Consider the following 72,089-nt stretch of genomic DNA (forward strand, 5'->3'; position numbering starts at 1 on the left):
CACGCGTGCATCGGCGTTCTGCCGGTGCTACTGCGCATGTCAGGGATCAGACCAATCACCAAGAGGCAGGTGACATCCCAACGGTCAGGTGACCGTAGCCATGACAACCGCAACGATAACAGTATCATGGACAGGCATCGGCATTACGGCAAAAAAACAGATTCCAAGTCCATGTGCACTAGATGTTCGGTCTTCTTAAATGCTTATAACCGGCAAATAAAGATGATAGTACGCAGCGAGAGGCCATCCATCCGTGGATCCCGTACACCTCTATATACTCCATAGGTCCATCACCTACTCATAAGTCCATCAGCTTTTACCACAAGATATTACGTGCTCACAGGAAGGTCACTCGAAGATGTTGCAATGTGTGGGCAGTATCGCATGTAGAATATACGTCCGATATCACTGTCACTCAAAATCATTCCGCAGATCCCGTCCACCACTCCATGCCAAAATTACGGAGCTCTGAAGTCCAATCCGGACTCTTCCATGTCCATTCCGGACTTGCTCAACTCGGTAGACACTGAGGGATCAATCAAATGTGAACAGTTACTGTATATACACATCTCGATACCCGTATTGGATTCCATTTCAGTTTAACATAGCGTCCCCAACTCGCAGGGTTATTATGTATAATCCAATCCCTGGACACCTCCTGCTCAAACGTATCTTCTTCTGTGAATAACACAGTGTAGATATCTCTTACTTAAGTTTATCCTCTCCCGTGGACAGCGCAGTGTGAGTAGGGATAGAATAAAAGCAATCCTTCTTGCCATTATATGTACAGTCCTAGTCCATCATATCATAGACATTGCACAATCCCCATAGTTGAAAGGAAAACAGAGACACAAAAAAAAATTTTTTTTTAAATACTCAAAAAAATAAATATAAAAAGACTTTTTAAAGAAGAAAAAAAATATTCAGAAAAATTCCTTTCGAATATACTCATCATGCCACTTGCCTGTCCATTACAAAAAAATCCCACCAAAAGATAAATCCAACCACTGGGGGAGCCGGATGCAAGTCTTCCAGGTGTCTGAAAAAGTAAACATAAACAAAAAATAATGAGTAGACATACATCATAAAAACTTTAAAACCAGATAACACATGTATATCCTAAAAATACAGACGGGAGCTACTCACATACCTGGAAGTACCTTGTACTCGAGATTGAGACCTTTAGGGCTCAATGTATCGAGCACAAAGATCCACCTAAGTTCCAATTTCTTCAGCCTCAATTCCCGATTCCGACCCCTCACTAATGGTGGCACATGGTCGATGACTCTATATCGTAGTTGACTTACTGTATGGCCGGCCTCACTGAAATGTTTGGGAATAGGTAACTCTTGTTTTCTGTGTTCTAATCGTGCTTTTATGTTGTTGTATTCTGTATCTAACCTCCTGCGTGGTCTCACCAAGATAGTACAGACCACATGGACATACGATCATATATACAACGAAACTCGACCTGCAGGTAAATCTCTGTTTTATCATGTATTGTGCAGAAGTATGCGGATGTGCAAATGTATCACCTTTCAATAGGTTGTTGCAGCATGAGCAGCTCAGGCAAGGGAAGCAGCCCATCTTGGCAGCCCCCAGTGTCATCTGTCTAGGACCTCTAGATACCCCAATGTCAGACTTCACGATCAGGTCCTTAATATTTCTGGTTCGTTTGTATGACATCATCGGTGGGTTCATAAAATCTAGCACCTTGGGGCATCCCTTAGTCAAGATCCCCCAATTGCTCCTCAATATGTGTCCAATCCGTCCACTCAAAGGGCCATATGTAGACACAAAAGGTATACGTTGTGTATGGGAACGTGTACGTCTATCAAATAGGGTATTTCTATCCACATTCTTCATTTCTAAAGAAACTATGGAGGTCAAGGTCTAATCTAAACCAATCTACATCCGTAATCGGACAAAAAGACAGTCCCTTTGCCAAAACATTAATCTGTTCATCTGTAAGTGTCAGAGATGAGATATTTACCACCAAATCCTGGTTATTCATTAGTCCTGATTGCGTTTCTGTCCCTTCCGCGTGGTTTAGATTAGACCTTGACCTCCATAGTTTCTTTAGAAAACTGAAATTGAAGGTGTTTTTCTCGGAGAATAACACCTCCAATAGAAATAATGAAGTAACAACTGATATGTTTTGTTTAAAAGACTATGGTCTATCTGTTGCCAGCACATTTCAGCCACCTGGACATAATTCTTGTGTTGATGCTTACATACAAATTGTAACAGAGGGAGATTGAGGCCTTAAGACAGACTGAGCAGAGAGGTAGTAGAAGTTACAATCTTACTGGGAGTGAGAAGGCTATATTGGACAATCTAGCTAGAGACACACGGATTACCATAAAGCCCGCCGATAAAGGCGGGGCTTTAGTAGTGATGGACACAGATACATACAAAAAAGAGATCTACAGACAGGTGTATGATGAGGCGGTGTATGTAAAATTATCCAATAATCCTACGGCTATTTTTCAGAAGGAACTGGTGGGTTTGGTGTCACGTGCCAAGGAGGCCGGGTTGATAGATGAAAAACTGGCTGATTTTTTGATTTTGGATTATCCTATTGTTCCTGTGATATATACCCTATCCAAAATCCACAAGAGCCTTACCTCTATCTTCTCAAATACCTCGATCTTTTTGGATGGAGTGTTACGCCCTTTTGCCATGGAGGCACAGTCTTATGTAAAAGATACCTCTGACTTCATTACTAAAATTTCTGATTTAACATTGACTGACACGTGTATTTTGGCGTCTTTCGACGTTGTTTCATTGTATACTTCTATTTCTCATGATAGAGGCTTGAATGCAGTGAAGAAGAAACTAGCCGGCTCGTGTCTCCTGAACGTGCTGACCTCCTCCTGACGCTGCTGGAGTTCATCTTGCGTAAGAATTATTTTGCGTTTGGTGATGATTTTTTCTTGCAGCGTCGGGGGACCGCCATGGGGTCCAATGTGGCCCCCACATATGCCAACATCTATATGGCGGTCCTCGAGGAGGAGGTTGTATATACATCTGCACATTGGAGACACGTCCTGAGCTGGTTAAGGTATATAGACAATGTTTTTTTGATTTGGGACGGGACCGTCCCTGAATTGGAATTTTTTTTGTGTGAATTGAATGAGGCACATGAGGATCTAAAATTTACTATGGTTTGGTCTAAGGAGCAGATACAGTTCTTGGATACATGTATCAGCATTAAGAATGGCGGTCTTGAGTCAGATCTGTATGTTAAACCAACTGATCGGAATAATGTCTTGTAACCATCCTAAGAAAATGATTGACTCGCTGCCTTGGAGTCAGCTATTGAGAGTACGACGAGTGGTGGCCGATGAGTCGGTGATAGATTGCAGATTGGATGAGATGTGTAACAGATTTTTGGCACGAGGTTATCAAATAGCATTGGTTGAGGGACATCGTGAGAGGGTGAAGAATGTGGATAGAAATACCCTATTTGATAGACGTACACGTTCCCATACACAACGTATACCTTTTGTGTCTACATATGGCCCTTTGAGTGGACGGATTGGACACATATTGAGGAGCAATTGTTGGATCTTGACTAAGGGATGCCCCAAGGTGCTAGATTTTATGAACCCACCGATGATGTCATACAAACGAACCAGAAATATTAAGGACCTGATCGTGAAGTCTGACATTGGGGTATCTAGAGGTCCTAGACAGATGACACTGGGGGCTGCCAAGATGGGCTGCTTCCCTTGCCTGAGCTGCTCATGCTGCAACAACCTATTGAAAGGTGATACATTTGCACATCCGCATACTTCTGCACAATACATGATAAAACAGAGATTTACCTGCAGGTCGAGTTTTGTTGTATATATGATCGCATGTCCATGTGGTCTGTACTATATTGGTGAGACCACGCAGGAGGTTAGATACAGAATACAACAACATAAAAGCACGATTAGAACACAGAAAACAGAGTTACCTATTCCCAAACATTTCAGAGAGGCCGGCCATACAGTAAGTCAACTACGATATAGAGTCATCGACCATGTGCCACCATTAGTGAGGGGTGGGAATCGGGAATTGAGGCTGAAGAAATTGGAACTTAGGTGGATCTTTGTGCTCGATACATTGAGCCCTAAAGGTCTCAATCTCGAGTACAAGGTACTTCCAGGTATGTAAGTAGCTCCCGTCTGTATTTTTAGGATATACATGTGTTATCTGGTTTTAAAGTTTTTATGATGTATGTCTACTCATTATTTTTTGTTTATGTTTACTTTTTCAGACACCTGGAAGACTTGCATCCGGCTCCCCCAGTGATTGGATTTAACTTTTGGTGGGATTTTTTTGTAATGGACAGGCAAGTGGTATGATGAGTATATTCGAAAGGAATTTTTCTGAAAAAAAAATTTCTTCTTTAAAAAGTCTTTTTATATTTATTTTTTTTGAGTATTTTTTTTTTTTTTTTAATTTTGTGTCTCTGTTTTCCTTTCAACTATGGGGATTGTGCAATGTCTATGATATGATGGACTAGGACTGTACATATAATGGCAAGAAGGATTGCTTTTATTGTATCCCTACTCACACTGCGCTGTCCACGGGAGAGGATAAACTTAAGTAAGAGATATCTACACTGTGTTATTCACAGAAGATACGTTTGAGCAGGAGGTGTCCAGGGATTGGATTATACATAATAACCCTGCGAGTTGGGGACGCTATGTTAAACTGACATGGAATCCAATACCGGTATCGAGATGTGTATATACAGTAACTGTTCACATTTGATTGATCCCGGAATGGACATGGAAGAGTCCGGATTGGACTTCAGAGCTCCGTAATTTTGGCATGGAGTGGTGGACGGGATCTGCGGAATGATTTTGAGTGACAGTGATATCGGACGTATATTCTACATGCGATACTGCCCACACATTGCAACATCTTCGAGTGACCTTCCTGTGAGCACGTAATATCTTGTGGTAAAAGCTGATGGACTTATGAGTAGGTGATGGACCTATGGAGTATATAGAGGTGTACGGGATCCACGGATGGATGGCCTCACGCTGCGTACTATCATCTTTATTTGCCGGTTATAAGCATTTAAGAAGACCAAACATCTAGTGCACATGGACTTGGAATCTGTTTTTTGTTTTTTTATTTTATTTTTGTTTGCCGTCATGCCGATGCCTGTCCATGATACTGTTAGCGTTGCGGTTGTCATGGCTACGGTCACCTGACCGTTGTGATGTCACCTGCCTCTTGGTGATTGGTCTGATCCCTGACATGCGCAGTAGCACCGGCAGAACGCCGATGCACGCGTGCTATAGCTATACCGTGGGGTCGGCTGGAAGCAAGTCCCGGGGATGTCTGTGATTTTTATTATGTAAGTTCACATTCACAGTGATATCTTATGTGGTGTAGAGGGTTAATAAATGTAATTGATTGATGGTTGAAACCTGCAGTACTGACATACTATTGGCTGTATGATGTATATATACCTTGTTCATGTGTATATTGTATCAGCTTGAGAAAGACCGTATAGGTCGAAACGTCGCTGCTATGTTATTGCCATGAGGGAATAAAGCACTTTATTTTTGCACCTTACAACGCCTGGATGCTGTTACTTTTACAATCTTGCATGGACTTCTTATCCTGCTGGGCTACAGGAGTGGTAACTTTGCTTCATCCAAATCCATAGAGAGACTTTTTTTATATTTATTTTGGGTTTGGAAAACCTGTAGGAGTGCTATGGTACATTTTTTTTACTGAATTGGCATCAGTTACTAAATTGAGGGTGTTACTAACCCTCGCATTATGACCCGAGTACCCACTATCATGGGGAACTGGGAAGAGATTGGCACCATCAGTCCTGGAGCACCATTTATTGATGGTAGAAGGTTAGGAAGGGCCAAAATAGATGGCCCATCCAACTCTGATGGTCCTAGGCTGCTGCTGTATGTTTTTTTTAACCTGGCTGGTCATGGAGAAGAGGGGAGTAGGGCCTGGGGGGGGGTAAAAAAAAAATATTGTCAGGGCAGGGTGTTACCCTAGACATTAGATGACTGGGCTCTACTAGCAAATAAGACCCTGGGCTTCAACACAGCCAGCAACTTTCATAGAGCTTGATTTTCATAGAGAGCCATAGGTAAGCTTGGTTCTGACTAGAGATGAGTGAACCGGGTTCGGGTTCGAGTCGATAGGAACCCGAACGATCAGCATTTGATTAGCAGGGGCTGCTGAACTTGGATAAAGCTCTAAGGTTGTCTGGAAAACATGGATACAGCCTATATCCATGTTTTCCACATAGCCTTAGTGCTTTATCCAACTTCAGCAGCCACCGCTAATCAAATGCCGAAAGTTCGGGTTCGGATCGGAGCATGCTCGAGGATCGCTCATCTCTAGTTCTGACTGGTCTGGAAAATACCTCATAGTCTCCATATGGCCGAGGTCCCATGGTAACCTTACCTTTTTTTAACCCCTTGCCTCTAAAGCCTGTTTTGGCCTTAATGACCAGGCTCATTTTTCAAAATCTGACCTGTCTCACTTCATGCGCTTATAGCTCAGTGATGCTTTAACGTATGCTAGCGATTCTGAGATTGTTTTTTCGTCACATATGACACTTTATATTAGTAGCAAAATTTGGTCACTACTTTGTGTATTTTTTGTGAAAAACATCAAAATATCATGAAAAATTAGAAAATTTTGCATTTTATGAACTTCTGAAATTCTCTGCTTCTAAAAAAGGAAGTCATAGCACATAAATTAGTTGCTAAATCACATTACCGATATGTCCTCTTTTTTCTGGCATAATTTGGGAAACATATTTTACTTTTTTAGGGTGTTATGGGGCTTATAAATTTATTAGCAAATTATCACATTTTGTGAAAATCTCCAAAACTGATTTTTTTTAGGGACCAGTTCTTTTTTTAAATGGATTTAGAAGGCTTGTATACTGAAAACCCCCATAAGTGACCCCATTTTGGAAACTAGACACCTTAAAGAATTAATCTAGGGGTATAATGAGCATTTTAACCCTACAGGGGCTAGGCTATTCACAATTAGGCCGTAAAAAAATCGAAAATTTAAATTTTCAAATAATATATACGTTTAGAATAAAGTTTCTCATTTTTAAAAGGAACATGAGAAAAAAAGCATGCCAAAATTTGTAACGCAGGTTCTCCTGAGTAGAACGGTTCCCCATATGTGGGTGTAAACCACTGTATGGGCACACAGCGGGGCTCAGAAGGAAGGGAGCGCCAATTAGCTTTTTTAATGCAGATTTTGCGGAAGAAGTTTCTGAGCGCCAGGTGGTTTGCAGCGCCCCTGTAGTGTCCGCAGAAGAGAAACCCCCCAAAAGTCACCCCATTTTGGAAAGTACACCCCTCAAAGAATTCATCTTGTGGTGTAGTGACCATTTTGACCCCACAGGTATTAGAGGAAAGTATTTAAAATTAGACAGTAAAAATGAAAAACTTGAATTTTTCCAATAATATGTTTGTTTAGTTTTAAATTTCTCAATTTCACAAGGAACATGAGAAAATCCGCACCCCAAAATTTGTAACACAGGTTCTCCTGAGTACAACAGTACCCCATATGTGGGCATAAACCACTGTATGGGCACACAGCCGGGCTCAGAAGGAAAGGAGCGCCAATTAGCATTTTCAGTTCAGATTTTGCTGAAGTCGTTTCTGAGCGCCAGGTGCGTTTGCAGAGCCCCTGTAGTGTCCTCAGAAGAGAACCCCCCCAAAAGTCACCCCATTTTGGAAACTACACCCCTCGAAGAATTCATCTTGGGGTGTGGTGACCATTTTGACCCCATAGGTATTAGAGGAAAGTATTCAAAATAAGACAGTAAAATTGAAAAACTAGAATTTTTCCAATAATATGTTCGTGTAGTTTGAAATTTCTCAATTTCACTAGGAACAGGAGAGAAGCTGCATGCCCAAATCTGTAACGCAGGTTCTCCTGAGTAGAACGGTACCCCATATGTGGGCATAAACCACTGTATGGGCACCCAGCCGGGCTCAGAAGGGAAGGAGCGCCAATTAGCATTTTCAGTGCAGATTTTTCCGAAGAAGTTTCTGAGCGCCAGGTGCATTTGCAGCGCCCCTGTAGTGTCCGCAGAAGAGAAACCCCCCAAAAGTCACCCCATTTAGGAAAGTACACCCCTCAAAGAATTCATCTTGGGGTGTGGTGACCATTTTGACCCCACAGGTATTAGAGGAAAGTATTTAAAAGTAGAGAGTAAAAAAGAAAAACTTGAATTTTTCCAATAATATGTTTGTTTAGTTTGAAATTTCTCAATTTCACGAGGAACAGGAGAAAAAACGTACCCAAAAATTTATAAAGCAGGTTCTCCTGAGTAGAACGGTACCCCATATGTGGGCATAAACCCCTGTAAGGGCACACAGCCGGGCTCAGAAGGGAAGGAGCGCCAATTTGCTGGAGCAAAACCGCAGCTAGAAACAGTTATTAGAATAGCGCAGTTACTAAAATACAATAAAAAAATTAGATTACAGGTAATGTGGGGTGGTTACGGGTAATCTGCGGTGGTTACGGGTAATCTGCGGTGGTTACAGACAATCGGGGGTGGTTACAGGTAACCTGCTGTGGTTACGGCCAACGTGGGGTGGTTACGGCCAATCTGGGTTGGTTACGGATAAACTAAAGTGCTTATATGTAATTTGGGTTGGTTACGGCAATCTGGAGGGGGTCTTTGGCAATTTGGGGTGGTTAGAGGCAGTGTGCGGTGGTTAGAGGCAACGTGCGGTGGTCAGTTCCAATGTGTGGAGGTCAGTGGCAATGTGCGGAGGTCACTGGCAACGTGCGGCGGTCAGTGGCAACGTGCGGCGGTCAGTGGCAACGTGCGGTGGTTACGTGTAATCTGGCGTGATTACGGGCAACCTGGGGCGGTTAGGGGCAACGTGCGGTGGTTACGGGTAATCTGGTGTGATTACGGGCAACCTGGGGCGGTTAGGGGCAACGTGCGGTGGTTACGGGTAATCTGGTGTGATTACAGGCAACCTGGGGCGGTTAGGGGCAATGTGCGGTGGTTACCTGCAATCTGGCGTGATTACGGGCAACGTGCGGTGGTTACGGGCAACGTGCGGTGGTTACGTGTAATCTGGCGTGGTTACGGGTAATCTGGTGTGATTACAGGCAACCTGGTGTGATTACAGGCAACGTGCGGTGGTTACGGGCAACGCGCGGTGGTTACGGGCAACGTGCGGTGGTTACGGGCAATGTTCGGTTGTTACGGGCAACGTGCGGTGGTTACGTGCAATGTGCGGTTGTTACGGGCAACGTGCGGTGGTTACGTGCAATCTGGCGTGATTACGGACAACCTGGGGCGGTTATGGGCAACGTGCGGTGGTTACGGGTAATCTGGGGGGTTAGGGGTAATTTGGGAGTAAACTGCAATTATTACTATAATAAAAAGTGTGTGTTGTATTTTTTTGTATGTTTGTCACTTTTTGTACTTTATACATTCATTTTCACTGTATTACTATGATTACTGTGATATTTTCTATCACAGTAATCATAGTTCAGTGACAGAGACCAAATTGGTCTCTGTCACTTTAAATTTTCAGAGCTGGCTGGTTGTGGAGCGCATGCGCACTTCATAACCAGCCAGGACACCGAAGAGGAAGGAGCTCCGTGGATCCGGTGAGTATATGGGGAAGGGCGGGTGACTGGGGGACGGGGGTGACTGGGGGGGGGGTGGGGGGCGACTTTGGGGGCGACACTGTAACACTTTTTATCCCCTGTCACCAATGATTTATGGTGACAGGGGATAAAAAGTGCCGGTAGCACTGGGAACAGGCGATCAGCGGTATATAGTATATAACGCCGATCGCCTGTTCCGGGACCCCACAGGGGGGTCCCCAATCACTGCCCCATGCTCTCCGCTACCTCCGGTGGCGGAGAGCATGGGGCTTTGATCATATTTTCATTTCCATCCCTGCGAACAAACATCGTTTGTTCGCAGTGATGGGGGCGGCCATCTTGGATCTGATGGCCGCCTGGGGAGGGAGCGGGTTAGTGTTCGGGGCACTAGGGGGGCTGATCTGGGGTCTGATTATTACATTTTCATCTCCCCCCACCGTGTATTCACGCAGTGACAGTGGCGGCGGGAGGAGGCAACGTGCTGCAGCCTCCTCCCGCAGCCAGATCGGCGGCAAACATCACATCTCCCCCATAGACGCTGCGGTCGCATCGACCGCGGCGTTTATGGGGTTAACTGCCCGGGGGGAGCGCGGCTCCCCTCCGGGCAGAGGCAGCGGGAGGATGTGGTGTGATACTGCCTCCTCCCGCTGCCCGATCTCACTTACCGACAGCGGGGGGAGGCAGGAACAACATGACGTTTGGGGAACGTCATGTTGCATTAACTACCTACTTTACATGACGTTCCCCAAACGTCATTTTGCGGCAAGGGGTTAATATTAGGTTGTTTACTGAATGCAACGTCCATTCACATGTACATTGCTTCAGCTGCATGTTTTTGATGCTGCATGTTTTGTCTTTTGTTGAGTTTGAAGCCCCAAAACAAGTAGGAGGAAAGTCGAAAACATGGAGCATCAAACATGCAGCTGAAACGTATGAATGGACCCTGAAACAGGTTTTTAGGCAGTCTTCACAAAAAAAATCTACTACTGCTGCTATTCAGAGAAAGATTAGTCTGTCCGGCTGGGTTCATACTGCATTTTTGGTGTCCGTTTAATGGATCGGTTTAATGGAAAAAAAACGGATGAAAAAATGGATGCATTTGTGTGCATCCATTTTGATCCTTTTTTCCATTGACTTCTATTATTAAAAAAAAAAAACGGATCAAAACACACCCTTTTTACTGTACAAAAAACATGGCCAATCAACATTTCATGTGCAGTAAAAAGAAAAACTGATGCATTTTGATCCATTTTTTTTTTTTTAAACAATAGAAATCAATAGAAAAATGGATCAAAATGGGTGCACACAAATGCATCCGTTTTGTATCCGTTGTTTGCATTATCCATTAAATGGAAAGCAAAATACAGTGTGAATCCAATCTAAGGCCATGTCCACACAACGTAAGTTAAGTATTAATACTTAACTTACAATGTGCTGCAACTAGAAGGAATCCCGGCCGGAGTGTATACACATAGTATACCCTCCATCCGGGATCGCTAGTGGCCACGCAAAAAACTGATGTCAGTTTTCTGCGGCTGCTATTCATTGAAATGCGGCCACAGAGAATTGATAGCTGCAGCAAGCTCTGGTGTCAGTCAGGTTGCTTCAGGACTATATATATATATATATATATATATATATATATATATATATATATATATATATATATATAGGCTTAGAATAGTTTAATACTTTCTGTGCAACCCATCAAAATATCAAAAAATATATTTTTTATATACGTGTCTATATAGTCCTGAGGCAACCTGACAGACCCCACAGCTTGCTGCAGCTATTTATTAGGTGACTCCATGCTTTTCGCACACACCCAGATTATCACGTGCTAAAAATTCTCGATATTTCCTGCTACGGCAGCAGTGCTCTCCACCTGGTCCAAAACTACAACTCCCATCACCCTCATCAGCTACCGGGGCATGGCGGGAGTTGTATTTTTGCAGCAGCGTAGAGCAGGTTAGGGAACACCGCTGTACTGCATACAACGCCCCGGCCATTTTGACCACGTTTACACTAGTGTTCCGCTAGACGGCGCCAGAGAGAGGAGCGGGTTCCTCCTAGAAACTAGTGACGCGGCGCTAGGTGGGCGGATCCGCTGCGGGCGCTCCGTCCTGGACGCACTTCCGGTGCGCTGCCGGAAGTAGATTTTTTTCTCATTCTGTTTCTGGAACTTGGAGACTCTTTATTTTTTTATTCTTTAAAATGTCGAAGACCGTGGCGTACTTCTACGATCCGGACGTGGGGAACTTCCATTATGGTGAGGAGGCGGGGGGGTGCACCGGGCTGGGCTGTGCTGTGCTGTGAGGGGGGAGGTGCACCGGGCTGTGCTGTGAGGGGGGAGGACTGCTGTGTGCACGGTGCTACCGGGGACTGTCACCGCCGCTACCGAGCACAGCTGCAGAGTCCGGTACACTGTAATGGGAGGAGGGGGGCACCTTATATATCCATACACTGTAATGGGAGGAGGAGGGGGGGCACCTTATATATCCATACACTGTAATGGGAGGAAGGGGGGCACCTTATATATCCATACACTGTAATGGGAGGAGGGGGGGGTCACCTTATATATCCATACACTGTAATGGGAGGAGGGGGGCACCTTATATCCATACACTGTAATGGGAGGAGGGGGGCACCTTATATATCCATACACTGTAATGGGAGGAGGAGGGGGGGCACCTTATATATCCATACACTGTAATGGGAGGAAGGGGGGCACCTTATATATCCATACACTGTAATGGGAGGAAGGGGGGCACCTTATATATCCATACACTGTAATGGGAGGAGGGGGGCACCTTATATATCCATACACTGTAATGGGAGGAGGGGTCACCTTATATATCCATACACTGTAATGGGAGGGGGGGGCACCTTATATATCTATACACTGTAATGGGAGGAGGGGGGCACCTTATATATCCATACACTGTAATGGGAGGAGGAGGGGGTCACCTTATATATCCATACACTGTAATGGGAGGAGGGGGGCACCTTATATATCCATACACTGTAATGGGAGGAGGGGGGGGCACCTTATATATCCATACACTGTAATGGGAGGAGGGGGGCACCTTATATATCCATACACTGTAATGGGAGGAGGGGGGGGCACCTTATATATCCATACACTGTAATGGGAGGAGGGGGGGGCACCTTATATATCCATACACTGTAATGGGAGGAGGGGGGGGCACCTTATATATCCATACACTGTAATGGGAGGAGGGGGGGGCACCTTATATATCCATACACTGTAATGGGAGGAGGGGGGGGCACCTTATATATCCATACACTGTAATGGGAGGAGGGGGGGCACCTTATATATCCATACACTGTAATGGGAGGAGGGGGGGGCACCTTATATATCCATACACTGTAATGGGAGGAGGGGGGGGCACCTTATATATCCATACACTGTAATGGGAGGAGGGGGGGGCACCTTATATATCCATACACTGTAATGGGAGGAGGGGGGGGCACCTTATATATCCATACACTGTAATGGGAGGAGGGGGGGGCACCTTATATATCCATACACTGTAATGGGAGGAGGGGGGCACCTTATATATCCATACACTGTAATGGGAGGAGGGGGGGGGGCACCGTATATATCAATACACTGTAATGGGAGGAGGGGGGGGCACCTTATATATCCATACACTGTAATGGGAGGAGGGGGGGGCACCTTATATATCCATACACTGTAATGGGAGGAGGGGGGGGCACCTTATATATCCATACACTGTAATGGGAGGAGGGGGGGGCACCTTATATATCCATACACTGTAATGGGAGGAGGGGGGCACCTTATATATCCATACACTGTAATGGGAGGAGGGGGGCACCTTATATATCCATACACTGTAATGGGAGGAGGGGGGCACCTTATATATCCATACACTGTAATGGGAGGAGGGGGGCACCTTATATATCCATACACTGTAATGGGAGGAGGGGGGCACCTTATATATCCATACACTGTAATGGGAGGAGGGGGGGCACCTTATATATCCATATCGTTATCATGTTGGAAGACCCAACCACGGCCCATTTTCAGAACCCTGGCAGAGGGGAGGAGGTTGTCCCTCAGGATTGTGCGGTACATGGCTCCATCCATCTTCCCAGTGATGCGGTGAAGTAGCCCTGTACCCTTGGCAGAGAAACACCCCCAAAACATTATGCTTCCACCTCCATGCTTGACGGTGGGCACAGTGTTCTTGGGGTCATAGGCAGCATTTTTCTTCCTCCACACATGGCGGGTGGAGTTGAGGCCAAAAAGTTAAATTTTGGTCTCATCTGACCACAAAACCTTCTCCCAATAACTTGGTTCATCTTTCAAATGATCATTGGCATACTTGAGGCGCTCCTCCACTAGGGATGCACGATGCACCAAAATATCGATACTACTATCGATATTTCGGGCAAAAAAACGATTCGGTACCAGGATTTCCTGGTATCGATACTTTATATTAAGCTGCCTAATAACGCAGCTTAATATAAAGTATAGAACAGAGAACACGGCCGTCGGCTAGCTAAGTGCCGGCCATGTTCTCTGAGTGCTGCCCCCCGCCCCCTGGCGTCACTTCCTCCTCCGCCCGCCCCTTCCTCCTCCGCCCGCCCCTTCCTCCTCCGCCCCTTCCTCCTCCGCCCCTTCCTCCTCCGCCCGCCCCTTCCTCCGCTCACTGCAGTGATAACTTATAGCCGGCACACAGCGATCGCATGTGCCGGCTATATAACTGTGCAGATGCCGCTGTCACAATTGACAGCGGCATCTGACCCATCCTGAGCCTCTCCAGAAGCAGTGGGGGTCGGCTACTGTGTGTATCAGACCCCCGCTGCTAATGACCCGCAGCCCGTCACACCTCAGCCTCCTGTCCCTCCTGGAATGCAGCAGCCGGTGTGAGGAGCTGCGTCTAGGGCTGAAGACTCTGATGCCTGCTCGCCCTCCGTCCATCCCCGGCGCTGTTCCTATGCATATTCATGTGTGCACACTCTCGGTGGCTGCGCTTCCTGACCGGCCTGAGTGTGCACACATGAATATGCACCGAGTAACGGAGGTCCGACAGCTGGGAGCTTCCCGGAGCTGAGGGGAGGGGGATTTGTAAAGGGAGCTAATTTAAGGTGGAACAGACAGCCTGAACCTTGGCCAGCAGCAAAGGTTAATCTTCCTGGTGGCCGAGGTTCAGGCTGTCTGTTCCACCTTAAATTAGCTCCCTTTACAAATCCCCCTCCCCTCAGCTTTGACAAGCCTCATGCTGAGTGTCCACAGGTACCGCAGTGAGAGCAGGGGATGTGTGCAGACATTGCAAACATCCCTGCCCTCTGGTGTGCCCCCCGCATCCCTGCCCTCTGGTGTGCCCCCCGCATCCCTGCCCTCTGGTGTGCCCCCCGCATCCCTGCCCTTACACCCCTGCCCCCTGACAGGAACTGACCTGCCAGGCAGAGTAACCCTCTCCTGTCCGTCCAGACCTGGCAGCCTTCACCAGCTCCCTGCACTGTGGGGGTTGTAGTCTGTACCCAGTGGCGGATTAAATGTACCCTGGGCCCCGGGCTGTTCACCCAACCTGACCCCTCCCCCTCCCCCCCCCCCCCCCCCCCCGTCAATCCGCCCACATTATAATCCACTACTGCCCCCCCCCCCCATGCTGTCCCCAATAAACATAATGTTTGGTCCCTTGCTGCACAGAGGATGTCAGGAGAGGATGGGGCTGATCTTATAGGGGAGGTCACAGGGTCACAGCAGCACAGAGGATGTCAGGAGAGGAGGGGGCTGATCTTATAGGGGAGGTCACAGGGTCACAGCAGCACAGAGGATGTCAGGAGAAGAGGGGGCTGATCTTATAGGGGAGGTCACAGGGTCACAGCAGCACAGAGGATGTCAGGAGAAGAGGGGGCTGATCTTATAGGGGAGGACACAGGGTCACAGCAGCACAGAGGATGTCAGGAGAGGAGGGGGCTGATCTTATAGGGGAGGTCACAGGGTCACAGCAGCACAGAGGATGTCAAGAGAGGAGGGGGCTGATCTTATAGGGGAGGTCACAGGGTCACAGCAGCACAGAGGATGTCAGGAGAGGAGGGGGCTGATCTTATAGGGGAGGTCACAGGGTCACAGCAGCACAGAGGATGTCAAGAGAGGAGGGGGCTGATCTTATAGGGGAGGTCACAGGGTCACAGCAGCACAGAGGATGTCAGGAGAGGAGGGTGCTGATCTTATAGGGGAGGTCACAGCAGCACAGAGGATGTCAGGAGAGGAGGGTGCTGATCTTATAAGGGGGAGGGGTGTTGTATTTTTTTTCGAGGTATCGAACTGGTATCGAGTATCGAACTAAAAAATCGAGTATTGGTATTGAACTCAAAATTCTGGTATCGTGACATCACTAGACTCCACATGTGCTCTCTTCAGCAGGGGTACCTTTCGGGCACTGCAGGATGGGAATCCATTGTTGCGCAAAGTGTTGCCAATTGTTTCCTTGCAAACTGTGGTCCCAGCTGCCTTCAGGTCATTTGCTAACTCCTGCCGAGTGGTTGCAGGGCGATTTCTGACTGTTCTCAGCATAATTGCCACCCCACGAGGCGAAATCTTCTTTGGGCACCGTAGATTTTCATCTATATCACACCTATACATATAACATACCTTATGGATACCACAGGAGCTGGGCATGTTTTTCTGTATATCGAAATTAAATTTTTGTGTGTTTAAAGGAGAAGTCCGGCCAAAATTAATTTTTGATATGTTGTTACTTATGAAAAGTTATACAAATTTCTAATGTACATTAATTATGGGAAATGCACATATACTGCTATTTCCCTTAATTTAGTAGATCAGGAAGTGTTAGAAATATCTCTGAAGAAGTGACGTCACGACCCAGGGTGTAATTCCTATGGAGTGTCCAGCAGGGGGCGCTCTCTATATAGAAGTCTATGGGACTTTATTGTTTCTATGGGTTTCTATGTAATGTAATGTAATGTAGTGTACAGTGCTTTATTGAATGAATACATCTATGGAATACTTTGGGGAGCAAGTGTCCTTGCTCCCCAAAGTATTGCATAAATGTATTCATTCAATACACAGTAAGCCCGCCGATCCGCCGCATTTCCGCCGAATTTCCGCCGCATTCCCGCCGATCCGCCACACGCTGATCCGCCGCATTCCCGCCAATCCGGACCATATACATTGAACTACAGCTCCCATCATCTGCTTCTAGTATGAACAGGTGATGGGAGCTGTAGTTGGGTAAGGGATATCACATGCCGCCGGGCGCAGGGGGAGCCGCTCAGTACACAGGAGCGCTCCCCCCTCCTCCTCCTCCTTCCGTGATAACTTCCGCCTATACCAATGCTGACTCCCTGCCTGGCCGCCGCTCTCCGCTCACATATACCGGCTCCCGGCATCAGCGCGGACACCAGGATGCATCGGGAGCCGGTATGTATGGGGGGGGGGGGGGAGAGCGGAGAGCGGCGGCCAGGCAGGGACTCAGCAGTGCTATAGGCGGAAGTTATCCCGGAAGGAGGAGGAGGAGGGGGAGCGCTCCTGTGTACTGAGCGGCTCCCCCCTGCGCCCGGCGGCATATCCATTACCCAACTACAGCTCCCATCACCTGTTCATACTATAAGCAGATGATGGGAGCTGTAGTTCAATGTATATGGTCCGGATCGGCGGGAATGCGGCGGATCGGCGGGAATGCGGCGGATCGGCGGAAATGCGGCGGATCGGCGGGCTTACTGTGTATTGAATGTATTGAATGAATACATTTATGCAATACTTTGGGGAGCAAGGACACTTGCTCCCCAAAGTATTCCATAGATGTATTCATTCAATAAAGCACTGTACACTACATTACATTACATTACATAGAAACCCATAGAAACAATAAAGTCCCATAGACTTCTATATAGAGAGCGCCCCCTGCTGGACACTCCATAGGAATTACACCCTGGGTCGTGACGTCACTTCTTCAGAGATATTTCTAACACTTCCTGATCTACTAAATTAAGGGAAATAGCTCTATATGTGCATTTCCCATAATTAATGTACATTAGAAATTTGTATAACTTTTCATAAGTAACAACATATCAAAAATTAATTTTGGCCGGACTTCTCCTTTAATAAAAGTTCAGTAATATAATTCCACTTTGGGTTATATATATATATATATATATATATATATATATATATATATATATATATATATATATATATATATATATACACACACACATATACACTGTATTTTCCGGCATATAATACGACTAGGAGTATAAGACGACCCCCACCGTTTCCAGTTAAAATTTAGAGTTTGGGATAAGCTCGCTGTATAAGACTACCCTTCTTCCAACGCACACCAAATAAAATGTAACATAAAACATCAGACAGCAGCGAGATCTGAGAGGCAGAGAAGGAAGTACAGTAATACCGCTAGGATACAAGGGCGGCCAGATGGATGGAAGAGGTGTGTTTTTCTGGGCACAGCGTCACTCTACTGTATCCCGGAAGCCTACAGGTTGCTCTGCCATTCATACAGTCGCCCCACCATATGCAGCAACGCAAATTCTCCAGTCCAAAGTTTTTCAGCACCTGCCCTATAAGACGACACCTGGCGTATAAGACGACCCCTGACTTTTGAGAAGATTTTCCTGGGTTAAAAAGTAGTCTTATATGCAGGAAAATACTGTAGTTACTGCTGCGTACAGGACATATTGGGCCGCCTGAACCCCCCAAAAAACAATGGTTTTAAACAGTATTTGAAAGCGCATACCGGAAACTAAATCAAATACTGTTTTCAGGGGAAGTATCAGCCTGTTAGATAAATCTGACCTGCTGATATCTCCCTAGTGCACTCAGGGTACTGAGGATGACTGTATGTCTCTTACCTTCATCCTCAGCGCAAGTCCTGTGCTGTTTGCAGTGTAGTCCTGTGTCCGGTAAGGCCGATTGGAGTAACACCCCCCCCCCTCCCCCCCAAGAGCGCCCATCTGCCCCTTCTAATGATTATCAGTACAGCGGGCCGGATCAATGCTCTGGGGGCAGTAGCCAATGACTGTTTAACAGATACTATTTAAGGGTCTGTATTCTCATGCTTGGGCATTTGAGTTAATTTAAATAATTGCCAATTGAGTGCAGCAGAATTTGAAGTTTTGCAAAAAAATGTCTTGGCTTATTTAGGAAAAATCCAGCTAAGGGTCTAAGAGACAAGACGATTTTTCGTTTTCATTGATTAATGATAAACAATTGTCAACGATTGCTTTTTGGAGGGACTTGAAATCGTTCACCATAACACACAGAACGATAGGTGTTAGTTGTGATTGTAGTTGCAATCGTTTATGCTACGCAGGGCTCCAGATGGCGACCAAAATGGTCGCCAATGCGACTGATATTTTGCAAATGGCGCCCAGATTTATTAATCTGGGCGCCATTTGCGACTGGCCCCGGCGTGCTGTCTCTTTTAAGTCCGGGTCCCCGGCTGATGCGCGGCTGATGCGCGGCTGCCGGGGGTGTCCCGTCCTATCCCCGGCAGCGCGGCGCATCAGTGAGCTGCCTGGGGCCCTGACTTCCGGCACAGGAAGCGCGCGTCAGAGACGCTTCCTGTGTCAGAAGTCACAGCCCCGGCGTACAGAGAGCTCACTGATGCGCCGCGCTGCCGGGGATAGGACGGGACACCCCCGGCAGCCGCGCATCAGCCGGGGACAGCGTCCAAAGAAGAAGAGGATCGCCGGGGGAGCGGGTTGTCAGGTGAGTTTGTGTGTTTGTTTTTTTAAATATTGCTTAGCATAGAGGAAAGGGGGGGGGGGGCATCTGTAATGGTGGAAGAGAAGGGCGGCATCTATAATGGGGGCAAGATAACAGGGGGGCATCTATAATGGGGGGAGAGGGGGGCATCTATAAGGGGGGAAAGAAAACAGGGGGGCATCTATAATGGGGGAGAGGGGGGCATCTATAAGGGGGGAAAGAGAAGGGGGGGCATCTATAAGGGGTCAAAGAACAGGGGGCATCTATAAGGGGGAAAGAGAACAGGGGGGCATCTATAATGGGGGGAGAGGGGGGCATCTATAAGGGGGGAAGAGAAGAGGGGGCATCTATAATGGGGGGAGAGGGGGGCATCTATAAGGGGGGAAGAGAAGAGGGGGCATCGATAATGGGGGGAGAGGGGGGCATCTATAAGGGGGGGAGAAGAGGGGCCATCTTCAAGGGGGGGAGAGGGGAGCATCTATAAGGGGAGGGGGTATCTATAAGGGGGGGAGAAGAGGGGGCATCTATAATGGGGGGGGAAGAGGGGGCATCTATAATGGGGGTAGAGGGGGTCATCTATAAGAGGGGGTCATCTATAATGGGGGGGAGGAGGGGGCATCTATAATGGGGGTAGAGGGGGTCATCTATAAGGGGAGGGGGCCATCTATAAGGGGAGGGGGCCATCTATAAGTGTAGGGCAAACTGGCTGCAGACACTGGGAGATAGATATATGCACAATTATTATTATCAGGGCCCCTCAGGTGTCTGTATTGTAGGGGGTCACTTGCATTAGTCACTAGGTGAGAGATATATCTATCTATATACACATCTTGTGGGGGGTCACTATGGCTGCAGTCATAAGTCTAGCTCAGTATGTATAGACTGTTGCAAGCTTTTAAAGGGAACCTGTCTCCCCCGGTGACGGGGTGACAGGCTCCCAACCCCCCGTTAGAACCCCCTATACTCACCTCATCGCGCTGGGTCCCGCTTCTGGAGATGGTCGGGTCACGGAGATCTCAGCCGCTGCAGCCCGATGCGCACACTGAGAGATGAGTCCAACGCTCATAGAGAATGACGGAGCGCTAGACTCTCCCATCATTCTCTATGAGCGTTGGACTCATCTCTCAGCGCACGCCGGGCTGCAGCGGCTGAGATCTCCGTGACCCGACCATCTTCAGAAGCGGGACCCGGCGCGATGAGGTGAGCATAGGGGGCTCTAACGGGGGGTTGGGAGCCTGTCACCCCGGCACGGGGGTCGACAGGTTCCCTTTAAGTTCAAGTTCAGAAGAGTAAGCCTCATTAAAAGGCTAGCCAAGTGAAGCTGAAGTACTGAGTCAGACTGGATATGGTTGTCAGACTGTATATGGTTGTCAGACTGGATATGGTTGTCAGACTGGATATGGTTGTCAGACTGGATATGGTTGTCAGACTGTATGTGGTTGTCAGACTGTATGTGGTTGTCAGACTGTATGTGGTTGTCAGACTGTATGTGGTTGTCAGACTGTATGTGGTTGTCAGACTGTATATGGTTGTCAGACTGTATATGGTTGTCAGACTGTATATGGTTGTCAAGTTGCAAGTTTCCATGTTGAACATTTTCAAACTAAGAAAAGAAAGGATCTAAAGGAGGAGGAGGCTGCCGTGACCTCTGCACACAGTAAGTCCCATTTAACATAACATTAATTTTACATGGTTTAAAATGTTGGCGACCAAATATTCTATTTGGCGCCTAAATTTTTCAGGTTAGGAGCCAATGGCTCCCAGGTAAATTTTTTAGTCTGGAGCCCTGCTACGTTTACACTTATCGATAATTTGCCCAATCGATCGTCTAACGATTTTGAAGCAACCATTTGGTTTTTCTAATGATCAGCGGTTAGACGAATAAATCGTTATTGCGATCGTTTTTAAGATCACTCAAGCCCATCTCACACATAGGGTGAGTCTTTGAAAGACTGTGTACACAAAGCGATCCGCGAATTTTTAGCGAACAAACAACGACGATTTGCAAACATGTTGAAAGATCAAATTGAACGATTTCTCACTCGTCACTTGATCGTTTTCTGTGTTTACATGGAACGATTATTGCTCAAATGCGATCGTTATTGCGAAAATTCGAACAATAATCGATCCCTGTAAACACACCATATCTCCTTCTGATCCCAGCGAATAAAAGATGTGTACATACACCGAAAGATTAGTGAATGATTAGCAGTAATTTTATGGATCTTATGGGGTGCTGCTCAAACAACTGATATTGAAGGGGAAAGCCATCACCTTCTGTAAATGAAGCGGCCGTGGATCTACCCTCATGCAGCTGTAGACTGTACGCACATGTTGCGGTATTACCGTGCTGTCGTAGCTAACTATTTGTTAATAACTTTTAGGCACCGGACATCCGATGAAACCCCATCGCCTTGCACTTACTCACAGCTTGGTTCTTCACTATGGACTGTACAAAAAGATGATTGTAAGTGTTACGCCAGTGGTTCTTATTATTTTCTGGTATTTTTTTTTACTTGAAGGGGCATTCCAGTTATAAAGCAGCTGCATTTTACTAAACTATGCCATAAAAGGGTCCAATCTCTTTGGCTTCCACCACTGAGAATCTATGTACTCCCGGGTTACAGAAATACAACTGGGCTGTTAAGTGTCACTTTTTTTTTCATTGGGAATTGTCCATTTACTTTAGTATGTAACTGGGATCCAGACAGTAGCCATATAAATACAGCCTGTAAGAGAACTGCACGGCACTGAAGGAATGATCTCACTTTTTTTTTTTGCTTCCCGTAGGTGTTTAAACCGTACCAGGCGTCCCAACATGATATGTGTCGCTTTCACTCAGAGGATTATATTGATTTCCTGCAGCGGGTGAGCCCCAACAACATGCAGGGTTTCACTAAAAGCTTGAATGCCTTCAACGTCGGCGATGACTGGTAAGTAAAGCTTCATGACATCTCAGTCCATAGGCCTCATTCACACGTTCAGTAGTTCCTGAACCGTGGATTATGTAGTTGTTGTCAGTCGTTTGTCCGTAGTGCTTCCGTAACCTGTATTTTTGCATAGCCATAAAAAGTCGAAAGATCGTAAAATAAAGGTGTAATGGTCAAAATGATAGAGATTCATAATTTTTTACAGATATTATGGACGTTGCTTCAGTAACGTCCGTAATTACAGATGCTCCCATAAAAGTCTTGACTTTGTACAGGCGTGTATGTCCATGCAGATTCCATGCCCCTGGATTCAGCTAGTATGGGGTAAAGTAACAAGTACTGTTCACAGCTTCTCATCTTTTCTTTTTGCCATTTGTTTCTTTACAGTCCTGTGTTTCCAGGCCTCTTTGAGTTCTGCTCTCGCTACACAGGAGCCTCTCTACAAGGAGCTACACAACTAAACAATAAGGTATTCAGCGGTGACTATATCTCCTCTTTACTGTAAGGGTACATTCACACCTACCGGATCCGCAGCGGATTTGACGCTGCGAGTTAGCAGCGAAATCCGCTGCGGATCCAGTACTGTGAATTTGAATGGGTCCCATACACGCAGCGGATCTGCTGCATGTATGGGACCGGCCCCTTTAACCCCTGCTTCGCCGCCTGCACTGCCTGCCGCCCCGAGCATACATTACCAGCTTGGCACCGCAGCTTGATTCAGGCTCCCGGCTCCCCTCGCTTCTCTTCAGCCAATCAGGGCTGCCGTGCACTGATTGGCTGAAGAGGAGTGAAGGGAGCCGGGAGCTTCACACAGCCGCGGCATCGAGCTGGTAATGTATGCTCGGGGCGGCGGGCGGACGCGGGGCCGGGGCTGCGCGCGGGCAAGCTTTCGGCCGGCGGTGCAGGGGTTAAAGGGGCTGGTCCCATACACGCTGCGTGTATGGGACCCATTCAGATTCACAGTACTGGATCCGCAGCGGATTTCGCTGCTAACTCGCAGCGTCAAATCCGCTGCGGATCCGGTAGGTGTGAACGTACCCTTAAAGTAAAAGCTTCAGATATTCAGTGGGATGTGTTTTTACCTCTGTCTGTCTGTTTCTTTTTTAATAATTTGGCTGTTCAGAAATAATAATTCCTAGGACACTAAGGAGAAGTTGACAAACTCTTAAAAGCAACACGCAACCCACGAGTCAGTAGGCTGGTCTCTGCCTGCTTCAACAGGCCTGTTTTATAAGTTATTCCCTGTTTGGGTGCTGGAAGAGATCTGGCAGTCAAGGCCGGTGTGGCAGGAAGGAACCACTAGGGACTGCCATTTCAGGCAGCATGAAAGTAATGACAGGTTTTCCTTAAAGGGAATCTGTCCATTGTAGTTCATTTCCCAAACTGCTGACACGGTTGGATAGCTGTTTTGTCAAAGAGACACATTGGGGGAGATTTATCAAAGTGGTGTAAAGTAGAATTGTCTTAGTTTCCCCTAGCAACCAATCAGATTCCACTTTTCATTCCACACAGATTCTTTGAAAAATAAAAAGGTGGAATCTAATTGGTTGCTAGGGGCAACTGAGCCAATACTACTTTACACCAGTTTAATAAATCTCCCCAATGTGTTTTTCACATATCTATCTGTGCTTCCAGAATAAAAAATATTTTATTCTATATTAATAAGTAATGTATTCTAATTAATATTCTATAAGTAGTCAAAGAGGCTTCCCTGAGCTCCTGAAGTGCAGCAAGCTGTAACACCTCCGTACTCCCCCTCCCATACCTGACCCTGCTTGGGACTCAATCAATCAAGCAGGGAGGGGGGAGGAGAGGAGGCACAACAGCTTGCTGCAGATCAGGAGCTTGGAAAAGCCCCTTTGACTCTTTGTACCAGAGGGGAAAAAAAATGAATTTTTCTACAGATGTTCGTATGAAAGGTGCGGTGTGTCTATAGTTATCTTAGTATATTAGAACGTGAATGACAGATTTCTTTTAAAGAGTCACTGTCACTTCAGAAAACTTTTTGACATGTTCAAAGCTTTGTTCAGTTCCGGTCTGAGTATTCATACCCATATCAATTGCGAGAACGAGCCGGGAGAAGACACGCTACATCGCGTCTTCTCCCGGCTCTAACTTCCAATCGGTACAGATCTGAACACTCAGACCCGGACCAGTCAAAACTTTTGACATGTCCCTATGACATGTCAAAAGTTTTCTGAAGTGACAGTGACTCTTTAAGCTTGTGGTCCATTTCCTTATAATATTCCCAATATGATAAAGGTTTATGTGTGTGTTGTGTCATGTTACCATTTCTGTGTATTTATTAGGCATCAGTGAAGTTAGAGTCACAGTAATATAACATGGCCACATAGCCAAAATGGCTGGAGCTGTGCAGTGGTTTAGGGAATGTTCACACTGAGCAAATACGGTGGTACTCCCACCGCGCTTAGTGTCCTGCAGTGAGTGAATTAGAGGGTGCATCCGCTTCCTCCCCTCTCCGATCAAAGTAGTGACATGTTACTTCTTTAAGCGGAGAGCCGCAGCTGCGGAGGAGCACGCACTCTCCCATAGACGGGCAATGGTACACTGAGACAGCGGGATTCTGTGGCGGAACTTTCCGCCTGATTTGCTCAGTGTGAACATAGCCTTTATACAGTGACGTGATTGTGTTGTGAGGCTAGATGATACTATGTTACCATGAATATAACATTGACATCTAATAAATGCATGGCACCCATGGTAGGTGATAAGAAAATAATGTTAATGGTTAATACCCTAATAGGGTTTGACAAAGCACAGTAATATAAGTACACGCCTTTTGTGCTTAAATTTTATTTTCTGTAATTTAGTGTGCTGATACTTTGAACTGATTAGTAAAACTTTCAGTAGGCTTTGCCATACCATGCCTCCTTTAGCCTACAATGAACCCCACTGGCAAGTATAATCTGCCTATTAAATAATTTTGTTCTGCGTCTTGTATATCTTGTTTTATTCTATTGCTTGTTAAATTTTTTTTTTTATTTGCATTATGCTTTACCTTTCTTTCTCACTACCTTGTAAAGGGCTGCAAAAGGAGACTCTATATGGAGTAATAAAGTGATGGCATATCGCTAGGTTGTTCCATCTCTTTGTTTGTGTCTGACCTTTTAGGTCTCTCTTGATCCTGAGTATTAACGGATCGCAGTGCTGAGTTTTTTTTTCACTCCATAATATTTGTCATGGCACCTCCTCATTGTTTTTCCCAGCACAGGGGCACGGATGATGTACAGCCTCGTGGTAGGGAGCGCTGCTGTGCAGGAAAAAACGTGACTGGAACATGTCTTTATTTTTAGAGTTGGTGGGGCTGCAGAGGACATACCCTTCCTAATCACAGAGTGATTGCTTAGCCCAGGGGTGGGGAACCTTTTCCATGTCGAGGGCCGGTCGGGCATTAATAAAATCATTCGAGGGCCACATACCGTGCGCGGCAGTTAGTAGCGGGGGTTTGCAGCACCCAGGACAAGGCATAGTATTGTTCCCCTAGTGCCCCTGCTATTGTAGTTAACCCCCAGTGATGCCCCTTGTAGTCTAGTTAACCCCCAAGTCATGTCCCTGGTAGCCTAGTTAACCCCCATCAGGCATGTCCCTGGTTGCCTAGTTATTCCCCCCCCCCATCAGTCATGTCTCTGGTAGCCTAGTTGTCCCCCCATCAGTCATGTCCCTGGTAGCCTAGTTGTCCCCCCCCCATCAGTCATGTCCCTGGTAGCCTAGTTATTCCCCCCCCATCAGTCATGTCCCTGGTAGCCTAGTTATTCCCCCCCATCAGTCATGTCTCTGGTAGCCTAGTTGTCTCCCCCATCAGTCATGTCCCTGGTGGTCTAGTTATCCCCCCATCAGTCATGTCCCTGGTAGCCTAGTTATTCCCCCCCCCCCCATCAGTCATGTCTCTGGTAGCCTAGTTGTCTCCCCCATCAGTCATGTCTCTGGTAGCCTAGTTGTCTCCCCCATCAGTCATGTCCCTGGTAGCCTAGTTATTCCCCCCCCATCAGTCATGTCTCTGGTAGCCTAGTTGTCTCCCCCATCAGTCATGTCCCTGGTGGCCTAGTTATTCCCCCCCCATTAGTCATGTCCCTGGTAGCCTAGTTGTCCCCCCCATCAGTCATGTCCCTGGTGGCCTAGTTGTCCCCCCCCCCATCAGGCATGTCCCTGGTAGCCTAGTTGTCCCCCATCAGGCATGTCCCTGGTAGCCTAGTTGTCCCCCCCCCCCCATCAGTTATGTCCCTGGTAGCCTAGTTATTCCCCCCCCCCCCCACCAGTCATGTCTCTGGTAGCCTAGTTATTCCCCCCCCCCATCAGGCATGTCCCTGGTAGCCTAGTTAACCCCCATCAGGCTTGTCCCTGGTAGCCTAGTTGTCCCCCCCCCCCCATCAGTCGTGTCCCTGGTAGCCTAGTTGTCCCCCCCCCCCATCAGTCATGTCCCTGGTAGCCTAGTTGTCCCCCCCCCCCATCAGTCATGTCCCTGGTAGCCTAGTTGTCCCCCCCCCCATCAGTCATGTCCCTGGTAGCCTAGTTGTCCCCCCCCCCATCAGTCATGTCCCTGGTAGCCTAGTTGTCCCCCCCCCCATCAGTCATGTCCCTGGTAGCCTAGTTGTCCCCCCATCAGTCATGTCCCTGGTAGCCTAGTTGTCCCCCCCCCCATCAGTCATGTCCCTGGTAGCCTAGTTGTCCCCCCATCAGTCATGTCCCTGGTAGCCTAGTTGTCCCCCCCCCCCATCAGTCATGTCCCTGGGATCCTAGTTAACCCCCAAATAAAAAAATAAACATCCCTCTCACCTTACCTCCGCTCCCACGCAGTCCAGGTCCTCTTCTCTCCCAGGTCCTCTGTGCCGGTCTTCTCCTGCAGGCGGCGCGCGATGAAATGACGTCATCGCGCGCGGCCCGCAGGAGACTAAAGACACGCGCCGCTCTGCTGGGGAAGAAGCCGGCACAGACAGCATCCTCCGGTGTCCGCCAGCTGTCACAGACACCGGAGGATGCGGTGTATGCCGGCTTCTTCCCCAGCAGAGCGGCGAGCATCACAGGGGAGCTGCAGGCCGCGGGCCGTATCGGGAGGTCTCAGGGGCCGGATGCGGCCCGCGGGCCGGAGGTTCCCCACCCCTGCCTTAGCCTAATACTGTAATATGCCATCCCTAAAATATAGTGCACCAGGCGGTGGGGAAAACAAATCGTATGCTGGCGTGTATAGCTAGAGATATAACCAGTAGGAAGAGGGAGATTGTGATCCCGCTGTATAGAGCTCTGGTGAGGCCACATCTGGAATACTGTGTCCAGTTCTGGAGACCTCACCTATAAAAGGACATTAATAAAATAGAACGGGTCCAAAGACGGCTACAGAAATGGTGGAGGGTGTGAGGCATAAACCATATCAGGAAAGACTTAAGGATTTGAATCTGTATAGTCTGGAGGAAAGAAGGGAAAGGGGGGACATGATTGAAACCTTTAAGTATGTTAAAGGAATAAATAAGGTTCAAGAGGGGAGTGTTTTTAGTAAAAAACTGCGCTCAAGAACAAGAGGACACAGTGAGAGGTTAGTTGGGGGAAAGATCAGAAGCAACGTAAGAAAATATTATTTTACTGAAAGAGTAGTAGATACCTGGAACAAACTTCCAGCAGAGGTGGTTGGTAAATCTACAATAACAGAATTTAACCCTTAGGGGACACAGCCAGTTTTCATTTTTGCGTTTTCGTTTTTCCCTCCTCGTGTATATAAGGCCATAGCGCCTGCATTTTTCCACCTAGAGACCCAAATGAGCCCTTATTTTTTGCGCAACTAATTGTACTTTGCTATGGCAGATGTAATTTTTGCCTAAAATGTGCCGGGAAACCAGAAAAAAATTATATGTGTGGTGAAATTGAAAAAAAAAATGTTTTTTTTTATTTGGGGGGGATTTGTTTTTACTATGTTCGCCCTGGGGTAAAACTGACTCGTTATATATGTTCCTTAGATTGTTACGATTACAACGATATGTAACATGTATAACTTTTATTTGATTTGATGGCTTGTAAAAAATTAAAACCTTTTAAAGAAAATATATGTTCCTTAAAATTGCTCTATTCCCAGGCTTATAGCGCTTTTATCCTTTGGTCTATGGTACTGTGTGAGGTGTCATTTTTTGCGCCATGATGTGATCTTTCTATCGGTACCTTGATTGCGCATATATGACTTTTTGATCACTTTTTATTACAATTATTCTGGATTTGATGCGACCAAAAATGCGCAATTTTGCACTTTGGGATTTTTTTGTGCTGACGCCGTTTACCGTGTGAGATCAGGAATGTGATTAATAGTTCGGGCGATTACGCACGCGGCGATAGCAAACATGTTTGTTTATTAATTTATTTATTTATTTATTTTTATTTATAAAATGGGGAAAGGGGGGTGATTCAGACTTTTATTAGGGGAGGGGATTTTGTGTTATTAAAAATACATTTTTCTTTTACTTTACACATATACTAGAAGCCCCCCTGGGGGACTTCTAGTATATGCACTCTGATCTCTCATAGAGATCCATGCAGTATAGTTATACTGCATGAATCCATGAGATCGGTGTTCTATTACTTTTGGCTGCTGCAGCCAAAAGCAATAGAATGCCGAGCCGGGATCAGCGCCATTACGGAGCAGACCCCGGCCCGGGATGGATGCGGGGATCGCCCCCCCGCAACCGCGCCGCAGGGGGGCGATCCCCCCACTAGACCACCAGGTATGCATTTGAGCAAGTATTTAGAAGCAGCTGTCAACTTTGACAGCTGCTTCTAAGTACTTAATTAGCGGGCACGGCGATCGGACCGTGCCCGCTAATAGCCGCGATCCCGGGCTACATGCGGCACCCGGGATCGCGGCAGTTCAGAGCGACCCCCCTCTGAACTCCCATAGCGGCACGAGGACGTTCAATAACGTCCTGGTGCAGCTATGGGTTAAACACGCCTGGGATAAACATATATCTATCCTAAGATAATAAAAAAAGAAAATACTAAAAGGACAGACTAGATGGACCCAGTGGTCTTTTTCTGCCGACAATCTTCTATGTTTTTATATATACCCATGTATAAATAACAATTATATTTTTAGCTATGCTCTAATACTTGTTTGTGTGCAGATTTGTGACATTGCAATTAACTGGGCCGGAGGACTTCACCATGCCAAGAAATTTGAGGTAATTTAAGATGTGAATATAAGAGCTGTTCTTAATATTATTATTATTATTTACTAATATGACCTATTTTTTGTAGGCTTCTGGATTCTGCTATGTCAATGATATTGTGATTGGTATCCTGGAACTGCTCAAGTAAGATTTCTTTTCAATGTTCGTGTAGTTTATGTGCAAGCTGTGATCATCTGTTGCTTTGAAGCTTTGGGTTTTCTGGGCTTTAACATTACCCTATTTCTCGTATTTAAAGGGGTTGGCAACTTTATAGTAAAATTTGTTCAGTGTACAGTATTAAAAAGTGTACTCATTGCACTTACTGACAGTAGCTCCCTGTGTACCTCATAGAGTTAAATTCAGGCTTCCTTCCTCCAGGCTGTGCTGTCCTGCTCTGTGGTGAGTCTGTCCATAGGGTGACTGACATGGAGGAGTATGTGACCATGCCATGCCCCCAGTATCCTCCATAGGCATATACAGGGTCAGTGGTGAACACTGGGGGCAGGGCATGGTCACATGCTCCTCCATGTCGTCTTATAGACATCTTATAGACAGACTGACAACAAAGCAGGGCAGCCCAGCCTGGAGGAGGGGAGTCTAACTTAAGATCTATCAGGTACACAGGAAGCTGCTGTCAGATAGGGCTGTGAGTACACTCACTAATACTGTACATTAAAACTATTTTACAATAAAGTGGCCAACCCCTTTTTAGGTATGTCATATGATGGGTTAGGGATGTATTGAGAAGGCCCAAAAGTCAAGCCCATTCCATACCCAGCAGGTGCTGGCTGCTCTCTGCATCTGGCACTTACTGTAAGTGACTGGCATTGAAGAGCACTACAGTGCGGTATATTTAACCCCTTAGATGCCACAGTTAATAGTGACTGTGGCTTCTAGGCAGGTAAATGACGACATATACAGCCGCAGATTGTTTCACAATACATTATATGGAAAAATGAAGGTTGCTATTAAAGTACAAGTTATGCCACAAAAACAGGCTTACATACAGCTCTGTCATAGTAAAAATATATATGTTATTAATCTTCGAAAGTGAGAAGAAGAAAGAAACTAAAGTGAAAATTGCTGTAGTGAAGAAGGGTTAATGGCTGATCCAGCTTCTGGTGCCGCCATGTTCAGTTGACCAAAGCAACGGTTAGGCTAGGTTCACACTGCGTTTTCAGCATCCGTTTAACGGATCCGGTTTTTTTAACGTCCAGAAAAATAGGGTCAGCAACGTTTTTTGGTCCGTTTTGGTCCGCCAAAAAAAAACGGATCCGTTTTTTTTTAATAATGGAAGTCAATGGAAAAACGGATGCACACAAATGAATCCGTTTTTTGCAATCCGTTTTTCATGCGTTTTTTGCAAAAAACGGATGCTGAAAACGCAGTGTGAATCTAGCCTTACCAGATGTTCAGTGTTGAGCCCAGTAAACAATGAGCGCTGCGTCCACTTTAATCAGCTGGTGTTGGGGAGGGGGTGGGAGGTCATACTCAACCCCATACATTGTGTAGTGACCGTGCTGTGGTCCTGCAGCTTCATTGGTCACTGAGCTGCAGTTGCCTGGCATAGCCAATACACAATGTATGGAGCCGAGGCTTCCAGCTCCATTTATTGTCTACATCTGTGCGCTGAAGCTCTGCAGAACAGTCCCAGTGTATACAAAATCATCTATCATGTAGTATACATGGGACAGGACTATTTTTTTTTTTTTTTTTTTTTTTTTTTTTTTTTTTTGAGGCTACTGTTTTTGTACTGTAAAATGCTTTGATGTATATTTGATGAGACCAAGTACACCACATTTGGCATGGCAGAACAATTCAGTTTTTTTCTATGGGAGGGAAGAAGTAAGATCCAGGCAGCTTTGGTGGTGGTTTATTGTTCCCAGAACAAAAGGCATGGGTGGCAAAAATCAAGTAGTGCCTAGGACTGGGCGATATACCGTGAAAATACAGATACCGTCTCTGGCGTCGGTTATCCGATCTCAACTTGGCTAGGATGGTATTTGCAGTATTTTCATCTCCCTGTCTGAGATCTGAGCGCTGTCCCTTAGTGCAGCCCCCCCCCCCTTGCCGGCCTGTCCTGTCAGTGTGCCCCCTTGCCTGCCGTGACAGTGCACCCCTCACCCGCCCAGCACAGTATGAGAGGTTCACACCTCCCGGCGTGTCAGTGCGCCCCCCCCTACCTGCCTGGCTTGAAAGAGCTCTGGCCTTGCGTCCTATATTGTTACAGATGGGACTACAGGTCTTTTTGTGTCATAGTCCATAGTCTGTGCCCCCCCCCACACACACACACACAGTCATACACCCCTATCCCTATGTGTCCTCTGTATAGTCATACACCCCTATCCCTATGTGACCCCTGTGTATACCCGTCCTGTAGTACCTGTATACCTGTATATACATGTCCTGTAGTGTGTACATAGCTGTATACCCCTATATACAAGTCCAGTAGTGGCTGTATACCGGTATTGCAAACGGCTGTGGCTTGCAATAGGGGTGTGTCATAATTATCATTCAGTTATTGTTACCGCAGCTACATGTATGATTAACCGCTATATTGATTTAGGCCAATATTGCCCAACCCTACCTATCCCTTCTCTCCACCAACATCCTCTGAAGGTGGAGAGTCCACATATACTGTACCTTAGACCTGAACTGAGTTTGGTCGACTTTAAAGTGACACTGTCACCCCCTTTTGTGCATTCTGACATCTCTACACAGGTGTAAAGGGTAAATTTAGCGGTTTTCAAACCTTATTTTATATCATACGTCATGGTGCTTGTTCAAGTAAAAAGTGATCTTTTATGAACTGCAGATTGTGTTAAGTGGGCGGGGCTTCACAGCATTAGCGCCACTTAGCCCCGTCCACAACGCCACTGTTGGCCCCGCCCCCTTGGCATAATCTGCAGTTGATAAAAGATGACTTTTTACTTGAACAAGCACCATGACGTATGATATGAAATAAGGTGTGAAAACTGCTAAATTTATCCTTTACACCTGTGTAGAGATGTCAGAATGCACAAAAGGGGGTGACAGTGTCACTTTAAAATGAGTATGGTCTCCTGTAGGCTCTTGAGGAGGTTATGGGCAGGTAGACTTTAGGGCTATATAGCTGTAAAACCTACTACAACTGCTCAGTGATTGACGGCTATACAGTATTTGTTTTTACGAAAATCTTTGCAAAAACCCAGGTAATATTGGAATAGATCCCTAGGCTACTAAAAAACCCAAAACCCGAGAGGTATTATTGTGGCTCCCAAGAGGCAGTTTGCTGTACATGCCGAATATATATAAAGAAACACTGGAAATAGGAAATACACATTTTCTTCTGTCATATACGGCGAAATACATGAAGATTCTACAGTTTAATATTACTAGCGAAACTGGATAAGAGATTAAGCTAGAAGACCTAAGCGGCTATAGGAAAATCACTTGAGGGATTGCAGGCATATACACAGTATGATATATTAGATCAGGCATGTCCAAAGTCCGTCCGGAGGGCCATTTGCGGCCCGCGTTCCGAACTTTTACGGCCCCCCAGGTATCCAGCTTGCTATTATCTGCCTGTGTTATAAAGCATATAGCATGTAGCATGTAAAATGGTCGGCCCTCGCACATGTTCACTTCATCAAATTTGGCACTCTTCGAAAAAAGTTTGGACATGCCTGTATTAGATGATTCTATCGAACGCTGCTGCAAAGCTTCCTAGGAATTGTAACGTCTGGAGGAAGTATCGGCAGAAACAGGACTCTTAACCCAGACTGCATCCAATTGATTTTCCACAGTCAGAAGATCTGAGAAGTAACTCTGCTGCCAAGCTTGATCTGTGAAATTACATAATCTGCATATATAATCTGTAATTATAGCAGCCGTTATCTGGACCGAGGCCTGCTCGGAGAAAACCACTTATCTACACACCATTCACACACATTAAAAGTAGAATACAAACTCTTAAAAGTTTTGCCATCTCCTTTTTATTCACACGTGTTTCACTTCTTTGCCATCGTGTTGCCCAGTTCTAGCTTTGCACAGATACTCAGATCTGTATGTTGGTGAATGATGACCTCATTAGTCATGTTTTATCGAGCGTTACCCTACATACAACACTAATCAACTACCATAGGTCGCATCCCATCCGATAAAGAGTGGGAATTCTGTGTCCCATGCTTAAAAGCAGTAACAATTAAACAATCACACAGCTATAGCCCTAAAAAAAAGTAGCCAAGTGATGTGGCAGACCCTGAGACCCTGTTGTGGATAGGTGAGGTTCTGGAGAGAGTGCTCCAAAAAGCACTTCTAGAGTGGGAAATCCTATTGACTACCTGTAGACTAGAGGAATTACTCTGCTGCCACTACTTGTTATGCATTGCTTGATGTAATATAGATGTAAAGGGCCATGCATGTTGTACCAGATAAAGCTTAGTGTCACTGTCGTTTTTTTGTTTGTTTTTGCTAAAATCAATAGTACAGGCGATTTTAAGAAACTCTCTGATTGGGTTTATTAGGCAAATATGCCATTATCTGCATTCAAAAAGACTTCCTTAAGGCCCCCCCCCCCTCTCTCTCATTCACTGCTCATTATCAGGAAATCTTGACCTTTTTTTTTTTTTTTTTTTTTTTTTTTTTTACATAAGTTGAGCCCTGTGTAACCTATGGAGAGGGGAGGGGGGAGGAGGGAGATTAGTCGCCAGCAGAGAACAAAGGATTACACAGTGGGAACTGTGTGAAAGCTGGTATTCAGAGGTCAAAGAGGTCAGTGCTGACTTTACCAAGAGGAGATAGCTTGGTGATGTAGCTGTAAATTAACTCGTTGTCCTGTTTTGGTGCCTCATCTTCTTCCACCCCTCCCTTCTCGATAGAGAACAATGAATACAGGGGGGAGAGCTTCAAACTGCTTTCTCACGATAAAAATGCATTTTTCGGCTAATAAACCCAATTACAAAGTAGGGCTGGGCGATAATGGCCTAAATTAATATTGCGGTTTATCGTACATATTGCCGCGGTAACGATAAATTGAGCGATAATTATGACACGCCCCCTTTTGAAAACCACACCCATTTGAAACACAACGTTTCGGCGTCTCCTATGCCATTTTCAAGTGGCACTTAGGAGACATAGGAGACTCCAAAACCCTGTGGTTTACTTATGAAGTTTGCTGCACATCATTTTATGGAATAAATCCACATTTTCACATTTGTACTACAATCAGAGTGCTGCAGTATTTTTTACTAGCTGATTTGATCCAAGGTCTAGGATTTGTCTGCTGGCACCCACAGTGCTGCCTATATTGTTTGCTATAGCTATCTATCGATCAACGATCGATAGATATTAGAGAGAGGAGATAAATTATAGATAGATTATACAGTATATCGATAGGAGTCCTATCTATCTATCTTGTATCTACGATCTGTATATCTTCTATCTATATATAATCTATCGATCTAATATAGATAGATAGATTTTATATAGATAGGAGAGAGATGATATACAGATAGTAGATACTAGATAGGGGATGGAGGGATAGAGAGACAGATAGGGAGATAGATAGATAGGAGATAGATAGATAGATAGGGAGATAGATAGATAGATAGATAGGAGATAGATAGATAGATAGGAGATAGATAGATGAGACATATCTATATCTATCTCCCTATCTATCTCCTATCTATATATAATATATCTAATTTCTCTCATATCAATCTATCTATTTTACCTGCTGTTCTGCCGGATCTCCAGCCTTCCTCCTTACCCCCAGCAGCACTGTTAACAGTGTCCTGAGCCGAGCGTCACACATGGCGCACGCCCCCCCCTAGACAGCAGAATAGTTTTACCCAGGCCAGGCAGCGGAGGAAGAGGGACGCGAGGAAGCCTGAGGGGAGCAGAGCTAACGGGCGCTGGGTAAGGGGAGGAAAAATACCGCAGGTACCGTCCTGGCAAAGTTGAGGTCGGTTAACCGACGCCAGTGACGGTGTCGGTATTTTTGCGGTATACCGCCCAGCCCTATTACAAAGTTTCTTAAAATCGCCTGTACTATTGATTTCTACAAAAATCATTGCTTTTTTTTTTTTTTTTTTCGTGGTGTATTCCTATCTCTAGATTCCTGCTTGCAGTGATAACTATGACCCATTGTTCTTATTGTGGTCTTGTGATGATCACCCATGCACTGGGTGTTACAGTACAGATATCAGATCTGTTTCCCATAATGATAATGTGTGATTGTCACATGATAGGACAGATTCTCATTTAATAACTTTTTCCATTTACTGATGGAAACTGAAACACCCTTGAGACACCTAAAAAGAAAAATCTAGGGCAGGGATGTCAGGGAACTCAGGCCCTCCAGCTGTTTTAAAACTACAAGTGCCATCATGCCTGGACAGCCAAAGCTTTAGCTTTGGCTGTCCAGGCATGATGGGAATTGTAGTTTTAAAACAACTGGATGGCCTGAGTTTGACAGGTCTGATCTAGGGCTTTACAAATCTGGTCACAGTCTTTTCCTACTTGTGAGTGATGTTTTTTTTGTTAGATTTGGCTCAGGCTCTTCCCTGCTGTTCTTCCGCCAAAGAGAATGTTCTTTGTTTTTTAGCTCTAGGTACATATTCACTTGTCTATGTTACTTGTTTGTTAATCCTTATTATTATAATATTTTTCAGATACCATCCGCGTGTTCTCTATATAGATATTGATATTCATCATGGAGATGGCGTGCAGGAAGCCTTCTACCTCACAGACCGAGTCATGACCGTCTCATTTCACAAATACGGAAACTACTTCTTTCCTGGAACAGGTAAGACGGCTTCCGGGCTACATTATACAGAAGCTCGTCTGTTATTAGAGCTTATGTCAGTTCTAGTTGTAGTGCAATGAAAGGGGAGTAAAAGCTTTTGGTTGGGGTAGGTTTCACATTCCCAAAGGAAAAAATATGCGGCATAAATTTGAGGCATATCCGGTATTCCTCCTCCACCCCCTTTCTTTTTTCTTGGCCACATAGTTTGACACAGTTCTGAATGTAATTATATCATGTGAATAATCTGTGTATGTGGCTTGACATGTGGAATAAGTAACATCTCACTTATTCACATGTATCCCAAAACCACACAGAAAAAGAAAATGTGCACCACAGGTTACAGTGTGAGCTACAGCGCCTATTCTCATGAAGAGCAATAGGGTGTGTATTGAGGGTATTTTAGATGCACAAAACATGCCTGTTGCATCCTTACGTAAGAGCCATAAAAACATACTGTGGGCCTAAATGGAAGAAATATAGTCCCAAAATAGAGGATGAATGTATATCTGATCTATCACCATACATACAATGTAAACTAGAAAATAGTTGACATACTGCACATAACATGTGGACTGGTGCTGTATGGGTTAAACATACAGGCCTTTATTTCTCATTTTGCACAGCTTATTTGCTACGTCCACGATACAGATCCAGCCTTCACCTACTTACTATATATGTCCGCTGGGAGGTGCATTGTGAGGGAATCCCTGTCTAGCTTCATAATCTCTGCAAATCTGCTTAGCCACTTTACTGAGAGCAGGTACATGGCAGGGATCTCCTCACTATGCACCTTCACTGATTTATTTACCTTCCATTATTTTACAAGATTCATAGTAGTATTTCCTTTCCCATGTTAGAATTTTTTTTTCAGCAATCCACTGTATTTGTAAGAAAGACATATATGTGTGTGTATATATATATATATATATATATATACACACACACACTGTGCTGCCCTAGGCTTTCAGTTTGAACACACACACACTTTCAGTTTTTATGCAGATCTGTCCCAAATACGCAGCAAAAACCACAACCATGTGCATATTGTTGCACAGATATATTGTGAATTTCGCTTCAATTCACAATGGTGAAATTAATCCTAAATTAATCATAATAAGCAGTGGCAGATCCACAGGTAAACTCTGCAGCAGTCGTGGCCAATGTGGATTCAACCAAAGTGGGAAATAGATTTTTATTTTCCCCACTCAACTGTTTTCATCCTCAACTCTGCTGCCTGGTGGCATATACAGCCCTGCCCTCTAGTCTGGCTGGAATCAGCATGTTTTAACAGTATGTGCAGCCAGTTTATAGTTTTGTTTTTCTTTTACCAGGCTTTACTTTTTGCATACATTATTAACAGTGGACATTTGTCTTGTTTCAGGTGACATGTATGAGGTTGGAGCTGAAAGTGGGAGGTATTACTGTCTGAATGTCCCATTAAGAGATGGCATCGATGACCAAAGTAAGCCCCTCACAAGATACATCTGGGTGAATAAGATATTAGGGGCCTTGTTCATAAAACCTATTCCAGCAGTTACATGGTGCCTTTCATGCTCAGTATCTGGAAAAATAGAAGCTTCAATCTGATTAGTTGGGCAACACTGCCCTATTTTGTGAGAACAGATATTCTTTATAAGGGACATTAGATGTCTTTTGTGAATATTCTCATTGATTTGCCCTTTGTAGTAGCAGCAGCAGCAGTAATGTTTATTAAAGGCGAAAATTAGTTTTTAAGTATTGCATTGCCCCCAAAAGTTTATACAAATTACCAATATACACGTATTACGGGAAATGCACATGAAGTGCTTTTTTTCCCTGCACTTACTACTGCATCAAGGCTTCACTTCCTGGATAACATGGTGATGTCACATCTGGATAAAATAGTGATATCCGACTCCCAGAGCTGTGTGTGCTGAGGATGATGGCAGGGGGATGCTCAGTGTCCCTCCAGTGCCCTGTGTCCCTCAGTGTCCCCCTGCCATCATCCTCTCCAACAGCCACAGCCCGCACAGCTCTGGGAGTCAAGTCGTGACATCACCATTTTATCCAGGAAGTGAAGCCTTGATGCAGTAGTAAGTGCAGGGAAAAAAAAGCACTTTATGTACATTTCCTGTAGTAAGTGTATATTGGTAATTTGTATAACTTTTGGGGGGCAATACAATACTTTAATAAAAAATTTCGCCGGACTTCTCTAATCAGTCAATACGTTATTGTATCTGTACCATGTGTTCCATCTCTTTCTTTGTTACAGGTTACAGACATCTCTTTCAGCCTGTGATTAAACAAGTAGTAGATTTCTACCAGCCCACCTGCATCGTCCTACAGGTAATGTTCCGAAGAGAATGGCTCTGTGTTATTATAGTGAGGACTTCTTTGTGCTGCTCATAAAGGGCCCTTCTTGCCATAAGTTGCTTTTTGGAGGGCAACGAATTGCACATTTTTTCACATAATTACTAAACTATTAGGGGGGCAGTGTGAGTGCCCTCCCATTATAACCCCTTAGAGCCATATTAGAAGCATCGGGGAGCATGGTCAGATATGTATGAACTCTTAATTTTATTTATTTCTTTTTTTTTTTTTTTTTTTTTTTTTTTTTTTTTTACACAGTCGTCAGCTGCACCACACTCTTACACGTAGCAATATGCAGTAGGCGGACGATGATCTTAGGTCAGGACCTAAAGACACGAACAGCTGATGATTGTTGTCATTGGCTGATCGTTGTCTTTATTGTACGGAGCGATGATCTGCTGAATCGGCCTGATTTGGCAGATATGGCTCCGTGTAATAGATCCCTTAGAAGCATCAAGTGTAGTGTTTGACTCCAGTTAGAAGCCTTAGAACATGACTGAGTGAATTCAAGTTAGACAACTCCCTTGAAGAGGTTACCTATCTGTAGACAGCGGTTTTGAAGTTGTTGACTCGTGTCAGCACTGAAAAAAGTTTTGGTGGCTGCACAGAGGGCCGGTTAGTATAGGACAAATGTAGTATATTTGTTATTGAGGAGAGAATCGTAAAGACCTGCAAACTTTCATGTTCCATTGGGATTTCTGAGAAGGATGTGCAATACATTTTTCTGATTCCTTATTTTGGAGGTGTCATTCTCTTCAAGTCCGTATTCATCTCCAATTATGAGACTGTTTTGGGGTAACAACTCTAAAACAGCTGTCTACAGATGGGTAACCTGTATGATGTTTACACCTGTAAATATCCTATAGCAAGTGTAGATCTCCTTGCAGTATGTCACACTGAAACCTTATTTATTTTATTTTTACTCAACTGATTTTTATTTTTTTTTACTTTTAGTGTGGTGCCGACTCGCTTGGCTGTGATAGACTGGGATGTTTTAACCTGAGTATAAGGGGACATGGGTAAGACTGACACTAATCCTTATTCTGTATACATGAACAAGACAAGAAATTATTATTGCTGTGCAGTTCATTTGTTGTTGTTTCTGTGTGTATTATGTATTTTTATGAATAAAGGCCCTATTACATGGATCTGTAGGTTTCCACTGGGGTTTGCATGGTTTTGGCAGGAAGTGTTAAGGATGTCATATTTTGTATGATGGGAGTTAGGATTTTGTACCAACCAGTTGGGTAATACTGGTCTAATATTAAAAGGGTACTCCGGCGGGAGGCATTTTTTTCCTGACACCTGGGAGGAGGTGGCTGAGGGAAATGACGTCCACATCGCGGCGCTCCGGTTTCCGGCTGCTTCCTGGTGTCTGACGCGGGCCCGAGACGATATGTCTCCGGTCCGCTCAGCCAGTCAGTGACAGTCAGAGGCGGGATCTGAGCGGACTTGAAACGGATCCCACCTCCGTCACTGACTGGCTCAGTAGACCTGAGACGTCACGTCTCGGGCCTGCATTAGACACCTGGAAACAGCCGGGGTCCGGAGCCCCGCGATGCAGGACCCGCCGCTTGAACCGGGGAGGTAAGCGGACGTCGTTTGCCTCAGCCACCTCCTCCCCGGTGTCAGGAATAAAAATAAAGCCTCTTCAGAATACTTTACTTTAATGTTATGCTGAGATGATCAGATCCAAAGACTAAGGCTGCAATACTACCTGGTTCTGACAACATTTCTGGGTCCAAGTTTAGTGTTATCATTAGGCCTTTTTGTAGGTCAAACACATGCTTGTAAATCTCTGCTTGCTCTAGGCTACCTAAGTAGGCGGTTCTACAACATGATTGACAGCTAAGGGAGCACATAGAGAGCTGAGTAGAATCACCCAATTAACTACTTATCCCAGAAAGAACAAAGGTTTACATGAATAAAAGTTATTCTTGAACTTTTTATACAAAACTGTTTATCAGTCTGCTTCCCCTGTTCTCTAACATGTTGCCTAAAGATTGGACTGAATTTTCAATGTGATGGATTCACTTATAATACATTGTTTGGGTTTATATAATATACTGTTATTCTATAGGAGTCATGCTTTTTGTTTCATCCATAGGGACTGTGTTCAGTATGTGAAAAGTTTTAATATTCCCCTTCTTGTACTTGGAGGAGGTGGTTACACTGTCCGCAATGTGGCACGATGCTGGTGAGTATTTATAGGATATAACAAGAATATATTTCCTAAGATATAGATATATTTTACCAGCAAACCAACATAGTCGCCCTTTAGAGTGGTTACACCACATGAATAAATTGATGTCAAGGTTTGATTATCCGATGCAAATGTCGTATTAGTATATAATATACAATGGCTGGACTTTTATTAAGAATATATACTTCCTACGAAAAGTCCTGAATTAGTTTGTGTTTTGATGTCTGTATTTCAGGACTTACGAAACATCGTTGCTAGTGGATGAAACAATAAGCGAAGAGTTGCCCTATAGTGGTAAGTGCTTCTACTTCGTTTTTGTAATACCTAGTTGTAATGTATAGAAGAGTGGTAACATCGATAGGACATATTGAGTCATTTACAAAAAAAAAAAACACTTCACCTTGCTTAGTTTTTTTTTTTTTTTTTTTTCCCCCTCAGAATACTTTGAATATTTTGCACCGGATTTCACCCTTCATCCTGATGTCAGTACTAGGATTGAAAATCAGAACACACGACAGGTAATCGGAATCTTGTCTGTGTGGACGAATATGTGTAGACCTTTATGGCCTATAGCCACAGTAGTCACCCTAACACAGTGTATCAGTTGCATACATACAAATTGTGCACTTTTCTTGCATTTTCAGTGTCATTGCACATATGCCCCGTTTGGTGGAGATAGTTGCTGTGTTGGTTAAACCTAAAATGTTGTCTTTTCCCACAGTATTTAGATCAGATAAGACAGACAATATTTGAAAACTTGAAGATGTTGAACCACGCGCCTAGTGTCCAGATCCATGATGTGCCATCTGATCTCCTGAGCTATGACCGCACAGATGAGCCCGATCCTGAGGAGAGAGGTGCAGAAGACAATTACTCCAGGTAATTCTTCTTCCATACTACCTGAGTTACCTTTTATTACTCAATTTATTTAGAATCTGACATCATCTTTACTAGTATTAAAACTGAAAACCTTGAGGCTGTGTTCACATTGTGTTAGATAGTCCTGCTCATCTCCATCTCCTGCAGATTAGGTTGCATTTTTACTGTGCGGTTCCCTTTAAGCAGTCGCTATATATCCTATCCATGCACAAAATAAATGTAAACCTGTTCATTCACTGGACTAAATAACCAGCATTGATTGTTGTCTTTGTTTCTTTTTAGGCCTGAAGCCTCAAATGAATTTTACGATGGAGATCATGACAATGACAAGGAGAGTGATGTTGAGATTTGAGCCGGCCCGTATAACACTGCACATATAGCAGACATTTCAGCCTTTGCATTGTCAGTTTTATGACCAATATTTCCAGTATTTTTTTTTTTTTGGACCAGATTTGTTTTTGCTGCACATTTATTTTTATTTTTTTTTATTTTTAAGGGAATTTTAACTAAGTGACTTCTCTGGATAACAATGAAGCTTTTTGCTTCAAACTCCAGTTTCACTTACTGCAGGCAAGGCTGTTTTTGGATGTTGGATTAAAGTCACGTTGGATGAAAAGTCTTCTGATACTTCACCCTTATCGGAGTGACAGATTTTTATCATCTTTTTCCCAAAACAAGTTGTATTGTTTTGATAAAACGTACGATCATTGCTCTGATCTGCTATGGCGATATGAATGGAAGGACTATTGTGGAGCACTTGGTTTTCTTTGTCTGTAGTTAGCAGTTCTAACTGTGGAGACTGTTCACATTGCTGAACTAAAGTAATCTCTCTGGAAGAATGCTGCTAGAAGATTTTACAAATGTAAATATGTAGGGAACAACAGATAAAGATTTTTAATATGCCTATCTTTCGTCTTGTTTTATTAATAAAAGTATGTGTGTGTGTTAATCCTAGTCTAGTATCTATAGTGAATAGATGAGGTGTCTGTATCTAGGGTTGATGTAAAAAACAAAATTGAAGAAGTCCTGCAGCGAAGTGAAAAATCATTACGGGCAGGGGGTGGGGGGAAAATAAAAAAAAGTTATAGTCACCTGTCCTGGTGCCTGCGCAGAGCCGCTTCCTGCTCCCGGACACTGCCAGCTGTGTTATGAGCTGCCCTCCAGCTACGTCACTACCTGGCTGAAGGACGCCCTGCTCAGCTAGTCATTGGCTGGGGCGGGACACCGCTGCAGTCACTGATTGGCTGAGCGGGCTAGATCACATTCGTCTGTGACGTCAATCCTGGGTCATACCAAAAAAATCAAGTCCAACAGGACCTTGGAGATACTCCGTAAATGACCAAATTTAGAGTAGTAGGATACACGCAGGAAGGCTCACAATCCTTGTTGTGAGCGCTGGCAACTGTAGAAAAAAGGAATCCCCACAGCATCCAAAATGCAAATGGTGTGTTTTTATTCACACATCAGGGTACAGAAATGCAACGTTTCGGCCTCCTGGCCTTTGTTAAGCATATGCTTGACAAAGGCCAGGAGGCCGAAACGTTGCATTTCTGTACCCTGATGTGTGAATAAAAACACACCATTTGCATTTTGGATGCTGTGGGGATTCCTTTTTTCTACAGTCAATCCCGGGTCGTGACATACCGGGGAGATGATGGGAGCCGGTGGGGTCTGGGAGCTCTCTGGTGCAGCGCCCGGAGAGCAGTAAGCATATTGTTTTTGGTCTCCTTTTATTCATGTCTCTCAGCACTTGCGCAGTCTGATTCTGCCAGGAATGGTCACTATTGCCTGGAGGCAGGCTGTAGAAATATAATGTCACAGCTGCTGAGCCACTGGGGCAGGAGGGCAAATTCATGGTACCCTTTCTTTGCAGGTAGTTAGTGTGGGCTTAAAGGGTTTAGCCGGCCATTTAATCTTTTTGCTTTAGTACTGGGGCTGCATAGAAATAATAAATATCCTATTCTTACCTTACCACCACTGCCCACTGAAAGCTCCAATTGCTTCTTCCGAGACAGACTTGGGAGTGATAGCCCGCTCAGCCAATTAATTGCTGCGGCCCTCTCCCTGTTCAGTCAGTCATTGGCTTAGTCGGCTATCACCACTGATACAAGTCTGTCTTGGAAGTAACAGCTTGAGTGCTCACTGGTCTGATTAACCCTTTAAGGACATGGCCCATTTTCGTTTTTACGTTTTCGGTTTTTCCTCCTTGTGTTTAAAAGGTCATAGCACTTGCATTTTTCCACCTAGAAACCCACATGACCCCTTATTTTTTGCGTCACTAATTGTACTTTGCAATTACAGGCTGAATTTTTGCATAAAGTACACTGCGAAACCAGAAAAAAATTCAAAGTGTGGTGAAATTGAAAAAAAAAAACGCATTTCTTTTATTTGGGGGAAATGTGTTTTTACGCCATTCGCCCTGGGGTAAAACTGACTTGTTATGCATGTTCCTCAAGTCGTTACGATTAAAACGATATGTAACATGTATAACTTATATTGTATCTGATGGCCTGTAAAAATTCAAACCGTTGTTAACCAATATACATTCCTTAAAATCGCTCCATTCCCAGGCTTATAGCGCTTTTATCCTTTGGTCTATGGGGCTGTGCGAGGTGTCATTTTTTGCGCCATGATGTGATCTTTCTATCGGTACCTTGATTGCGCATATACGACTTTTTGATCGCTTTTTATTACATTTTTTCTGGATTTGATGCGACCAAAAATGCGCAATTTTGCACTTTGGGATTTTTTTGCGCTGACGCCGTTTACCGTACGAGATCAGGAATGTGATTAATTAATAGTTCGGGCGATTACGCACGCGGCGATACCAAACATGTTTATTTATTTATTTATTTGTTTACTTTTATTTAAAACCTGGGGAAAGGGGGGTGATTCAGACTTTTATTAGGGGAGGGGGATTTTTACTATTAACAACACGTTTTTTTTTTTTTTTACACATATACTAGAAGCCCCCCTGGGGGACTTCTAGTATATACACTTTGATCTCTCATAGAGATCTCTGCAGCATAGATATGCTGCAGAGATCCATGAGATCGGCACTCGTTTGCTTTCGGCTGCTGCAGCCGGAAACAAACGAGTGCCGAGCCGAGGACGGCGCCATCTTGGACGCGTCCCCGGCCGGCATCAGTAACGGAGATCGCTCCTCCGGGACAAGGTCCCGGAGGAGCGATCTCCCCCACTAGACACCAGGGAAACGTTGCCTCCGGTAATCGGAGGCAGCTGTCAACTTTGACAGCTGCCTCCAATTAGCTAATTAGCGGGCACGGCGATCGGACCGTGCCCGCTAATAGCGGCGGTCCCGGGCTACACGCGGCACCCGCTTTGAAGTGCTAATGAGGACATAGGACGTACCGGTACGTCCTATGTCCTTAAGAGGTTAAAGGGAATCTGTCACTAGGTTTGTGCCGCCTTAAATGAGGGCAGCATAAACTAGTGGCAGAAATGCTGAACAGATCGGTGTATTACTTACATCATTCTGTTCAGCAGTTCTCCTAATGTGCAGGAGAATAGGATTCTTGCAACACCCCTTCCCCCCCCACCCTCCAGCTGCTGACTGACAGTTGACTGCCTATACACAGTATAGATAACTGCCAATGAGCAGCTGGTGGGTGGAGTTTTCTGCTTCTCATGAATATCCAGGGCTGCTGGGCTCATTCTGAATCAGATGCACAAAACAAGATAAGTGATACATCATTCTGTTCAGCTTCTCTGCTACTAGTTTATGCTACCCTGAGATAGGACGGCCTAAACCTGCTGACAGAGTCTCTTTAAAAACAAGAAGCACAGACAAATATATATTTATGGTACCATGTGTCTTCTTGACCTAACAGCAGTGTCAGCAGTTGGGAACACACATTAGAGCTGACAGATTCCCTTTAAAGGAGAAGTCTTGAGAAACTAACAAATGACAGGCAGGCAGGGGGTGCAAGAAAATAATGAAGAAACTATACTTACCGGTCCCCATGCCCCTGTACCACACACACACAAACACATACTCTCTCTCACAGCTGCTGGAAGTTATTTTTACCGGGTTCTGTGTTTGTCACAGCCCCAGCACCTTTAGCTGCAATGTCACATACTCTGCTGATTGATTGCCTGCTCAGCCAGTCAATGAGTACAGCGGTGTCCATCCCCAGTCAGTGATTGGCTAAACGGGCAATTCATCAGCCGAGTACGTGATGTTGCAGGTGGAGAAGCTGCAGGAGGACAGTGACACTTGGATATCATTAAAGGCTGAGTCTGGCAAAAAATTTTATTAAAGTATTGTATTGCCTCCTAAAATTTACAGAAATCACCAATATACACTTATTACGGGAAATGCTTATAAAGTGCTTTTTTTGCCCTGCACTTACTACTGCTCAAGGCTTCACTTCCTAGATAACATGGTGATGTCACGACCCTACTCCCAGAGCTGTGCGGGCTGTGGCTGCGGGAGAGAATAATGGCAGGGGGACACTGAGGGACACAGTGCACTGGAGGGACAGGTTTAGGCTATGTTCACACTACGTATATTTCAGGCAGTATTTGGCCCTTATGTCAGGTCCTCATAGCAACCAAAACCAGGAATGGATTGAAAACACAGAAAGGCTCTGTTCACATAGGGGGAGATTTATCAAAGGGTGTAAAATTTAGACTGGTGCAAACTGCCCACAGCAACCAATCACAACTCAGCTTTCCTTTCAGCACTGCCTAAAGCTGAGCTGTGATTGGTTGCTGTGGGCAGTTTGCACCAGTCTAAATTTTACACCCTTTGATAAATCTGCCCCATAATGTTGAAATTGAGTGGATGGCCGTCATTTAATGGCAAATATTTGCTGTTATTTTAAAACAACAGCTGTTATATTGAAATAATGGCCGTTATTTACTGTTATATGGCAGCCATCCACTCAATTTCACCATTGTGTGAACAGATCCTTTCTGTGTTTTTAATTCACTCCTGGTTTTGGTTGCTATGAGGACCAAATACTGCCTGAAATATACTGTGTGTGAACCCAGCCTTAAAGTGTATTTGAGGGGGACTGTATGTTAGAAAGCCCCACAAAGCACCCCATTTCAGAAACTGCACCCCCTAAACTCTGCAAAAGCACATCCAGAAAGTTTTTTAACCATTTAGGAGAGTCACGGAAATAAAAGCTAATTGTGTGAGAAATTTGAAAATTTTAATTTTCTGTGCAGAGATTTTATTGTAATCCAATATTTTTCATAATTATGACCCTATTACCAGAGAAATGCACCCCAATATTTATTGCCCCGTTTCTGCAGTTTATAGAAATACCCCATATGTGGCCCTATTGCGCTATTTGACGCAACCACAAGCCTCAGATACAAAGGAGCGCCTAGTGAATTTCAATGGCTCCGTTATATTTGGTCATTTCTGACTGTACCACTTCAGGTTGGCAGAGGCTCTGGGGTGCCAAAACCTAAAAAACACCCCTAAAGGGACACCATTCAGAAAACTACACCCCTCAAGGAATGTAACAAGGGGTGCGGTGAGCATTTGGACCCCACAGGTGCTTCACAGATTTTCCGAACAATATGGCGTAAAAAAGGCAAAAGTATTTTTTACACTAAAACTTTGTTCTAGCATTCAATTTTTCATTTTCACAAAGGGATAAAAGGAAAAAAAAAAAAAACACAAAGCGTGTAGCGCAGTTTCTCCCGAGTACAGAAATACCCCACATGTGGACATAAAGTGCCAAGCGGGCGCAGGAGGAGCCTCCAAAGGGAAGGAGCGCCAATTGGCTTTTGGAAGCTGGATTTCACTGGAATGGATTTCAAGGGCCATGTCGCATTTACAGAGCCCTCGTGCTGCCAAGACACTGGAAACCCCCCACAAGTGACCCCATTCTGGAAACTACACCCCTCAAGGAGTCTAACAAGGGGTGCAGTGAGGATATGGACCCCACTGGTGATGGGCACAAATGTGAAAAAATGTGACGTGAAAGTGAAAATTTTTATTTTTCCACTTTCACGGCACAAATGTGCCCGTCATCAAGGGGTCCATATCCTCATTGCACCCCTTGTTAGATTCCCTGAGGGGTGTAGTTTCCAGAATGGGGTCAATTGTGGGGGGGTTTCCAGTTTTTTGGCAGCACGAGGGCTCTGTAAATGCGACATGGCGTTCATCATCCATTCTGGCCAAATCCAGACTCCAAAATCCAAATGGCGCTCCTTCCCTTCGGAGGCTTGCCCTGCACCCACATGGCGCTTTATGTCCACATGTGGGGTATTTACGGACGGATTTACAAGGCTAGACCAACATTATAGTGTAAAAAATGTAATATTTCATTTTCACGCCACATTGTTCAACATTTGTACCCGTCACCAGTGGGGTCCATATGCTCACTACACCCCTTGTTACATTCCTTGAGGGGTGCAGTTTCCATAATGGGGTCACTTGTGGGGGGTTTCAACTGTCTTTGCAACACAGGGCCAAATCCAGCCTCAAAAAACCAAATGGCGCACCTTCCCTTTGGAGGCTTACCCTGCACCCGCATGGCGCTTTATGTCCACATGTGGGATATCCAGAGGAAGGCAAAAAAAACCCTCGTGAGGCAGACGACAGTAGCCTCATCACAGGGGAAAAATTCCTTCCCGACTCCATATTGGCAATCAGAATAATCCCCGGATCAACATGACCCCTGAAATAGGAATAAGGGAAGGAGTTTAGAAAATGTAGAACTCCAGTGACGTGTGGTGCGCCTTGAAGCGATCCAGTATGCAGAGGCCGGGGTGATCAGGACAGGTGTCACACTGGAAAATGGCTTCCTTCCTGATCCCCCTGTTACACCACACTCTGCACTTCTGGGGTCTCCTGTTCTCCAGTGTGGGGGACGTCACCTGGAAAATGTTGTCCTGGTGCGATACAGGGTCCTTCATATCCAGAAGCGCTGGGTCCTCTCCATGGCTGCTAAATATTAGGGCTCTATTACTACTTCTGATATTTTCGGATCGTGCCGCAAGCTACAGGGCAGCGAGGGACCGGAAGAGGGGGCGCTGGTATAAAAGTTTATCCAGCAGTGGGAAGATCAGTTCCCAAACGATCTTCCCACTAACTCTGAGGATGGGGGGCATCTGGGGGCATCTAGGGACTGGATTCAGGTGTCCCTTCCTTCATACACTCTAAGGGTACGTGCACACAGTGGACTGACGAAGGATAACCCTTTGTGCATTCCGCAGTTGGCACCCACCGGCGGACTGATGCGGGCGCGCGTCTCCGTCCGTGTCATAGATTCCATTCTATGCACGGGCGGATTCCGCTCTCTGTCCAATGTGTTCATTCTTTGGACGGACGATGGAATCCACCCATGCATAACATGGAGTCTATGACACAGGGGGAGACACGCGCCCGCAGCAGTCCGCCAGTTGGTGCCAGCTGCGGAATGCACAAAGGGTTATCCTTTGCCATTCCGCAGTGTGCACGTACCCTAAATCTGTAAGTGTACCCTGAGGTACGCTCACACAGTTTGGAGAATTTCACGCCATACCGTCATCTCTTATTGGGATGGTACTGGCGGAAAAGACGTGTCTGGGGGGCAGCGTACTCTACGCTACCCCCAGATACGTCATTGGATGATGAGGATGATGACGATGAATGGAGGAAAGAAGGATCCCCCCATTCATCCTCACTGGCTGTTTCGGTGTCGGAGGCAATAATAACGTATGCGTCCGATACCGAAAACACGGCGGGGGCCACTTTTATATGGGGATTGGTATATGGGGTATGTAGTGGTGTAGTGTCAAACTTTATTCAATGTAGTGTAGTGTGGTGTAATGTAGTGTTTTTTACGTGTTTTTTACGTGAACTTAGTGAGAGACTTGGGAGTTCACCAACCAAATTGCATCATAAACGCACAGTGTGAACCCACCCCAAAGCTGGCAAGTCTGATCATGTTGTCGCAGGGCTGAACCCAAACATTTTGACAGATCCACTCAAAACAACTCCTCAGCAATACGCTTGGAATATGTGACATTATAAAAATACACAGTGGGAACTGTGGCGTGTCTTGTAGACATACATTTTTTTTTAGCCTTTGTTGCTCTTTACATTTCTTATTTTATTTGTAGAGAACTCCTTTAACGCTTAAAGGGATACTCCAACAGGAAAAAAAAAATTTCAATTCAACTGGTGTCAAAGTTATATAGATTTGTAATTTATTTATTTTAAAAACCCTTGCCTCCCAGTACTTATCAGCTGCTGTATGCCCTGCAGGAAGTGGTGTATTCTTTCCAATCTCACAAGGTGCTCTATGCTGCCACCTCTCTCCAAGTCAGGAACTTACTTTGGACAATTCCTGACATGAACAGAGATGCCAGCAAAGATCATTGTGTCAGACTGGAAAGAATACACCACTTCCTGCAGGACACACAGCAGCTGATAAGTACTGGAAGACAGGATTTTTTTTAAATAGAAGTAAATTACAAATTTCTGTCACCAGTTGATTTGAAATATATATTTTTTGTTGGAGTACCCCTGTAGTACTGAGGACTTTTTTACTTTTAAACAACTAGACAACCCCTTTTGTACATTTCTCCAGTGATCAACTAATCGGGTGATCACCGATTTCCGATGAAATCCTGGGAAATGTAGTTATACATGCCACCCATACTGCTCGTCTTCACGCTGGAGGATTTCCAGGTAGGGATCCCTTCCTTCTCTATTCATTTCAACAGCTTTATTAATAATACTATTTGGCCGTCCTTACCACATACAATTACATCAGATTGTCAGCAGTCTCCTTCATGTTAACAAATCCGCCGTATATAACCGTATACCAGTGGTTTCTAAACTGAGTGACAGGAAATGCTGGGAATTGTAGTGTATAGAAATGTCTGTAAACCACAAGTGTCCCTCCAAAAAGTTGGGAGGTATGGAGGAAGGGCTGACTGCAAAGCATTATGGGGAAGCTTGATGTCATGTGTTTTCAGTCATCATCATCATCGTCATAAGCTTACAGCAATAGAGCAGCTTTATCAACCTGCCAGAGACCAAACACGGGCTGATTTGCCCATAGCAACCAATCACAACTCACCTTTCATATCTTAACAAGCTCTTATAAAATTAAAGCTGAGCTGTGATTGGTTGCTAAGGGCAAGTTAGACTGTCTGAGTTGTGCATGGCAACCACAGTTCAGCTTTTATTTTACCAGATTAATGTGAGAAAAGAAAGCTGAGCTGTGATTGGTTGCTATGGGCCACATCAAACCATATTATTTAGTGTTCTTAGTGTGGCCTAACCATAGGCTGTTTGCTTGGTTACAAGTGTGTTCAGTGACCTCTGCAGTAAAGTGCATGGGCAGTCATTAATGGGTTAATGCTTCAGATGTGTTTACCTGCAGTTACCATGGCAACCGTGCACTGTGATGACAAGCACTGATGTCAAACAGAAGGTTCCATAAAGCAATGCACCGCGCCCTGATCAGTGCCATCTTGGATACGCCAGAGGACCTTGAGCTTTACTACTTTACTGCCCCCTACCCTTGATGTAATTTGGAGGTTCTAGCAGGGGAAAAGGGGGTGGTCTGCTTTAGACTACCCCTCCATCAAGTCTCCACCTTCTTGAGAAGTGGACCTGGATCTGCAATGGAAAAGAGAAACATCCGCCCAGCCATCAATAAGGTGACACATAGCAGCCAGATTTCTCTCCCATCCAGTTTATTATATTTATAGTATGGTATTACTCTCTAAGCCCAGGGGAGGAGCAACTCTCCAGCCATGGCTCCCTCGAGGTTTCCCCCACAGGGGGTTTTTCCTCGCCTGAGTGCTGGAGGGGGACTCTTCGTGAGTCGAGGGTCTGCCATTTTCAGTGTCATGTAAGTTAAATAAAATTGGGTCCCTTTGACATCTGATTACAATGTGTTGCGTCTTTATTTTGCGTTATTTGGTTTAACTTCTTATGCTTGGGAGTTGGGGGTCCATTACATATTGCAGTCATGGATAAAGCTGGACATCTGCCTGCTACACAGATCCATCACCTGCACAATGAGCACAAGTAGGGTAGAGAAGTGGATAGTAGAACTCCTGCATGTATGTGCGTATGCCTGGATTAAAGGGGCACTCAAATCTGGAAGAAAAAACATGTATCACAAGGTTTATACCTATATCTGCAAGGTTTGTCAAAAGTTTTTTTTCAAGGGACAGGGTCACAGCAATCACAGTATATCATAGCAACATGGACACTCATAGCAACATGTACTATCTATGCATATAGGCATACCTCCCAACCGTCCCGGATTTCGCAGGACAGTCCCGTTTTCAGGGTGCTGTCCCGCGGTCCCGGAACGGCCCCCCGTGTCCCGCAATATATGTGGCCCCAGCGAAAAAAACAATAAACCAGTAACTCACCTGTCCTCCGGTCCCGGCAGCTCCTCTCCCGGCAGAGCGAGCACTTCCGTCATCCTCCGGGGCGGGCAGCGGAGTACAGAGTCACTGACTGTGCCGGAAGTAATTCATATAGAGGCTGCAGGTCACTTCCGGCACAGTCAGTGTCTGTATACCCCGCTGCCCGCCCCCGGAGGATGACGGGAGTGCGCGCTCTGCCGGGAGAGGAGCTGCTGGGACCGGTGGACAGGTGAGTTACTGGTTTATTGTTTTTTCCGCTGGGGCCACACTAATGGGGAGATTGGCTACTCTGTGGGCACTATATGGGGGCATTGGCTACTATATGGGGGGGATTGGATAATATGTGGGGCACTATATGGGTTATTGGCTACTATGTGGGGCATATTTGGGGGCATTGGCTACTATTTGGGGCTCTATATGGGGGATTGGCTACTATGTGGGGCACTATATGGGGCATTGGCTACTATGGAGCATATATGGGGGATTGGCTACTATGTGGGGCATATATGGGGGTATTGGCTACTATGTGGGGCATATATGGGGATTGGCTACTATGTGGGGCACTATATGGGGGTTTGGCTACTATGTGGGGCACTATATGGGGGCATTGGCTACTCTGTGGGGCATATATGGGGATTGGCTACTATGTGGGCACTCTATGGGGGATTGGCTACTATGTGGGGCACTATATGGAGGGATTGGCTACTATGTGGGGCACTATATGGGGATTGGCTACTATGTGGGGCACTATATGGGGATTGGCTACTATGTGGGGCACTATATGGGGGATTGGATACTATGTGGGGCACTATATGGGGGGCATTGGCTACTATGTGGGGCACTATGTGGGGGATTGGATACTATGTGGGGCACTATATGGGGGATTGGCTACTATGTGGGGCACTATATGGAGGGATTGGCTACTATGTGGGGCACTATATGGGGATTGGCTACTATGTGGGCACTATATGGGGGGATTGGCTACTATGTGGGCTCTATATGGGGGCATTGGCTACTATGTGGGCACTCTATGGGGGTTTGGCTACTATGTGGGGCACTATATGGGGACATTGGCTACTATGTGGGGCATATATGGGGATTGGCTACTATGTGGGCACTCTATGGGGGATTGGCTACTATGTGGGGCACTATATGGAGGGATTGGCTACTATGTGGGGCACTATATGGGGATTGGCTACTATGTGGGGCACTATATGGGGGATTGGATACTATGTGGGGCACTATATGGGGGGATTGGCTACTATGTGGGGCACTGTGTGGGGATTGGCTACTATGTGGGCACTATATGGGGGGATTGGCTACTATGTGGGGCACTATATGGGGGGATTGGCTACTATGTGGGGTACTATATGGGGATTGGCTACTATGTGGGGCACTATATGGGGACATAGGCTACTATGTGGGGCTCTATATGGGGGCATTGGCTACTATGTGGGGCACTATATGGGGGCATTGGATACTATGTGGGGCACTATGTGGGGGATTGGATTCTATGTGGGGCACTATGTGGGGGATTGGACACTATGTGGGGCACTATGTGGGGGATTGGATACTATGTGGGGCATATATGGGGGCATTGGATACTATGTGGGGCATATATGGGGGCATTGGATACTATGTGGGGCACTATAATGGGGGATTGGATACTATATAGGGCATTTTTGGGGGGATTGGATACTATATAGGGCACTATTCAGTCAGCAGCATGTGGTGACTGTAGGGGAGTGGCTATGGAGGGTTGCTATGGGGGCGTGGCTATGGAGGGTCGCTATGGGGGCGTGGCTATGGAGGGTCGCTATGGGGGCGTGGCTATGGAGGGTCACTATGTGGGTGTGGCTATGGGGACCGCGGCGCACATGTCCCTCTTTGCTCTTTGCAAAAGTTGGGAGGTATGATATAGGTAATGTGCATTTCTTTATATCTGTGTATGATTTGTGTATATATTGTGCACATTTGTATGTAATATGTATGTACACGTTATGCTCACTAATTTGTAACTCCGCCTCCCATACCTAAACCTGCTAGGGACTCAGCATCCAAGTCCCTGTGCCCCGTAGCGCTCACAGCTGCCAGAAGTCATTTTCGCCTGGGTTCGGTGTACGTTTCAGCCCTGGCTCCTCTAGCTGCAATGTCAGCTGTGACTGCAGCGGTGTCCCATCCCAGTCACCAATTGGGTGATCCATCGGCTGAGTATGTGATGTTGCAGCTGGAAAAGCTGCAGGAGGCCGGCATCTGTCAGATATCGTTAAGGAACCACTACGAGGGCACGTCGATAGGTAAGTATACTTTCGTTATTTTGTTCTCGCACCCCCCTACCTGCCTGAGAAAATTAAGTGACTCACTATGCTGTTTGCATAGAGTGACTGACAAGTTACTAGCAGAGAGCGAGCATCGCTGGTCACATCCACAGCTCTGTGCAAAGTCGCTATGGTAATGTGAAAGGTTTGATGCTGGTAATATCTGGTATAAGTAGGGTGGGCCCCTAGAATTAAATTCCCTGGTGTTCCCACACTGGTGGTGTTACAGTGTGGGCAGGTGTGTCTGGTGGTGGTGTTACAGTGAGGGCAGGTGTGTCTAGTCTATACAGAAGTACTGAATGGTACAGTAACAAGCCCATACTACTTGAATAACATTATGATCCTGTCAGAGCCGCCCTTCAAGAAGTTTTTTTTTCTCCATATAAATAGTTTGAGATGAGGAAATTACCATTGCATGCTTCTACTTATATGACCTACTTTTATTATATAATATCATTGTAGTGGGAATGTTTTCCAATTTCCATAGATTTCACCCGTAAGCCATATATCCCTAACTTTTTGTGAGTAGTGTTCAGTGTTGGAAACCTGTTAAAATCCTATGCTATACACAGACAATATCCCCTACCATACATTGATGGATACCAGTGCTATACATTCTTTGCAGACCGTCCATATTATGACAGTGACTTATATTCAGTCACTATAAAGGCCCTATCGCATGGAGCAATAATCGGCCGAATCAGGACCATTCGGCCGCTTATTGCTCCATGTAATAGAGAGAATGATCAGCCGATGAAACGATCATCAGCTGATCATTTCTTTAGATCCTGACCTAAAATCATTGGGCGTCGGGTGCACATCACTATCTGTAATAGTGACAGCCCGATGGCTGATGACTGTAGTATAAAATAATAAAGTAATAACTCACCTTACCACGTTCCCTGGTGTCCTTGGGCCTTCTCCGGTGTCCTTTGAGGCCTTCCCGGTGTCTGCAGCTCTGCCTTCTCTGCACTGACAGGCCGCTGGCCGCTCAGCAAATCACTGACCGAGACAGGCTGGCGGCCGGCGGCCTGTCAGCGCAGAGAAGGCAGAGCTGCGGACACTGGAGAAGGCCCAAGGACACCCGGGAAAGTGGTAAGGTAAGTTTTTACTTTATTATTTTAAAGGCAAGGGCTGCACAGACATTGCTAGGCTTGTCTGTGCAGCCCTTGCTGCCAAATAGTCGACCAGTCTAATTGCTGAGTAAATGAGCGCCGATCTAGCAGGTTGGCACTCGTTTACAGTTTATGATCGGGCCCAGGGCCATATTAACAGCTGCTGCCTAGGCACTAAACCTGAAGACGCCCCATCTTGGGGAGCATGGGGGAACGTGGTTTTGGCCACATGTATTTCTCTACATGTAGATACATTGTTAGAATCACGTTTTTCATGTTTTTTAACGGCTTAAAACATACATTTCCACATAGAATCAATGATTAGAGCCATCTGCATATTGTCTGAAGGAATTCTCTCCATAGGATTGGTAGGTAATAGCTCCAGGCATCACATTTACCATCACCACACCAGACCTGATCATACCTCTCCCCCTCCCCTCCTCAAAAAGACACTAGATTTACTGGCAAGTCTGACCGGGAGGTGGGAGACTAAAAAAAAAAGTAGTTCCCCCCACCCCCCCGCAAGGTGCTGGCCCAGGCATCGGACAACGGGTGCCTAGTGGTAAATACGGCCCTGATCGGCCGTGTAATAGGACTCTTACACGAATGCTAATTCGCCCGATCACACGGTTAATGATTTTGATTGAACAATGTTTTTTTTTATATAACGATCAGCGTTTAGATGGAACGATACATCGTATGGAAAAAATGTTATGCGATCGTTTTGTGATCGCTTAAGCCTATCTCACACATAGGTGAAATTGTTGAAAGACTGTTTACACGATCTGCAAATTTTTTGCGAACGATCAACGACGATTTGAGAACATGTTGAAAGATCAAAATGAACAATTTCTCGCTCGTCGCTTGATCGTTCGCTGCGTTTACACGATCGTTATCGTGCAAATTCGAACAATAAATCGTTCCGTGTAAAACCACCATTGTATCCCCAATGTAGGTAATCCCCCTGTAGCTAGCACAGCAATAAAGGCATTAGAAAAGACATAGCACCATGTTTCCAATTTGTGTGTAGCATTGAAGTTTAATTGCATTTAAGTGATTGAGGCCAAGTGTATAATACCACACACAACCAGATGGTGGCACTCATTTTGAAAGGAAGCTGCCATATTCTGGTCTTTCAGTGGATTATACTTCTTTTCAAATTGAAAAATATATTCTTGCACTATGGTCAGGGGCGGAACTACCGTTGTAGCAGCCGTAGCGGCCTGGGCCCCCGGAGCTTACTGCCTACAACACCCGGTGGCCGAGCGGGCCTTCCGGGTGTTCAGTGTTCTGATTGACAGTGCGAGAAGCCAAAGGCTTCCCGCCCTGTCAATCACTCTTGTGACCGCAAGCAGCATTTTGCTTGTGATCACAAGAGTGTTGCCCCCGCCCCCAACAGATCAGCAGCTTGCAGGCGAAGTCCCGGGCAGCGACATCACTGAGGTCAGTGTGCGTCGCGGCGGCTGGGACTTCCGGTACAGGAAGTGACGCGCATCCTGTACCAGAAGTCCCAGCCGCCGCGGCGCACACTGAGCTCAGTGGTGGCGCTGCCCGGGACTTCGCCTGAAAGCTGCTGATCTGTCGGGTGCAGATGAAGAGAGAAGAAGAGACCTGCAACCGACGGGGGATCGTGTGGTTAGGTGAGTTGTGAGTTTTTTTTATTTTTATCAGAGGGGAACACTGGGGACTATATATATATATGGGGGATGCACAGCACTAGGGGCTGTATATATATATATATATATATATAATATATGGGGGATGCACAGCACTAGGGGCTGTATATATATATATATATATATATATATATATATATATAGGGGATGCACAGCACTAGGGGCTGTATATATGTGTATATATATATATATATATATATATATATATATATATATATGGGGGATGCACAATACTGGGGGCTGTATATATGTATGGGGGAGGCACAGCACTGGGGGCTGTATATATATATATATATGGGGGAGGCACAGCACTGGGGGCTGTATATATGGGGGAGGGACAGCACTGGGGGCTATACATATGGGGGAGGCACAGCACTGGGGGCTGTATATATGGGGGAGGGACAGCACTGGGGGCTGTATATATATGGGGGAGGCACAGCATTGGGGGCTGTATATATATGGGGGAGGCACAGCACTGGGGGCTGTATATATGGGGGAGGGACAGCACTGGGGGCTATATATATGGGGGAGGCACAGCACTGGGGGCTGTATATATATATATATATATATATATATATATATATATGGGGGATGCACAGCACTAGGGGCTGTATATATGTATATATATATATATATATGGGGGATGCACAATACTGGCGGCTGTATATATGTATGGGGGAGGCACAGCACTGGCGGCTGTATATATGGGGAAGGCACAGCACTGGGGGCTGTATATAAGGGGAGGGACAGCACTGGGGGCTGTATATATGGGGGAGGGACAGCACTGGGGGCTGTATATATATGGGGAAGGCACAGCACTGGGGGCTGTATATATATGGGGAAGGCACAGCACTGGGGGCTGTATATATATGGGGGAGGCACAGCACTGGGGGCTGTATATATGGGGGAGGGACAGCACTGGGGGCTATATATATGGGGGAGGCACAGCACTGGGGGCTATATATATGGGGGAGGCACAGCACTGGGGGCAATATATATGGGGGAGGCACAGCACTGAGGGTTATATATGGGGGAGGGACAACACTGGGGGCTATATGGGGGAGGCTCAACACTGGGGGCTACATATATGGGGGAGGCACAACACTGGGGGCTATATATATATGGGGAGGCACAACACTTGGGGCTATATATATATGGGGGAGGGGCTATATATATATGGGGGAGGGACAACACTTGGGGCTATATATATGGGGGAGGGAAAAAACTGGGGGCTATATATATGGGGAGGGACAACACTGGGAGCTATATATATGGGGGAGGGACAACACTGGGGGCTGCCTATGGGGGAGGGAAAACACTGGGGGCTGCCTATGGGGGAGGGACAACACTGGAGACTGCCTATGGGGGAGGGAAAACACTGAGCGCTGCCTATGGGGGAGGGACAACACTGGGCGCTGCCTATGGGGAAGGCACAACACTGGGTGCTGCCTATGGGGGAGGCACAACACTGGGTGCTGCCTATGGGGAAGGCACAACACTGGGTGCTGCCTATGGGGGAGGGACAATACTGGGGGCCATTTGTAAGGGGAACAACACTGGGCACTGCCTATGGAGGAGGGACAACACTGGGGGCCATTTGTAAGGGGAACAACACAGGGGGCAATCTATAAGGAGGACGTCACAGAGGAGGCATCTATAAGGGTAACTACACTGCGGGATGTATATAATAGGGCATGCACAGAGGGGGGGTATCTATTTTAGTGGACTAAACAGAGGGGTCATCTATAAGGGGACTACACAGAGGGGGCCATATACTACAGGGCAGGGATAGGGAACCTTGGCTCTCCAGCTGTTTAAAAACTACAGCTTTAGCTTTGACTGTCTACACATGATGGGAGTTGTAGTTTTGCAACAGCTGGAGAGCCGAGGTTCCCTACCTCTGGTATAGGGGATGCACAGAGGTTGTCATCTACTGTAAACAAAGAGGGGCTCTCTACTATAGTAGATGCACCCAGGGCCATCTATGTGGAAGACTAAACAAGGGACTATCTATAAGGAGCCAGGGCTACCCACTGAAAGAGGGCTTAAAGGGGCCATTGCAGATGTGCAGTGTGTATAGAGATGAGGATGGTGCCAGAGTGAGGAGCCTAATATGTCTGTCTGGCAGATTCTGTGGATTCGTGGCTCGGAGAAGTTCTCATAATGGTCCAGGACAGATTGAGAAGAAGATGAAAAGGGAAGAACTCCGATCAGAGGAGAAGTCCCCTGTGAGTCACTAAATATATTTGCACTGTAATTTATATGTAGTACAGACCCTGTGTAGAGCTGGGTGTGTTGACGGCGTAGTCGTCGGTTGAGGGGGGGGCCCAAATTAAAAGTTTGCTATAGGGCCCAGCCATTTCTAGTTACGCCCCTGACTATGGTGTATTTTATACTTTTATACAATAATTGTAATAAATCCTGAATGTGTGATCACGCCCTTAGTGAACTGTATAATCAACTGATAAAATATTAGTGAGCCAAGATAACCATACAAATTCAAGTAGAAATCAATTCATCACCCATTATTCAATGTACATACCCAATTACATAGAAAGGTCCTTGTTACACACTTTCATGCCTTAAGATTAGAGATGAGCGAATTTACAGTAATATCCAGGTGAATCGTTTCACTATCTCTGCAATCCACTCATCAGCCTGCTGCCATTTACCTGACTGCCGCTCCTCCCAGGTGCTGGGAAAAGCTGGATCCAGTCCTGGGAAAGTGGGAGAAGTTTCCCAGGACTGGATCCAGCTTTTCCCAGCACCTGGGGAGGAGCGGCAGAAGGCAGCCGGCTGATAAGCAGATTGCAGAAATAACAAAGCACTTTGCTTCGATAGTACTGTAAATTCACCCAACTCTCCTTCTGATACATCTTCCAGTCTAGTAAGTCTCCTAAAAAGTAGACAGGAAGCCGCGGCGCCGAGCATGTAATGTATGCTCCGGGCGGCAGGCTGCGGGGGGTTGAAGGGGCTGGGTTACATACTCACAGCAGAATGAAAATTCCGCTGCAGGTATGTAACCCCATTGAACTTCACACTACATGGATTCGCAGCAGATTTCGCTGCAAACTCGCAGCGTTAAATCCGCTGCGAATCCAGTACATGTGAAGCTACCTTTAGGGTAGCTTCACACATACCATATCGCAGCGGATTTTGTGCTGCCGATCCGCAGCATATTTGATCTAAATAACTAAACAGCATCAAATCATGGATACAAAATACATAGAAGTATATAACTGGAGAGAGGAACAGATGTCAGTGAGGTATATATGTAACTCTATGCACAAATAATATTAGATCACGGTGCTTAAAATATTAGCACCCTGAAAGGACACCCAGTGTAAGGCATGCACTAGTAATATATAATTTATGACCTCCTATACACGCTGGGCCAGCCCAAAGGGCAATAAACACTAGTGTGTGCATTGGAAAAAAAAATATTAACCACTACAATGCCCAATAAAAAGTAAGGGTAAGTTAAAGGGGTTATCCAGCGCTACAAAAACATGGCCACTTTCCCCCTACTGTTGTCTCCAGTTTGGGTGGGGTTTTGAAACTCAGTTCCATTGAAGTAAATGGAGCTTAATTGCAAACCACACCTGAACTGGAGACAACAGTAGGGGGAAAAGTGACCATGTTTTTGTAGCGCTGGATAACCCCTTTAAGGCCCAGTTCCCACTGAGCAAAAGTAGCGGAATTCCGTGACGGAATATTTTTTATCCCAGGTTTGTATCATATATTAAATTGGTCTAAATAAAAAATTATATATATTTTCTACTTATGTATAGTTTTTGCAATTTTTTTCTTTGGTTGCCATTTATATTTTGGATTGCAAACGTATGATTTTGTGGCAGACTTTTCTCTGTCTTGGGTTTCTTCTAATTATTAATAAAGTAAAATAAAATATGATTTGGTTGCTATCTGGAATACATTGAATACACTTAGTAAACATCCATAGTGCAGGGAGAAGATGTGAACCAGAGATTGTAATATAAGACAAGGTGGGCACCACTAATGTGACCAAATAATTGAGTGGGTGCAGCTAACAACCCTATGATCAATAAATCAAAATACAAAAGAGAGGACAGAGGAATATAGGGTATAGTAAGTCAAGCGCACTCCTGTAATCTTATAATTAAATAGCTTTATTATCACCGGCTAAAAAGAATAAAAACACCTAAAATCAGAAAACGTCAGCAACTTATGGTACAGGGTGTGCTATACTGCTACAAGAACAAGCTCAATAAGAAAATAAGGTGGGATTATGTATGAAAATGAAATATGTAAAACAGTACTATATACTGTAATCAACACATGCACAAATGATGATCATACCACCAGAAATACAGCCGTGCCTCTCTGGAGCTACATCATTCAGCATTGGGATTACACAGCAATGGGGAGTGGTTACAGCCTGGGAACTGTGACTAGTTGAGGGAGAGACATCACCCACATGACTGGTGGCTTTATAATTCATATATCATACACTACAGTTGGATGAAAAAGTGAGTAAATTGTTTAGAATTCCTGAATTTCTGCCAATAAAATGAGGTCCCCAGAACATCATCATTGTAACCCGGAACCCTAATGATTGTACACTTTGTCAAGTTAAATATTTCTCCACATTTATTCATTTAGGACACTTGCCTCGTCCTCCTGATATGCTGCTCTTTTCCTACCATTGTTGACAGCTCGTTGTCTAGGTTACCGACCACCACTCTACTCTTAAAGCAATGGTCCAGCTGATGTGTATATATAGCTATAATTCAGATTTATAGAGATATAGGGGGAGATTTATGAAAGGGTGTAAATATACACCTGGTGTTAACTGCCCACAGCAACCAATTACAGCTCAGCTTTCAGCTCTGGTAAAATTATAAGAGGAGCTGTGATTGGTTGCTGTGGGCAGTTTACACCAGGTGTATATTTACACCCTTTCGTAAATCTCCCCCATAGTGTGTGTGTGTGTGTGTGTATATATATATATATATATATATATATATATATATTTTTTTTTTTTTTTAATTTATTTGTGCTTTGGATTACGAGCATAATTCTTCCGGGACCGCGCTTGTAATCCAAATCCACTCTTAAACCATTGATATGCAGACAATTGGTTCCACAATAACATGTGGAACATGTAAAACAAATGAAACAAACATTTAGAAACAGCTGGATATGTCATATTATAAGTTACTGTACAGTACAGCAATCAGCATGTGGTGTATAATGTATAGTAAGGGCATAAACCTGAAAACACAGCAGCAGTTTGTAGGTACAGGATGGAACTGCAGATCCCCATAATGCAGTAGTGTAGTACAACAGGCTCTGTGTGGTCACATGACAGCAATGGGGAAGGGGGGGGGTTCAGCATGGACCAATCAGGAAGTGAGAATCACAGAGCTGTGCAGGAGAACGGAGACAGAAACTTTATATACAGAAGTTTGTATGTGCAGGCAGATTATAGCAGTACTGTGTATAGCTGAGAGTAAGTGTAGGCAGATTATAGCAGCATTGTGTATAGCTGAGTGTGAGTGCAGGCACATTATAGCAGTACTGTGTATAGCTGAGAGTAAGTGTAGGCAGATTATAGCAGCATTGTGTATAGCTGAGTGTGAGTGCAGGCACATTATAGCAGTACTGTGTATAGCTGAGAGTAAGTGTAGGCAGATTATAGCAGCATTGTGTATAGCTGAGTGTGAGTGCAGGCACATTATAGCAGGAATGGAGAGGATGGGAAACACAAGGGCGGGCAGATATTGCAGGGAGCATGAAGGAATAAGCAGGACATATGTGGGCACTTTATAGAAGCACTCTCTGAGGAAAGAGGAGTTACAGCTATGAAGAGATTGCCTCCACAGTCCTGTCCCCTGATGTAAGCCCCAGCTTGAAGTGGATCTGCTATGATTTGGAAGGTGAGGGAGTCTCCCTGGGTCAGAGTACAGTGCTGTAGACCCCGCTATGCATACCATGCCCCTCCTCCCCTCGCCCCACCACCCAGTACAGGGAGCTCTTAAACCAAAGCAATGCTCTTAAACCAAGTCACAACTTTAAAAAACTGTGAGCTCTTCATGCTAAATGCTCTCAATCCAAGTTACTCTTAAACCAAGGTACCAATGTATATGCTGTATAACATATATATGTATACCATCTTTAAGTATACACCAACCATACTATGGTTTTAGAGCAGAGCAGTGGTTGATAACCTAGCCAATGAGCTGTCAACTATGGGATGGAATGAACAGACCAGTTTGGTAACTTAATGTAATAGCAATAATATATATCTTGAGGAGCCCTTCAAGTTTAACTGTTAGTTGAGATGAGACTATCCCTTTAAGTCCAGTCATTTAGCATTGGCAAGTCACTGGAAAGTTTTTTTTTTTTTTGTTTTTTTTTATATATATATAATTTTTGCCATAATCACACTATAAATATAACACATAAAATCTCAAATATCTCATCGTGTAAGCTCATCTTTATTTACAGAAATAAAGTGCAGATGGCGTACAACACCCCGGATATGAGTATAAGGCTCAATGTGTAATTCTACAGACAAGACATAAGTAGAGCAACTCTATTCCAGAACCGGCAGGTGGCGCTGTCGGCATTCACAAAGATTACTAACACACCCACTTGGCCTCACGGCCTTCACCACTACATGGTACATTCCAACACCCGCCTGAAGACAGACAACCAGCCGTATGTCAGTTACTGCCATAGATTCACTATTTTAATTCACGTCGCAATAATAAACTTCTACTTTTACGGAACAAAACGCCAAACAAATGAGCGTCGTTATCCCGACGTCCCCCCCGTGTCACGAGTTGGTCTGTTCTGAACCCGGAAGTGCTGAGGAAGAAGTTATTTCAAAGTGGAGTTTTGCCCTTTCTTCCGCCCTCACGTGTGAATGGATCGCCTGTTGCGCGCCTGCTCATGAATATGCAGATTGTATGCTAATGAGGCCCGGGCAGCGTGTACTGCAGGGGGAGGCCAGCGCTCACAGGGCACAGCGCCGGGTACAGGACGGAGCCGGGGCCCCCACAGCCTGACAACGCGGGATTACCGGACTAGGAAACCGCAGCGTGTGCCGAGCCGCCCGCAGCTTCATTGCCTTCCCAGCCAGGCCTCTGGGGAGAGTGAGCCGGCGGCATGGATCCTCCAGCCGGGGGAGGAGGCGGCGGCTATGGAGGGGGACCTCCAGCTAACAGCAAGAGCTCCAAGGACAAGAAGAAGATGAAGAACCCGGAGGAAGGAGGAGGAGGAGGAGGAGGAGAAAAGTCCAAGAAATTTGTAAGTTTCCCAGAGTCCTGATGACAGGGACTTAATGGAACCCTCCTTTAAGGGGGCTCCTTCCCTAGTGGGCGGGGCCTGACCACCCCAGGACCCAGTGGACGTACGGGGATCCCCAGACTACCTATCAGGGGCTGGATATGTGATGGGGGGCTCTGAAACATTGCCCAAAAGTTCTACAACTTCCCCCCATAGATGTCAATGAAGATGTCAGTCAGCTGTCACTCAGTGACATCTCTGGGGGCAGCTGTCATGTGACTGCCACATCTTGGGGGATGTTCACACCTTCAGGTTTTTTAATAATTGACTTGTAAAGCCAGGAATGGATGAGGATAGAGGAGACGTCTTAGTCTCCTGCGGCCGCTATGTATATTCTGGTCCTGGCGGACTCTCTTAGGGGTATAGTCACACGCTGCCGATATTCAGAAACCGGTTTGTTTTGGTGCAGAGATTTTCTGCGTTGTGTAAACGCTCCCTTACAGGGGTTACAGCGGCCGCACCTATAGAGGATACATGGACGTGCGACAGCTGCAATCCGACTACTTTACCACATTGCCATAAAGCGCAGCTCTCTGTTGTTCTGCGGGAGCGGTGTTATACGACGACTATTACAAATCCAGATTTGATCACTTTAGCCACTTCGGTGATCAGTAGGGTAGGATCGGTGATGTCACTATACGGGGGGGGGGGGGGGGGCGGAGGTCTGGACCCCATACAGCAGGGGTACTCAACAACTTTTAGTGAAGGTCTATTGTCGGGTGAAGGTCCGAGCTGAACATCAGTAGGAAACGTGTTTTGTTACTTTGTCACAAACGTTCAACTATTTACATACAGAATTGCTGCTTATTAGCGGGAAAATTGGCATTTTTTTCTCTCTCACCAGGCCTTTGATATTAGGTACAAAGGGGGTGACTGCCCTGGTAGTATATAGCCCCCCTGTTGCTCCCCCAGTAGTGTATAGCCCCCCCTGTGCGCTCTCCTTCAGTAGTATATAGCCCCCTGTTGCTCCCCCAGTAGTATATAGCCCCCCTGTGCGCTCTCCCCCTGTAGTATATAGCCCCCTGTGAGCTCCCCCCAGTAGTTTATAGCCTCCCCGTGCGCTCTCCCCCTGTAGAATATAGCCCCCTGTGAGCTCCCCCCCCCGTAGTATATAGCCCCCCTGTGCGCTCTCCCCCTGTAGTATATAGCCCCCTGTGAGCTCCCCCCAGTAGTATATAGCCCCCCTGTGCTCTCCCCCTGTAGTATATAGCCCCCTGTGAGCTCCCCCCAGTAGTATATAGCCCCCGTGAGCTCCCCCCAAGTAGTATATAGCCCCCCTGTGAGCTCCCCCCTGTAGTATATAGCCCCCTGTGAGCTCCCCCTGTAGTATATAGCCCCCCCATGCGCTGTCCCCCTGTAGTATATAGCCCCCTGTGAGCTCCCCCCAGTAGTATATAGCGCTCCTGTGCTCTCCCCCCAGTAGTATATAGCCCCCCTTGTGCTTTCCCCCTGTAGTATATAGCCCCTGTGAGGTCCCCCCTGTAGTATATAACCCCCTGTGCGCTCCCCCCAGTAGTATATAGCCCCCTCAGTAGTATATAGCCCCCTGTGAGGTGCCCCCTGTGAGGTCCCCCCTGTAGTATATAGTCCACCTGTGCGCTCTCCCCTTGTAGATGCCCCCCAGACAGAAAAAAAAAATAACAAAAACAACTCACCTAGCACCTCGTTTGCCGCTGCGGCTGTCTTCGTCTCTTCCCGTCGGTCCGGCCCCCGGCTGATACGCGCTCTGTAGGGATGTCCCAGGGATTCCCCAGCAGAGCGCGCATCAGTGACCTCAGCGTACGCCGCCGGCCTGCACTTCCGGGAAGGACAGGCCGGCAGCGTACACTGAGGTCTGTGGTGCGCGCTCTGCTGGGGAATCCCCGGGACATCCCCAGAGAGCGCGTATCAGCCGGGGGCCGGACCGACACTGCCCCCAGCCCCACAGGCGTACTGACATCTAAGGACAGTACGCCTATGGGGCGGGAGGCAGTGCGGTGGGGAGCGGGACGGACCGGATCCGGGGCGGTTAGGTGGTCTGACCAGGGGTACGGTCAGCTGGCCTCCGCGGTCCGGGTTCGGACCGCGGTCCGCCAGTTGAGGACCCCTGCCATACAGTATCAACACAAAGTTTTGTAGCATTATCAGATGACCAGGTATGAGCGGCTCAGCTTTCTGTGGTGTGATCTGAGGTCACCAGTGGCAGTGATGCCCTCCTGGTGCTGTCAGTGAGATGACAGGGGCTGCCAGGCGCCCCCTCTACCCTCCGGGGCACATCACTGTCATGGTGTCACTTCTCTCCTATAGAAGGAGCGTGCTCTGTGTGTAGCTGCTCGTCATAGGACAGTACCTGTGTGTGATAAATCTGACATGACCACAACCATTTCAGAGAACGTGAACAGCCAATACAACCAAAGAAAATGAATGGAGTATGCATTTACCCGACTGCTGCTCCATTCACGTGACATGGGATTGCTGTAGAGAAGGGGAACCTTTGGCCCTCCAGCTGTTGCAAAACTACAATTCCCATCATGCCTGGACAGCCTTCGGCTGTCCAGGCATGATGGGAATTGTAGTTTTGCAACAGCTGGAGGGCCGAAGGTTCCCTATCCCTGCAGTAGAGATAGGTGATAAGTTATAATCATAGAGAGGAGAGAAAAAATATAGGCAAGAGGCGGCACCTCCTCGTATGATACCGTGGACAAATTGGTAAACATAGGTGTGTGAAGTCAAGGCTCACCTTTCAGCCCTTTGGGTTTTGTCCCTATCACCCCAAATTGTGGGCTATAGATGAATCCAGTTTAAAGGGGTTATCCAACGCTACAAAAACATGGCCACTTTTCTTGTCTCCAGTTCAGGTGTGGTTTGCAATTAAGCTCCATTTACATCAATGGAACTGAGTCCCAAACCCCACCCAATCTGGAGACGAGAGGGGAAAAAGTGGCCGTGTTTTTGTAGCGCTGGATAACTGCTGTCTTGAGTAGGCTGAGGGGCTGTAGAAAGCTAGCTGCAAGGACTAGAAACAGGATACTGTCTTAAAGGGGCCCGTGTAGGCATAAAACCAGAAAATAAAAAATGGGGTGGCTAAAAAAAAATTAAAAAAAAAGCCGCACTCACTAAACGTTATAAATGTCGCTAGTCACTTTTAAGTTATAATCATGGGATGACACCTTAACATGGGCACTGTCACAAAAAGACAAAAACAAAAAAAGACTTATCTCTAGAGATGAGCGAACCTCGAGAATGCTGGAGTCCATCCGAACCCGAACTTTCGGCATTTGATTAGCGGTGGCTGCTGAACTTGGATAAAGCCCTAAGGCTATGTGGAAATCATGGATATAGTCATTGGCTGTATCCATGTTTTCCAGACAACCTTAGAGCTTTATCCAAGTTCAGCAGCCACCGCTAATCAAATACCGAACGTTCGGGTTCGGATCGACTCCCTAATGCTCGAGGTTCGCTCATCTCTATTTATCTCGTCAAAAGTTTTGATCAGTGCTGAGACCCCCAGTGATCGCTAGATGTAGCTGAGAAGAGGGCGCACTAAGCACCTTCTCTCCCAGCTGGTCACGCTCCTATAGAAAGTCACTGGGACAGTCTCCTGCTCCACACAAGCAGCGCACCCGCCTTTCATACTAGCAGATGCTTAGACCATCACTGATCCAAACTTTTGATGTGTCTTTACTACTTGTCAAAAGTTTCTTGTAGTGGCAGGGACTCTTCAATGCCCAAAGAAGCCGTAGCCTTCTAGGTACTAAATGTGTGTGAATGAATGAGTGGGAATACATGCTGCAGTTCACACTGTGGACTGTAGTGAGTAGCGGTGATGGAAATGCAGGACGCCAATAAGCCCCATCTGTGATTTTGGTCAATAGAGGAAAATACACGGCAGGAGATCCTCGGACATTCTATGTATTCCACAATGTATTGTTCCTCTGTCAGAAAAATACATGATGTGAACATGACCTTAAAGGAACACATTAAGCAAAGTATGATATGGGATTCAAAAAACACTAAAGGGAGAATCCCTGTGTCATGTTCCGCCTCCTTAAGCTCTACTGTGGGTATTACACACTGCATTAGTTTTGCTTAGGGTTCCTTTAAGTATTTATGTGAGAGCAGTTTATATATGCAGTGTATATATAGGACTTGCGCTCATATGCCTGTGTGTGACAGTATCCTTCCCTACTGACAAAGGTGACTGGCGGGAGGGGGATTGAGGGATAACATGGTTTGGGATAGGTGCCAGTCAACGTCACTTTCCCAAAATAGACGGAGATGGCAGAAAGAGAGACGCTGTAATACTTGGTGTGTGTGCACGGGAACTGGTTCTTCTAGTTTCCCACACTTGTTATATTTAAAGGCGATGTTGCAATGTTAGGCCTGTGGGAATATTCTGTCCTCAGAAAGGCGATGTGTGATGTTTTAAAAATGGGCCCAGACAAGGCTTTATGTACTCGCTATATGAGGCCACCTCTCCTTTCCCTATGGTGACAGTGGATGCAGCATGGAATTGGTGAACCCTGTGGATGTGCAGTTTCCTGCATTGGGGGGCAGGGGGATATGAGGGCAATGTATGGTGCTAAACACTGGCACAATGCTTCATGCTTAGGGTTATTGGGTGTTCCAGAGGTTGGACACTTGTCTATAAAGCGATTGCATATCTTAAGGCTCCTATACACGTTCACAAGGCCGGTGACAGCGACCGGGTTACCTGTGCAAGAGTCGGGACCCACAGCCCTTCTAGGGGACCAGAGAGGAAGGGGGGCCCAGTGCTCTAATGTTCAGCCGCTTACTGTACTGCAGGATGAGCTGGCTGAACATCAGGAGACATAGAAGACAGAGCAAGGGTGAAGGACCTGATCACATGACCCGAAGGTGCTTAACCTTACAGTGTGGAGAGGGAGAAGACAGCATGCTGCGTGTATGTGTTTATATTAGTCAGTGTGTGTGTGTGTGTTAGCGATGGCTCAAGTGTGTGTATGATGGGTGCATAGTGGATGGATGGTTGAGGGACCCGCTGAGACTCTGTCGCCCAGTGGCCCACAGAAACCTGGAGTCGGCCCTGCACCTTCAATAACTGTTGGGTGAACAATAGGATATTATAAAATAGGGGATAGCTAGTGAATCGGTGGGGGTCTCAGTCTGACAAATATGGTGTAACTTTACACCACAAGCAGGTATTTTAAGCAATTTGTGACTCCACCATTGCAGCTCCCGCTGAGTCCACTGGTTCTTGCATTGTACAAGTCTCTTCATGCAGTGGAGCTGCAGCAGCTTCCTAATGTGACCTCAGATTCCTCAGTGTTGTGACTGCGCTGAGAGTCACGTCCATTACGTAGGATCACTGAGCATTGCTGGAGCCTGGAACTTGTCCAAGAAGGCAATTATACCTATTCTGCGCCTGCCTTGTTTTTCACGCCTGTCACAATATAAGAATAGCCTCCGGTAGCGGGTCAGTGTTAGGGATTATTGATTCAGTGCATACCTGTAGGGTTATTGTCTGAGCTCTCGTATCCATTGATATTATTATTCGTGGCTCACGTAGAAGCTGTTTTCCAGTTCTGCACCTTTCTTATTCTAGTTTTACGCCTTTCTTACGGTAATATTCGACAAAGCGATTAATAAAAAAGGATTGCAAACGAGCGATTTTGGGAACAACCTGGAATCGTTCACCGTTACACTCAGAACAATAGGCATTAGGTACTATTGTAATTATGATCATTATTACGGTCGTTTACTCCTTCTGATCCCATCGTTCATCCCAGATCAATGAACGATGTGTATATACACCAAATGATTAGTGAACAATGATTTTATGGTCAGCTTAAAAGATGCGATCAACGACACACAAATGATTTTTCAATCGTTACCTGCAGACACACGGAAGCTTATCGTTTAAATTTGATCAGTATTACAATTTCTGTGCGATAATTGTTCCGTGTAAAAGGGCCCTTATACATGACTGGACATGCTGTGATCACCAAGGTAGCTAGGAGTCGGCCCATGCATCCTGGACATAGGGGAGAGGATGGGTTCTGTGACTACCCCAAAGTAGAGGGAACCTGTTGGACCTACTGTGTGACAAGGGGGTCTGGGACTATTTTAGAAGCAAAGGTGACCTTTTCTGACCACTGTGTGAGGAGTGAGGTGCTGTGACTACTCTGGAATTAAAGGGGACCTGCTGGGACTACTCTGGAAGTGAAGGGGCTTGCTTCAACAACTGAGAAAGTTTGGGGAGACTCGGTTCCCACAGCATTCAGTTTCCAAACTTATTCTGACAACAAAAGAATTAAAGGTGTACTCTGGGCTGGGGTCCTTTTCTGTGCACATCCGGGGAGCGGGTGAATATAGAAGGCGCCAGTCACTTAGTTCCGGCGCCGGGTCCCGGATTGCGCCTCCCCGTTCTCCCGTCCTGCTGCCGCTTTCTGGTCTGAGCTGCCGCTTGAGACGTGGCGTCTCAAGGCAGCTCAGCCAATTAGCGGTGGTAGCGGGGTCCCTCTTCGTCCGCTGAATGTCTGAGCTGCCTTGAGACGTCACGTTTCAAGCCGCAGCTCAGACCAGGCAGCAGCAGTGGGACGGGAGAATGGGTCGGCGCAATCTGGGACCTGGCGCTGGAACCCGGGCCTTCTGTATCCACCCCCTCCCCGGCCGTGCGCAGAAAAGGACCCCAGCCTGGAGTACCCCTTTAAATTGTGCCGTACACAGTTTTGGGGATGTATTCACATATTGTAAACCATTACAGCACCATGGCAAGCCTTCATGTTATACGGGCTCTCTATGTTGTTATTTTACTGTAGTGTCCCATCTCTGCCCACATTATTATTTTACCGTAGTGCCCCATCTCTGCCCACATTATGCCCACAAGTCATTTAAGGAATTATCCAGGCTTAGAAAAACATGGCTGCTTTCTTTTAGAAACAGCACATCTTGTCTTATTTGGGTGTGCTTTTACAACTCTAGTACTATTTAAGGAAAGGTCTGGCCAGGGGCAGCGGGAATGTAAAAAAACTACACCAACTCACCTCGCCCCATGCCTCTACAGCATTTGATTGCCACTCCAGGTTCTTCAGAAGAGCCAAAGTCACAGCCCAGCTGATGGACTGGCCGCGGACCAGCGCTGATCTTGCTGGCACTTATTTGCATCCTTGCTCGGCCCCATGTGGGGCCATGTAAAAGGACCCTCGGGGTATGTTCACACTGAGTAATTTAGACGGAGTTCCATGGTGAATTTTCCGCCGCAGAATTTCGCCTGCCTCAGTGTCTCTATGGGATGGCTCGCTTGCCTCCGCTCCTGCCGCTCTTTGCTCATAGAATTCAAGTGAACAAGGATAGCTATGCTAGGCCTGATTCACACGTCTGTGAGCTGGCTGTATATCTAGATCTGAACTTTAGAGGACTCCTTGCATCATAATTTATGATACTCGGTGCTCCGGAACAGTTAAACAAGACGCTACTATACTGACACAGCCATATCAGTTCAGTAGTATATAGCTGTAACCTTTCGGGAGCTCATTGCATCATAATGAATTATGATGCAGGGAGTCCCATTAGAGGTGAAGAGTACTGTCCATTATATACAGCCAGCCTACGAACCGTCATGGACGTG

At 45.8% G+C, this 72,089-nt stretch overlaps 2 protein-coding genes across 4 annotated transcripts in view; both read left to right on the plus strand.

Annotated features, from left to right (window-relative positions):
* Positions 1-11,779: 11,779 nt before the first annotated feature.
* Positions 11,780-42,146, plus strand: HDAC3 (histone deacetylase 3). Its single transcript, XM_069954073.1, has 15 exons — positions 11,780-11,914; positions 21,772-21,854; positions 22,178-22,320; positions 22,705-22,786; positions 29,436-29,492; positions 29,569-29,624; positions 36,134-36,267; positions 37,649-37,729; positions 38,519-38,592; positions 39,571-39,635; positions 40,724-40,813; positions 41,055-41,113; positions 41,258-41,337; positions 41,541-41,698; positions 41,981-42,146. Exons 1-15 carry the CDS (start codon positions 11,860-11,862, stop codon positions 42,048-42,050), a joined length of 1,287 nt encoding a protein of 428 aa, XP_069810174.1. The 5' UTR covers positions 11,780-11,859; the 3' UTR covers positions 42,051-42,146.
* Positions 42,147-64,094: 21,948 nt separating this feature from the next.
* Positions 64,095-72,089, plus strand: part of DIAPH1 (diaphanous related formin 1) — a 194,604-nt gene continuing 186,609 nt past the window's right edge. The window contains exon 1 of one of the 3 annotated variants that reach the window (XM_069969239.1): positions 64,095-64,462. In XM_069969239.1, the coding sequence (XP_069825340.1) occupies positions 64,322-64,462 (141 nt within the window). In that variant the 5' untranslated portion in view covers positions 64,095-64,321. The remainder of the gene's footprint in view (positions 64,463-72,089) is intronic. The other 2 variants (XM_069969237.1, XM_069969238.1) reach the window with 2 other exon arrangements.

This window comes from Dendropsophus ebraccatus, chromosome 1 (genome assembly GCF_027789765.1).
Source record: "Dendropsophus ebraccatus isolate aDenEbr1 chromosome 1, aDenEbr1.pat, whole genome shotgun sequence".
NCBI classification, from domain to species: domain Eukaryota; kingdom Metazoa; phylum Chordata; class Amphibia; order Anura; family Hylidae; genus Dendropsophus; species Dendropsophus ebraccatus.

Coding starts and splice junctions, on each gene's coding strand:
- HDAC3 (XM_069954073.1), top strand. CDS start 11,860: ATGTCGAAGACCGTGGCGTACTTCTACGATCCGGACGTGGGGAACTTC. Junction 21,855..22,177: donor GACTGTACAAAAAGATGATT/GTAAGTGTTACG, acceptor TGCTTCCCGTAG/GTGTTTAAACCGTACCAGGC. Junction 36,268..37,648: donor CTACTTCTTTCCTGGAACAG/GTAAGACGGCTT, acceptor GTCTTGTTTCAG/GTGACATGTATGAGGTTGGA.